Source organism: Eurosta solidaginis, chromosome 2 (assembly GCF_040869045.1).
Source record: "Eurosta solidaginis isolate ZX-2024a chromosome 2, ASM4086904v1, whole genome shotgun sequence".
Lineage (NCBI taxonomy): Eukaryota > Metazoa > Arthropoda > Insecta > Diptera > Tephritidae > Eurosta > Eurosta solidaginis.
Window position 1 is genome coordinate 97434119 of NC_090320.1, and position 72089 is coordinate 97506207.

General features: G+C 40.1%; 3 protein-coding genes across 5 annotated transcripts; 1 reads left to right on the forward strand and 2 right to left on the reverse strand.

The window, feature by feature from the left end:
- The first annotated feature begins 17385 nt into the window (after positions 1-17385).
- LOC137240098 (uncharacterized) lies at positions 17386-30290 on the forward strand. The gene is made up of 6 exons (XM_067766021.1): positions 17386-17459; positions 18566-18721; positions 27704-27777; positions 27843-27950; positions 28115-28395; positions 30112-30290. The coding sequence occupies exons 3-6, from the start codon at positions 27705-27707 to the stop codon at positions 30115-30117; spliced, it is 468 nt and encodes a 155-aa protein (XP_067622122.1). The 5' UTR covers positions 17386-17459; positions 18566-18721; position 27704; the 3' UTR covers positions 30118-30290.
- Positions 18133-38710, reverse strand: LOC137240096 (protein transport protein Sec24C-like). Of its 3 annotated transcripts, none has more exons than XM_067766018.1 (11): positions 37691-38710; positions 37432-37543; positions 24147-25067; positions 23977-24085; positions 23662-23910; positions 23149-23598; positions 22918-23086; positions 21961-22751; positions 21699-21891; positions 19491-19874; positions 18133-19431 (listed from the first exon to the last, which is right to left on the reverse strand). In XM_067766018.1, exons 7-9 carry the CDS (start codon positions 23009-23011, stop codon positions 21766-21768), a joined length of 1011 nt encoding a protein of 336 aa, XP_067622119.1. In that variant the 5' UTR covers positions 23012-23086; positions 23149-23598; positions 23662-23910; positions 23977-24085; positions 24147-25067; positions 37432-37543; positions 37691-38710; the 3' UTR covers positions 18133-19431; positions 19491-19874; positions 21699-21765. The 3 variants fall into 3 exon arrangements, with proteins under 3 accessions (XP_067622119.1, XP_067622118.1, XP_067622120.1); XM_067766017.1 differs by having other exon boundaries at positions 21602-21891; XM_067766019.1 differs by lacking the exon at positions 21699-21891.
- A 257-nt stretch (positions 38711-38967) lies between these two features.
- LOC137240097 (DNA-directed RNA polymerase II subunit RPB2-like) lies at positions 38968-40924 on the reverse strand. The gene is made up of 2 exons (XM_067766020.1): positions 39722-40924; positions 38968-39655 (listed from the first exon to the last, which is right to left on the reverse strand). Exons 1-2 carry the CDS (start codon positions 40285-40287, stop codon positions 39622-39624), a joined length of 600 nt encoding a protein of 199 aa, XP_067622121.1. The 5' UTR covers positions 40288-40924; the 3' UTR covers positions 38968-39621.
- Positions 40925-72089: the final 31165 nt, after the last annotated feature.

Here is a 72089-nt window from a genome sequence, read left to right on the forward strand (position 1 = left end):
CTATATTGATTTGTGTGCCATGTAGATTTGTTTTTGTAAAGTTCTTCTTCGTTGCGAATGAGAAGCTTTGTAAACTCGGGCTCAGTTGTTAATATTTATGTATGTTTGTTTAATGGTGTGTTCAGTTTATACTTATATTTAAGAATTCATGAGCTTAACACCGGCTTATAATAATTGAATTTCTATTATTATGTTTTCTAAGAGAAACTGAAAAGAAAGAAACATTTACTGGCATATTGAGATGGACCCATTTCGAAAACTGCCAACGTAATCATCATCAGGCAATTTTGTAATGTTATCAAAAGTTTCACCGGGATTCGAACCGTGAATCACATGGTGAAACTGCAGTAGCCTTTAACCACTAGGCCATCCTGCTGTTATTTGTTTTCATGCTTAATTCAGTTTTTCTCATTTCTACACTAACAACACAATTGAGACATTTTGTCTCTATATTGATTTGTGTGCCATGTAGATTTGTTTTTGTAAAATTCTTCTTCGTTGCGAATGAGAAGCTCTGTAAACTCGGGCTCAGTTGTACATATTTATGTATGTTTCTTTAATGGTGTGTTCAGTTTATACTTATATTTATTCAATTATTATTTATTAATAATTCAATTATTATAAGCCGGTGTTAAGCTCATGAATTCTTAAATATAAGTATAAACTGAACACACCATTAAACAAACATACATAAATATGTACAACTGAGCCCGAGTTTACAAAGCTTCTCATTCGCAACGAAGAAGAACTTTACAAAAACAAATCTACATGGCACACAAATCAATATAGAGACAAAATGTCTCAATTGTGTTGTTAGTGTAGAAGTAAGAAAAACTGAATTAAGCTTGAAAACAAATACCAGCAGAATGGCCTAGTGGTTAAAGGTTACTGCAGTTTCACCATGTGATTCACGGTTCGAATCCCGGTGAAACCTTTGCTAACATTACAAAATTGCTTGATGATGATTACGTTGGCGGTTTTCGAAATGGGTCCATCGCAATATGCTAGTAAATGTTTCTTTCTATTCAGTTTCTCTTATAAAACATAATAATTGAAATTCCATTATTATAAGCCGGTGTAAAGCTCATGAATTCTTAAATAAAAGTATAAACTGAACACACCATTAAACAAACATACATAAAAATGTTAGTTTCAATACCGTTTAATTTACGGACAACCGCACGTTTCATTACTTAGAAAAGCATTTCATATTTCAACCGACGATTGAGTATCTTCTTCTTCTCCGCTTCCGGTCAGAGAGCGATGCCAGATCGGTTGACAAATGTTTCAAACTCAAATGGTTTTTATTTGAAAGTACCACCGTGTGACACCGAACTGTTTCATGGTGGATAATAGAGTTGAGTCGTTTTGTTCTGAACTTGTTCAATTGACCGGGTCTCTCAACTGAACAAGTGAGCTAGATTTTCGATTTCGGTTCTATTTGTTCTTTTAGTTCATTTGTTCTTTTAATTCGTTTTATCGAATGTTATTCTTTCTCTCTTCTCGTTCGCGAACATTGTAAATTCATACATTCATACGTAGAAATTCACAGTGAGCACGAATGTCGATGATGCCACTTACACTAAAGATATGTGTGGTCATCTTTGTGTGTGGCACTGCTACAACAATATATGTGTGAACTATTTATGAAAAACATGTTTCGTAAGAAACTGATTATTACATTTATTAAACTTGAAAAGTTCATATTTACAATTTGTGTCTGTACTCTTTCAATTTCCTGGGTCTTCGGAAATTTGTAATTTTTTTGATGTTAATTTTACATCTTACTATATAAAAAACACGTGTCACAACATTTTTGGCCGCGATGGCTCCTAAACTACTGCACCGATTTTGAATTTGTTTTGCACCCCGTGTGTAGTTTGATCTAAATTGAGAGACAGGATAGGTTATATCTCAGTTTATAGTCGCAATATTATTTTATTGCAAATTGCAGAGGCACTCATATTTTCAGGTGGTGCGGATATACTTCCGTGTAATTGCTTGGTGTTTAATTAAACAACCTGCTTATCAATAAAAAATATTATAGCGAATGATATCAAGTATAGCACATCACCAGGCCCGCCGAGAGGGTGGTGGTTTCTGAGGGGGCCCGCGATTTAGAGGTACTATGACATTTTTTTTAATTCAGGAGAGTCTTTAGTTGTGTAGAGGGTAAAAATGAGAAAAAATTGAGATAAGATAAAAGAGAGAAGGGATTTAGAAAGAGATAGAATGAGACGAAGATGGCGATAGATGAAGCGAAAAAGGCGGAGGGAGGAGTGAAAAAAAGGATTAGGAAAAATTGAAGAGGGGGAGGGCAGAGTCAGACGGAAAAAGCTTATTAAAATGTATGCAGATATGCCAAATTTAGGGCAGGACAACTTCTGGCCGGTATTCTAGTATATATATTAACTTATTTATTCATAACACATTTAAATATACCTACACAAAGCATTGCTGCATACACACCCCATCTATACTTGTTGGCTTTTTTCGCGGGTGCGAGCAGCAGTGAACAAATTTGCTTGAAAAAAAAGAACAGATGAACAAAAAGAACAACTTGTTCGTTCATCAGAAAAAGTACGAAAGATTCGATTCTCTGAAATGAACGAAAAAGCACAACCCTAGTGGATAAGAAGACTGGCCACCCTTTAGAGATATGTTCACGGCATTCTATAAAAACCACCCTAAACTATCACCCGGTCAAAACTTATACCACCTACGGCTGAAAACAAGAGGGCAAGCGGGGCTTATTGTCAAACAATACCCACTGAGCGGTGACAATTTCGAGTTTGTCTGAGAAACGTTCAGATCTAGGTAAGAAAACAAAAGGATACTCGTCGACAATCAACTGAAGACGATTTTCAATCTGCCCACAATATTCGCGGAAAACGGAGAACAAATCCAAAAGATGCAAAAACAATCAAAAATTGCATGTCAATCCTTAATACCGAAGGAATCCCGACAACAGACTGGGACTCAATCCTTGTTTACCTGTGCTCATCAAAGCTGCCAATTGAAAGACTTTCAGTATGGGAGCAATCCCACAGCTCACGAAAAGAACTCCCACTTTGGGATGATATGAATAGATTTTTTACCAGCATACGAGGTGGAAGAAAGATTAAGTACCTATAGACCACGCAAGGCGAAAACGCAATTTTCGAGTTTTACACCACGAATGGTGAATCAAAACTCGACCGAATCTAATAATAATTGAAACCATGCATATCACACGGAGTCCAATAGAACGACTTTGTGTGGATTATGCAATCAATACCACGCAGGCAAATCTTGCGCTAGGTTTAGAAATTTATCGGTATCAGACCGAATCAAATTTGTGAGAGAAAATATGTACTGCGAAAACTGTTTATCAACGGCACACCCCAAGAACGAATGTAAAAGTAGTTTCGCGCGCGCATATTTCCAAAAGCGCCGGTTTCTACACTGTTTTCGAGTAATCATGGAACCAACCTACTACCAACAGCAGTAGTATAAAATACGTGCCCTAATAAACCAAGGCTCACAAAAAACTTTTGTATCACAGCGCATTCAAAAGCTTCTTGGTCTACCCACAAAAGAGTCTCTCCACCAGATATCTGGAATGGATAGAACGGTTGTGAAAAATGCCAACAAAGTCTGCCATATAACATTATGTTCATCAGTTTTAACGCAAATGATGACGCACAAGCAATAATTTTGCCGAAACTAACTAAGTTCCTGCCCACAGTCAGAGTTTCAAGCATCGATCTCGAAGAAATCTCCCGTTTACCGTTACAGTATTCGGCACCATCGAAAATCGATGTGGTAATCGGCAGCGATATCACCCCGCAAATCCTCACAGAAGGGCTCCTGCGGAATGTGAGTGGAACATTACTTGCCCAAAACACAATATTTGGATGGATATTAAGCGGCCTTGTAGCTGAAAAGGTATCAACCTTCAGTACCCATGTCACGGAATGCACTGATAACCCCTCCATCAACTTTTGAGACAATTTTGGGAACAGGAAGAAGTTCACCAAACCCAACAACGATCAGCTTATGAAGAATACTGTGAAGCACTCTACCAGGCGACCACAATTCGCAAAGAAGATGAACGCTACAGAGTCAAACTGCCGTTCAAGACGGAAGCACAACAGCAGTACATCAGCATAGAACGAACGCTCAAAAGAATACTCGAATTAAGAGACAAATATTATGAAGTCCTTAATGAATATTTAACCATGGAGCACATGGAACCCGCCTTGCAACAAGAAATAATTATAGATAGCACATAACTATCATTTTATCTACCCCATCATGCTGTAATAAATCCTGAGAAATAATTAGAGATAGCAAATATCTATCATTTTATCTACTCCATCATGCTGTCATAAAACCCGACAGCCACAAAAGTGCGAGTCGTCTTCAACGCATCAAAAATATCACATTCTGGCAACTCAACAACGCCGATATTAAGAAAATGTATCGCCAAATACTCATCCATGAAGAAGATAAAGATTTTCATCGAATCGTTTTTTGAAAACATCCAACTCTGCCGATAGAAGATTTTTGACTAAAAACATTTAACTTTGGTGTAAGGAACGGATTGGGACGAAGACGTGAAGACCGGGGCTCTCCAAAAATGGACCTCAATTTAGGAGAACTTACCTCACATCAGAGAAATTAAAATCCCTATGTGGGTACAGTATTCCCCCGATAAACTCCTCCAGCTGCATGGATTTTCAAACACGTCGGAAAAAGCATTTTTTTCCTGTATATACTTACGGCTACAAACCCATGAAACTAGTTTTTCATCCCATGCTAGCTGCTAAAAGCAAAGTAGGACCCCTTTCAAACCGTGAGCCTTCCACGGTTGGAACTCTGTGGAGCAGTCTTACTCTTCAAATTAGTGGAACAGCTACGAAGTGAGCTGAATCTACCCCAACACGAACTCCTTCTCTGGTGCGATTCTGCCATCGTACTGGCATGGTTAGAAAAACCACCCCATACCTGGAAAACGTGCGTCGCCAAGAGGACATCGGAAATTATTAAAAACGTTGACAACGCCAGTTGGATACACGTTTCCAGCAAGATATCCCAGCGGATTCGGACATTCGAGGCTGCAAGTCTGAGGACTTGGTCAAATGGTTATTATACTGAGAAGGACCTAATTGGCTTATCAGGCCATCAACTTCGTGGTCAAAGGATATATCTTACCACCCAACTCTCCCGAATAACGATGGAAGTATTCCACACCCTGCAGGAAGAAAACAGAGATATACTCGACCGTTTTTCATCCTTTTCTCGAGCACTTAGGATAGTGGCCTATATGTTGCGGTTTATCTGAAAATCATGGGAACTTAAATTTCCAGCCACGATCAACCTCACCACGCCGAAGTTAATGATGCCAAAATCAAAATCATCATTCAAACTTAACGGAATTATTACTGAGACACGATAGAGCTGCTTCAAATATCAGGACCCTTACACAAAAAGAACACCCTTCTTACATTAAACCCCATATTAGATGATTTAGGAATCATGCGTCATGATCCAATTTTCGGACTAAGTCCACCCCCTCCGTCTGGCAACACCCGGCCACTGCGGCCAAGCACAAGCAGCACAGCTTGCCGATCACCACCGCGCACTAGCTTAATTTAGTTGATTAAATTACCCACCGCAAACGAATCACGCAACGCATCGTTTGTCGTATTTTCGCCCGCCCCAATATATATTTTTAAATTCATATTTAATTAAATTTTTTATAACTTTTTTCACATTTCAAGTTTTTGAAGTGTAAATTACAAATATAAATACATCTATACAAATTAAACTTAACACCCCGTGTGCCCCCTTTTTCTTTTGGAAGTGCACAGTGAAGTAAATTTTGATACACTAAGATTCAAAATATTGATTTATCCATATCGAGAGATGCTTTCAAGTCATCCATTTATTTAACTACTTTTTGAAACTTTTTGTATTTATTTTTAATTTAATTTTACTTTCCAAGAAATTTTTTTAAGTTTTTTGTTCTAAGTACTTATGCCCGTATTACCGTTTACAACTCAACTCTGGTTGGGTTGAAATTTCGCAACTTGGTATTACAGATTACAACTCAACCTGTCAAAAAAAATGCCGGTTGAGTTGTCTGGTCTAACAACTTTTTGTGGCATTACCGTTTACAACCTTGTGTTGGTGTAGTTATCACAGATGTCAAAATCTTACAACTGATTGCTAGCAGTTGTCTCATACAATTTTGCAGTTGGTTTGAAAAAAGGTATCGTTTTACAAGACTGTTCACCACCTAATTTGTAACAAAAATTTTCAAAGTTAGTATCAAAAGACACGTTCTGACCTCCGATTTTAGAATCCGAAAACAAAAATTAAAAATTTAATTTCTGTCATATCATTTCGGTTAAAATTTTCATATGGTTGTTGTATTTTGCCAGATTTTTTGTACAAAGTAATGCAGAGAGGCATTGGATCATCTCAGGGTTATTTTTACAAATCGCGGCCGAAGGCCGCCAACGCAGAAAGATGTTCTGTGCAACAATGGATAGGGCCTCATATTTCGGACCCTCTCCCGGCCATTTTGTGGGGTTTTGTAAATATTTTTCGACAGAAATAAAATTTTTAGTTTCCGCTTTCGGATCACAAAAACGGAGATCGAAGCACGTCTTTTGATACCATCTTTGATAAGAGTTAGATGGTGCACGGTCTCATAAAACGTTACCGAAAAAAAAAACTAAAAAATTTAAAGCCGGTAGTTTAACCTTTTTTAATCAAACAATAATCAACAATTTTGTACACATTTATAGAAAAAACAAAGTTCAAACGAAGGATTTCATTGAATAAATTTTTTAATTTATGGAGCGACATTCCGAAGTTGGACGAGGCTGGCCGCAGTTCGGATGCAGCCAAAATAGGTGAAATTATGCGAACGTGAGTCCCATTGATGCTAATCACTACTCATGGGAATTTTGTTTTAGAGTTAAATACAATTTTTGCTGTTTGGGTTTTAATCCACTTCGCACAAATATGCTCCTCAATAATATCTAAAACCAGTCCAACACCAAAATCTTTTCCACAGCATATTTGATAGCTGCCATCAGCAGGGAATCTGAGTGCGGCACATAATTTTAAAATAGGGATAAAGCCTTCCCTCGAAAGCGTTTGCGGAAATGGTCCTGAATTATGTTTAGTAATGAGCAAAATGCTTCCTTTCAAATCTGCAAAATAACTTCATTTGAAGCTCATCACTTGTCACTTAAACATGTTCTTACTTGGTGCTTGGTACTTCCAAGGGATTGGAATGATCACGCGAATGTTTTTCGTATTCGCGACATATCAATCGCCAATATTTTCGCCATTATAAAATAGATTTTATATAATAACCGTGTTGCTTTTAATAAGAAAATCACTTTTGCAAATGCTTAAATTTCCGCCACAATTGATCAGCTGTGTCATTTATGTGTCAAATCATCACTGTTTTAGGTTGGCAACATCAATTCAACTTCAACTGAAATAAGTTGTAATTTGTAATACCAAACAGGAGCCGAGTTGTCTTAAACTTGAGCTGTTTTAATTACAAACAAAGTAGAGTTGTATACCGTAATAGGGGCATTCGTCTTAATATGTTTGTACCTAGTCTGTAAGATCATTGATCAGAAAGAATAAACAAAACTAAATTGTCATCCTCCCAGCAGATCCTTGCAGCGGGACAGCGCCATACTCTCTTGCCCTGGGAAGGTACCGAAACCAATCCGGGTCCTACACCCGGTTCTTCGGAATGGTTTTGCTGCGTCTTCCGGAAAATAGTCTTTTTAGGACGCTCACACTCTTGTCAGTGTGTCTCGTGCAAGGGATGGTTGCAGGGGACAGGTTGTTCTGGGCTAGACTCCAAAACCCGACGTCCTCGTAACTTTTATAAATCTTGTGTGGCTGCTTGATGTTCGCGCCCAAGGGTGTCCCGTAGTCTGCCAGCAATCCTGCTATTCAGCAAGCTACAACAAGTACCTGCTGCTGCTTGCGCCCGATGGCGCCACCGGCTCATGCGTCCGCTCCTGCTCATAATTATAATCTCTGTAGTATAGTCGGTAGCAATACCGAGGATCAGCCCCCGCCCGTCTTCTCCTCCTCTTTCCGACACTAGCAATCGTGCAGGTCAGGGAAACAGACTTTTAGTCCCTACCACCTTTGCCAGCACAGAATATATATGTTTGCGTCATCCGCCCAATGCAGCTCCTGCCTTGGGCGGTGCCATTTTCATTGATGTTCTGGTCTCGGCGACAGACACCGCCGACGAGTTTCATCGCACCATGGTGGCATGCCGCAAAGCCAACTATACCGCGTACCCAAATGCTTACCCAGGGACGCCCAGTCCCAGGGCCACAACAGCAATTGCGCCCTGGCCTCCGTCAACTCAGACGTAGTCACCCGATACTTACCCCTACAGTGACGACGCCTCCCCCTTTGCACTTCAGAATTCTGCATTTAAACTGTAATGGACTATCTGGGAAGATCACGGAGATAGTCGATTTCATGACGCGGAATAGCATCCGCATTGCTGCGATTTAAGAGACCAAACTCACAGCAAGATCTGGTCTGCAGACCTGCTCTGTGTATAACGTCCACAGAAAAGATCGCGAGAGCTAAAATGGAGGTGGTCTCGCTTTTATCATCGACCACTCACTGCAATATAATATATTCGATCCCGACATCGGCCGCAGGGATAGTGTCCTAGAACGTCATGGCATATCTGCCCGATCAGGCGATGTAAACTTCTAAATCATCAACACCTACATCCCTCCTGTCAGCTGTTGCCCCACTGGATACCACTCTATTATCAGCGCACTAATCACTAGCGGTAATCGCATTATCTTAGGCGATTTCAATGCCCATCTTGATCTGCGGCATTAGCACCATTTACCAGCATAGAATATATATGTTTGCATCATCCGCCCAATCCAGCTCCTGCCTTGGACGGTGCCACTTTCCTAGATGTTCTGGTCTCAGCGACAGACACCCTCCGAGGAGTTCCATCGCGCCATGCTGCCAGGCCGCAAACCCAACTACACCGGGTACCCCAATGCTTACCCAGGGACGCCCAGTCCCAGGGCCACAACAGCAATTGCGTCCTGGCCTCCTTCAAATCAGGCGAGGTCACCCGATACTTACCCCTAGAGTGGGGACGTCTCCCCCGTTGCTTCAGAATTCTGCATTTAAACTGTAATGGACTAACTGGGAACATAACGGAGATAGTTGATTTCATGAAGCGCCATAACATCCGCATTGCTGCGATTCAAGAGACCACAGAAAATATCGCGAGAGCGGAAATGGAGGCGGTTTCGCTTTTATCATCCACCCACTGGAATATAGTATATTCGTTCCCGATATCGGCCGCAGGGGTAGTGTCCTTGAACGTCATGGCTTATCTGTCCGGTCAACGATGTAAACTTAGAAATCATCAAAATCTACATCCCTCCTGTCGCCTGTTGCCCCAGTGGATACCGCCCTGATATCAGCGCACTACTCACAAGCGATAATCGCATTATCTTAGGCAATTTCAATGCCCATCACGATCTATGGCAATGGATCGCTACAGGCGGACAGCAGGGGTGAGATATTGGCGGACCAAATAGAGGAAACGACGTTCTGCACAATAAACGGAGACGACCACACTCGCATGGCAAGAAGCTGTCACAGTTAGCCAGATCTATCTATGTCGAGCGCATTTCTAGTAAAATGTGTCAACTGGCAGCCGATGGTAACATTGGCATTTGACCACTCGCCTATACTCCTTTCGCTCGAGCGATCTGCCGACTTCATCTTTACTGAGAACTGCACCTTCATCAGCTTTAAGAAAAGATAGTGGAATGACTACAAATCCTTTATTTTCCGCCTCGGCTCGTTTTATTCCCGCCGGAAGAATTCCGGAAATCCGGCCTAATTTTCCGGCGGAGGCTGCAATATACCAGAAACCTGGGCATCCCAACAGACACGGGTCATCTCCGTAAGCATTATGAGAAAATACGGCACCAGGAATTGTCCGGCGAATTCAAGACTTAAAGAAAAATACCCAGAGCTAGCAGAGGAGGAACGCACTCTCCCTAGGTAAACGGCCGTCATTCTAGCTCAACTTCGATCTGGGTGCTGTAACTCTTACCTATCCAGAATCAATCCCGACGTACAAAATGTATGTCCTCCTTGCAATGTGTCCCCACATAACACCAACCATCTCTTTAACTGTATTGGGGAACCAACGCCTCTAACACCCCTCGCATTATGGTCCACCCCTGTTGAAACAGCAAGTTTCCTTGGACTCCGGTTAGAGAGAGGACATTGATGACAATTTGTGATTGGTCGCACCTATTGGATGGGGCGAAGCACTGCTACAACAACAACAACATAGCAGTAACAGATGTCGTAGTCTCAGTGTTTTCAGTAGCATTAACCTTGTTTCTTTTGATCGGGCGAGCAGATGGCAATGCATACATAGCTGTTTTCGTGTAGGTGAGACCGATAGAGCATTTGATGTTGTGAAGACCCCAAAATTACAGGCTTTCGGGGCCTCCACAAATTTGGATTTTTCATATTAAAATTGTAACCTGAAGTATAATAATTTATATATATGGCATAAAATTAAATTTCTTATACATTTACGTACATACATTTTGAATTAAATATACTTTGTACAATCATACATACATTTTAAAACATATATAATTATAACACTTATTAAATTATATATAGGATATGAAATTTTTATCGCAGAGTGTAGAACTCACATAATTATGCACAAACATACATACTTACGTATAAGCGAACAAGGAGAAATGGAATTGTCAAACGATAGCGAACACACATGCGTACAAATATATATTTAGTATACTTAGCTTAGTTATAAGAACTTTTATTGTAAATCAACGGAAGTCGACTCAAAAATAGTATAAAAGGAGCGGCAAATTCATGAACAAGGCACTCTTGGCTTAGAAGTCGTAGAGTGAGCTATATAGTGGGCTGTGTTAAACATCCACTACGGAGCAGCTGGTGGTGTCAAACTTCAGCTGTTTATGATAGGTATACCGCCGAGTTGTGTAAAACGCTCGACGACTACGTATTTTACTAGGGATCCGGTGAGTTGTGTAAAATGCTTACCGATTACTCATTTTACTAGGGATCCAGTGAGTTGTGTAAAATGCTCACCGATTACGTATTTTACTAGGGATCCGGTGAGTTGTGTAAAACGCTCACCGATTACGTATATTCACTAGGCATACTACCGAGGCGTGTAAAACACTCGGTGATTAACCATATTATAATCACATACATATATATATGTATATAGATTTTATTATTGATTGAAAGAAATCATCATTTTATAACGTTATCTAACATCTTTTATTGTATAGGCGAACCCATTCGCTGAGTTATACCCCAGCTATAAACCCGACTAACGGGGTTCGTTACAATTGGCGCCCGAGCAGGGACCCTTATACATATATGGGGACATATATTATCCTTCACCGGAACATATAACAAGACAACAAGGTCAAGGTAAATTGGATTTATTACCTGAAGAAGGAAGATCTTTTGATATACGCGGCCGAGTTTGGATTCAACAACAGCGGAACCGTCGATGAGTTGAGGAAGAAGTTCGCCCAATTTGTTAACCAAAATCCGAGCTACGAAACACGTTTCGCAGAGTTGGAAACAAAGCATTCCAAAACAACATTAACCACCAATCAAGAAGATCAAGGCAACAGTGGAACCGCTTCCGGAAGTCGACCAGCGACCCCAGTCAACAGCAGTGAAAGCGTAAGCATACCTACGATACCTAATTGGTTATATCAATTTGCAGGACAACTGACCCAACCTCCGTCTACCGTCTGCGTAATAGACCGAGCACGAAAATGGGGAATTAAGTACGATGGCAAAGGTAACCCACTGAGTTTCGTCGAGAAGTAGAAGAGCTGGCGGAGGGATATGAAGTGGACCTTAATTCACTCCCGCGAGCGCTACCAGAATTATTCAAGGACCGAGCCCTGGTATGGCTGCGGAACAATAATCGTCACTGGAGCGAATGGAACAGTTTTAAACACGACTTTTTACGCTTCTTCTTGAGCGCATCATACTTCGAAAGGCTGGAAGACGAGATACGTCAGCGAACACAACGACCACGTTTTGGAACTACAGAACCTTATGAGATACGCGAACCTCACCGAGGAACAAAGACTGCAAAGAATATACCGAAACTGCCGCAGTGAGTATCAGTTATATAATATATAAAACGAACTGAATTTCAGACGCTAGAAGGCTTGGTGAATCTGGCAGAGGACTTCGAAAATATCACGAATGGCAGAGATGCGCAATGAGTAGTGGCAAGAGCACTTCCAGCAAGGCGCCCAGATGACCGGCATTTTTTCATACAAGAATTACCAGATGTAGAGCCTAGTAGCAAGATTGGCAATGGCAATACACAGCGAAGTAACCTACCAACAAGAAAAAAGTATACGAATCCCAGGGCCGCGTGCAGGCGATGTGGTGAAAACGGACATCGCGCCTATGCGTACCGCAATGAACGTCGAGACTTTTGTTGGGAATGTGGTCGGTTCGACATTCTCACAAAAAATTGTTGCCGCGCATCATCGGGAAACGACCGGAGACTCGATCAGATCCGAGGGGTGGGGTCTCTAGCACTACAAATTCGGGAGGTCTAACTATTTTGAAGCAAACAGGAGGGCGTATTTTGGCCGACGGAAAGATAAATGGTTGCAAAGTAACAGCAACAGTAGATACAGGAGCGACAAGGAGTTTTATGAGTGAGACATGTTCGAGGAGATTAGGTAAGACGATTTTGAAACAGGTACGAAGCCGAGTGGTATTGGGCGATGGTAAAGTCAGCACGATAAAGGAAGCAATGGTGGTGGTGAGAAGTACAACAGCGAAATACTCGTTCTTCCAGGGTTAATAGAAGAAGTTGTCATCGGCATGGACATACTTGCCAGGGAAAATACATCATTAAGTTTCGGCGGTCACACGGTAACACTACAAGCGGAAGAAGCAAGCAAAGACGCGGTTATGTGCAGGACAATAACTGAGGCAGGCGAGCCCGATGTAAACGATATGGAAGGACTAATTACGGACCAACAAAGCCCGTCTGAAAACACTACAAGAGTTAAGGATTTCCTAGACGAACAGATTCTTAGTTTCGAAAATATGACTTGTACCTCAAATATCACGGCGCATAAAATAATCATGCGTGATGATCGGCCGATAAAACAAAGATACTTTCCACGGAATCCGTAGATACAGCAAACCATTGATATGGAGATAAACGAGCTATTGGGGAAGGGGTGCATCAAGCCATCTCGAAGCCCGCATATTGCACCGATCGTACTCGTAAAGAAGAAGAATGGTAAGTAGAGGTTATGTATAGACTATCGCCAGCTCAACGCACGCTCAGTCCCCGATGCATACCCACTACCGCGGATCCAACACATACTAGACCGGCTAAGAAACGCGAAGTACTTAAGTAGCCTGGATCTGAAAAACGGCTACTGGCAGATCCCTATGGAGGAAGGAAGTAAGCAATATACGGCGTTTACTGTACCTGGACGCGGGCTGTTTCAATGGCGCGTGATGCCATTTGGCCTTCATTCAGCACCCGCAACATTTCAACGGGCATTAGATCAAGTAATCGGCCCCGAATTAGAACCGAACGCATTCGCATACCTAGATGACATCATAATTACAAGTTCAATGCTAGAGGAGCATATTAAACATCTAACGGAAGTATTTAAACGCCTACGAAAAGCAAATTTAAGAATCAACACCGAAAAGTGCAAATTTTTCATGAAGCAACTGAAGTATCTGGGACATGTCGTAAGCGAAAAGGGTATACACACGGATCCAGATAAAGTAGCAGCGATTAAGGAATTGCAAGCACCAACAAACGTAAGAGAATTAAGACGATTTTTAGGTATAGCATCTTGGTACCGGCGATTCGTACCAGAGTTTTCAAAAATAGCGCATCCGCTGACAACCATGTTAAAGAAGGGTAACAGATGGAAATGGACCGAAACACAAGAAAAAGCATTTCAGACACTGAAGTATTCACTCACCGAAGCACCAGTACTGGCGTGCCCAGATTTTACACGAAGATACACATTACAAACAGACGCGAGCGATTTTGGACTAGGAGCAGTCCTCACACAGAAGCTAGACGACGGAGAGCGGGTAATCGCGTACGCTAGCCGCCGCCTCAACAAAGCAGAAATTAATTATTCACCCACGGAGAAAGAGTATTTAGCCATTGTATGGGCTATACGCAAAATGCGACCATATCTGGAAGGCGACGAATTCACGGTAATCAGGAACCACTTATCATTGAAATGGTTGAACGCCATCGAAAGTCCTTCGGGACGTATTGCGAGATGGGCGTTGGAGTTACAACAATACTGGTTCGATGTACAGTACACGAAAGGTAAGCTGAACATAGTAGTGGATGCACTGTCACGACAGCCGCAAAACGCACAACTCAACAGACTGGAACACGAAAACAAAATATCGTGTAAATGGCTTGAAAAAAGGAAGGAGGAAGTTAAACGAAACCCGGAGAAGTTTCCAGACTACATAATTGAAAACGGTGAGTTATATCGGCACATAGCAGTTCAGATCGACGATCAAGACGCGATACCGTGGAAACTATGTGTAGCGAAACCACAACGCGGTAAAGTATTACAGGAAGTGCACGACAGTCCAAGCGCCGGACACATGGGTATCCGGAAGACAATAGCTCGAGCATCCACAAGGTACTACTGGCCAGGAATGTTTCGGAACATAAAACGGTATGTACAACAATGCCCAACCTGTCAAATTTACAAACCTAACCAACACCAAGCAGCGGGGAAAATGATAACCCGAATTCCAGAAGAACCGTGGGCAACGGTGAGCGCAGATTTCGTTGGACCTTTACCACGTTCAAAGCACGGCAATACCATGATTCTAGTATTTCTAGATCGTTTCACAAAGTGGGTAGAGATCGTACCATTACGTAAGGCAACAGCGGATAGCCTCATCAAAGCATTTAGAGAGCGTATATTATCACGATTTGGAGTTCCGAAGGTCATTATTACAGACAACGGCGCCCAGTTCAGCAGACAATTCAAGAGACTCCTTCAGGACTATGGAGTAAAGCACCAATTAACAGCACCCTATACACCACAGGAGAACCCAACGGAGAGGGCAAACCGAAACATCAAACGGATGTTGGCACAATTCACGGGAAAAGAACAACGCAACTGGGACGAGTTATTACCAAAGATAATGCTAGCACTAAATTCGAGTGTGTGCGAGGCAACAGGGTACAACCCGGCATTCTTGGTACAAGGACGAGAGCCACGGATCCCAAACGCCCTATACGACGAACGAACATTTGGCACAGGCGAGGCCACAAAAATGGCAAATGAAAAAGTAGCGAAAATGAAGGAGATATTTCAAATGGTACGGAGAAACCAGCAACGTGCGTCGGCAGAAGAGGCACGACATTATAATTTGCGGAGAAGGAAATGGAATCCGGCGATAGGAGACAGAGTTTTGGTAAAGTAACACCATCTTTCAAAGGCAACCGACAACTTTGCGGCCAAACTAGCACCAAAATTCAGCGGGCCCCAGAGAATCACGAATTTTGTTTCGCCAGTCATCGTCGAACTGAACAAAACGTTTCAAGCCAAGAAGAGAACAGCGCATCTAAGCGAGCTTAAACCATTTTACGAAAACAAGTTAATCAACGGGAGAAGCGAAAGCGCAACAAAGCCTTCCACAGATGCCCATCAACATCTTTGCAAACACAACCGAAGAGTAAAATCACTGAAAACTACAAAGGAAGGCGTAGCACGACGGTAAATCACAATATGAACAAGTTTCATAAATTTCAATTATTGCCCTAATAATTATTACAATTACATTAATTTTATTTTCTATAATATTATTATTAGTTTTAATAATAATGCTCTAGTAATCATAATATCACTATTTATGATCATAGTAATAATCACAATAATAGTAACATTCATCACATTTATATTACCGGTAACAAAATTTTTCGGCAACCCTAATTTGGTACACGCAAAAACAACGCTTATCTACTCCGTCTACCATAAACAGCATCCCCAAACAAACCACAGCCGACTAACAATAACAAGGAACCAAGAAATGCAATGGTACAACAACAAACAACACGTGCAAACACGAAATATAAATGCAGTGGTACAACAACAAAAAACACAAGCAATACAATAAAGGGCAAATGCACGCGCATACCCATAGTAACGAACATAAGTAATAGAAAATATCACAGCTACATGGTACAACAACAAACAACGCAAGCAAGCACGAAATGAAAAGATACAGTGGTACAACAACAACAAACACAAGCAATACAAGAAAGGGCAAATACACGAGGATAACGACAGCAACTAACATAAGAATTGCGAGGTATTAAAGCTACAGTATTACAACAACGCAACTTAAGAAAGAATATTTTGTGACAGCAACAACAAGTAAGAAATTAGCAAACTCACACGTACATTTATACACATAAACATACGATATTTTGCGAATTTGAAAACATTTGGAAATTCAAAGAAGAAAATACCAACACGGTTCGGGTTACGTTTAGCTGATTTTGAACAAAATTTACAGCTTCCACACGATGACAACGGATTAGCAGTGGCGGCGAGGTAACAATCACGAGCCGGAAGTAAGGGGGGAATGTGAAGGCCCCAAAATTATAGGCTTTCCGGGCCTACACAAATTTGGATTTTTCATATTAAAATTATAACCTGAAGTATAATAATTTATATATATGGCATGAAATGAATTTTCTTATACATATACGTACATACATTTTGAATTAAATATACTTTGTACAATCATACATACATTTTAAAACATATATAATTATAACACTTATTAAATTATATATAGGATATGAAAACTTGTATCGCAGAATGTAAGAACTCACATAATTATGCACAAACATACATACTTACGTATAAGGGGACAACCCTGCAAAAATTGTGCGATTAGTCCCTAAAGAGACATTTCCCCGATTAATCCCTTTCGGGTATGATTGGTCTATAATTATTCCCAATTGATCCCCCATGGGTAGAGTTGGAGTTTAGTTAGTCTTATTTCAGTGATGCTTACACTACTTTCGGTGGTACTTTATATCGATACCTTTATATTGTAATATTTATCTCTTACTTTATCGATGACAACTAAAAAAAACACATTTAGTAAGTTATTGGAACATTTATATTCCTTTGGTATGCTTAAAATTTGTTTCTTGCAATATATATAAGTTGATAAATTTTTGTATTGCACTTTTTTGCGAAATTATCAGCTCCAATTCCAACACGCAACTGATGACCAATGGTTTTAGACACATCAATCGTGATGCTTGGATTATTTGACAGGTAACTAAAATTTTTTATGCTCAAAAGAATAAGTCCGAAAAGTACACAGCTTACATAATTACATACCCTGCAAAAACGCTCCACTTCATTTTACTAGTCATTTTACGGTCATTGTGACTTTCTGCAGCGGTTATATTCATAGTCATTTTTGCATGGGCGATGCACTTTTGTGACCAAATTTTCCGTTTCGTTCCTATTAATGTGATCGTGCATTCCGCTCCCACTTATAGGATATGAGCATAGCACTGTTCTGCTCACACACGTCACAATGCTCGTCAAATGGCGGTCATTTCACTCTACATTTTCCAGTCTTTTGACAATAAATTTTACTGCGGTTTTACCATTTATACAACCGCGATATAACTTGAATTTTACCTGCCGATTTACTTTACCTGGAGCAGCCATATGAATAAAATATGAACCAAAAAAATTTAATTTTCAATATTTATTATTTTCAAACCTATTATAAATGTACATGGAATTGGAACTTATATTAATACAGTTCATATAAAAAAGAAGTACGTCCTTTAATAATAAATAAACTCGCTTAATTGGTTTTTGTTTTCCAATTGAAATCTTTTCTAAGCGAGCAGAAAATAATTTTAAGCTTTAGAAAAAACTTCAATTATTTGAATAATCTACAACTTAAAGCTTAGTAGAAATTCAGATTAAGTTTCCTTTTTTTCAGATCAAGAATATTCAAAGGTGTCGTGGAATCAGATTGCTGTCGTAATTGGTGAACTTAAAAATGTACGACTAGTAATTGAGTCAGACTTATTATTGTTCTAAATCTAATCATTCCAGCAATAATTCTGCAACCCTTAGCAGAAGTATTGATTGGTTTCAAATCTAATTCCAATTGCAATCGTACCACGACATACTTTATTATATATGTACATGAAATTGTAACTTAAATTAATACAGTTCATATAAAGAAAAGTAAGTATTTTAATAATAAACTCGCTTAACTGGTTTTCGTTTTGCAATTGAAATCTTTTCCAAGCGAACAGAAAATAATTTTAAGCTTTAGAAAAAACTCCAATTATTTGAATAATCTACAACTTAAAGCTTAGTAGAAATTCAGACTAGGTTTACTCCTTTTTCAGATCAAGCATATTCAATTCAAGCAATAATTCTGCAACTCTTAGCAGGAGTATTGATTGGTTTCAAGTCTAATTCCGACAGCAATAGGATCACGTCATACCTTATTATATATGTACATGAATTTGCAACATAAATTGATACGGTTGATATAAAGAAAAGTAAGTATTTTAATAATAAATAAACTCGCTTAATTGGTTTTTGTTTTCCAATTGAAATCTTTTTAAAGCGAGCAGAAAATAATTTTAAGCTTTAGAAAAAACTCCAATTATTTGAATAATCTACAACTTAAAGCTTAGTAGAAATTCAGATTAGGTTTACTCTTTTTTCAGATCAAGAATATTCAAAGGTGTCGTGGAATCCGATTGCTGTTGTAATTGATGAACTTAAAAATGTACGACTAGTAATTGAGTCATACTTATTATTGTTCTAAATCTAATCATTCAAGCAATAATTCTCCAACCCTTAGCAGGAGTATTGATTGGTTTCAAATCTAATTCCGGCAGCAATCGTATCACGACATCCCTTATTATATATGCACATGAAATTGCAACTTAAATTAATACAGTTGATATAAAGAAAAGTAAGTACTTTAATAATAACATAAACTCTCTTAATTTTTTGTTTTCCAATTGAAATCTTTTCCTGTGCAAGCACATCGCTAACCTGTGTTGGCAAAATATATGATTATACTGTCTTCGATAGATAGTCGGACGAGCCGCTACTCGGCGAAGTAGAGATGACTGTTGTGTCGGTGGCTGCAGTTACAACAGCAGTTTCTAACTTTGCACCATCCGTACAGTGTGATGAATGCTTCACCGCCTTTTCCAATAGCTTGGCGCCAGCAATTTTTGCTGTTTTAAAGCTTTAGCTGTAATGCAAATATATAGATGGGTTAAAGTGGTTTTCGTATGTTATTCAACAACTCACCCTATCCATCATCACAGCCTTCTCATCGATTTTGAATATGTGTACTGTTTCAGTATTTAGACCCAGTTCGTTTGGTGCAATATTTTCGATTTGATGAATATGTATACTATCCGTTAGGCAGACAATTAGGTGCGTTCGATTCATTCATATACTGTGGGTATTTGAGCCGTAGACGCAATGTCAGATATTTTGATTCTTTTTGAAGTGTAACATTTGTAAACAGTTGGGTTTCTCTGCTGTTCCATCACCACTAGAGAGCTATTGAAGAAACGCTCGACCAAGATAATATGTTCCGATTTACGCGCATAGATTTCTTCCACCTTGTCACAGTTATTGATGGAGAAAATGCGTAAGCCATATTTACCATCCAATACGGAAATGGAACTGTAGACGAAGAAACATTTTATAAAATTTAATAAAATAAAAAAATTATAGTTGTGCTAAAATGAGGTAACGTATTGTATGTTAAAGTAAAGCGAAGTCTCAGCGGCTTTGTCCTGGTCAAAATTGAGTTTGAATAGGTTTTATCCTTCATTCTTAGAAACATGTACGAAGGTACCTGGTAAGATAATAAAAATCCTCAACGCTTTTTTTGCAATAACTTAAAGAAACTCATATTCAAACTTCTGCTTAACTTCTACATATCAATAGCCTATGCTATTGTTTCCTACAACGATGAGCTTTGTAATAAAAAAACAGCTATCTCCCCAATCTCTTCAGTTTTGTCGCCTCGCGAAACCTGATATTGTCACCAACCAAATCATCGGTGACCTTATTTAAGACATGGCCGCGCCAAATGTCGACCATATGACCTTACCCTACCGACTGTCTTACACCTTAAAATTTTAGGTGTGACTTTCGGTCAGGATCTACATCTTGGAGAGCATGCACTAGTAATTGTAACGAAAATCCAGAGCTGTAACAAATATTTAATATAATTCGATAAATCTACAGTACTTGGGGTAAATATAAATAGACGTTTGCATGGTACGCGTCTCCGATATGGTCGCCAAGCCTAAAGGTTACTCACTGGAAGAAAATACAGGCCTGCCAAAATGCTGCCCCCAAAACCGCTACGGGCTGCCTTCTTATATCCTCGGACCACCACCTGCACAATGAAGCGAGAAAACTCCCAATAAGGGAAAGAAATGAAATGCTAACCAAACAGATTCTGTAGAATACCCTAAAACCTGGGCATCCCAACAGACATCTGATTGTTGATCCAACACCGCTTAGGGGCTTAAAGAGTAATCTCCGTAAGCATTATGAGGAAATACGACACCTGAGAACTCAGCCGAATGAAGCAAAAAAAACACAAGCAGGTCCTTGGTGAACTCCAAAAACAGGCGTCGGACCTTTATGTCAGGAATTGCCCGGTGAATCCAGTACTCAAAGAACAGTACCCAAAACTTGCGGAAGAGGAACGCATACTCCCCAGGGAAACGCGTGTCACTCTAGCTGAACTTCGTTCTGGATACTGTAACAGGTTAAACTCTTGCCTATCCAGAATCAACCCTGACATACAAAATGTATGCCCCGCTTGCAATGTGTCCCCACATGACACCAACCATCTCTTTAAACGTAATGTGGAATCAACGCCTCTAATACCCCTTTCATTATGCTCCACCCCTGTTGAAACAGCAAGATTCCTTGGACTCCCGTTAGAGGATATCGATGACAATTTGTGATCGGTCGCACCTATTAGGTGGGGCGAAGCACTGCTGCAACAACAACAACCATCTCGGGAACGATTAATATCATCACTTTAAACCATCTAAGCCATCCCGCCCCACCCCCTATTTCCACGAGGAACTTGGGGTCGCTATTAAACATTACACTGAACGAGTCTACGGCGACGTTACTGATCAGTTTAACGCCTTACAGGTAGTTGGCAAAAGAAACGGCATATACGACCAGAAGGCACTCGAAGACGATGCCTCAAAACTACAACCAAAAGCAATAATTATCATTTCACTGACACAAATTTTATAGTTTCTTTCTTCGGGATTTGGACACAATTTTTTCATTATATTGCTTAACAATTTAAATGCTTCATTCTGTATTGCGACCGTTTGTATGTACATATATGTTGTATAAAGTATGTAATCTACCATCTTTTACGCGAAATCCTATGCAAACGTGCACGATTCTGGGAATAGCTACGGTACATTGATAGCGTTGTTGTTCTATCATCACCTCTATACCCACTTTGCGACTTATAGCTACAGCTGCTGCTGCTTTTCCCGTAACCGCTTACAAGCTAACTTAATAAATCTTATATTTCCTTATGCATGTGGCATAAAAAGTCTACGTTGCTGGGACTGCCATCTGTGCCGCGATCTTCGACAAGGAAATGCCGAAATACCGTTTCCAATTTATCATTTTGTCTGACGCGTGTTACCTAAAGTAAACATTTTATATAGACAGCCACTTACTATCAGTTCAGATCACTTAAATATATTTAACATACCCTCATATTTCTAGTACGTTCCCTCATAATTGTATCAATAATATTATGCACACGCTGCGCTAATGGCGTATCACCAATTATTGCAAAACGTTCTGCATTTACTTGTTGTGTACATTGCACACCAAATATTGGTTGTATGAATGTTTGTGGTAACGATTGTCCCAACCAAACAAATAGATGCACACCATTTTCGAGTATGTAGGCACCAACTTCCAGCATCTTTTCATGTGTACAACGTATCGACATCGGTAGCTCATTATCATCAACATCTACATTATGTATAGGTATGAAACGTGGATAAAAATAGCTAACAAACATATTTAAATCCATTGTTAATACAAATTGCATAACATATGAACGATCATCGATTGTCATATCGGAACCACCAGAAATGACATCGTTCTTTAGTAAACATGATACATAAAGTGGTAGCAATTTTAGGCATTCCGGTAATATAAGTTGTCCCGCTGACGTTGGTGAAGTACAATATTCGCGGTAACATGCCAATATTTGTGCTGAACGATTTATTAAATTATCTTTAACTTGTTTGGGTGTTAACTCAAGCAATTTGAAACAAGCTTGTTTAGCAAAGAATAACATCATGGCGTCCAAGTCACAAGATTTGAAAACATCTGCTATGGTATTTGTGGCACGTAATGCTAAATTTAATATACGCAAACGTCGTTGACCACTAATCGATGTGAAGAGCAGTGCAATTTGTAAATATATATTCCCTTCAGGCGGTAATTTGTCGTCATGCTTGATTTCGATGGCAACAGATTTGTTGCAGTCTATTAGTGTGAGCAAATGTATATTAAAAACAATGTAAAATTTGTTCTAAATCGGCCATGTTCTGTATCTGATTTTCTTTCAAACTCGCTACCTGTGCCCGGCATATTTAAATGGGGTGGAAAGTGAACGGCAGATCATGCCTGTATATTTTAAACTTTATCCTACCTATACTAGCCAATTCCACATCGGTAGTATTTGTCACAAAGAATTGTCCATAGAAGTCAGTTGGGCGTATGCCGCCTGAGGTGCGTACTCGCATTACTGCATCAAAAGCAATTGGCCGTGAAACATTTTTAATAATGTTCTCAATTAAACGACTGCCATCCAAATCAGCCTGTTATAAAATAAGAAAAATTTATTTATCGATTTATAATAACTATGTAAAATTATTATTACCTGAAAGTATGTATATTTGTAGACTTCACCGCCACTCTAACGACACACTTTTCCCAGTGTTGCTATATCAATATATGAATTATTGAAACAAAATAAATCGACTGATACACCATTTTGTACACATTCTTGACCCAGTTGATTATATGAGACACATTGTGGCGTGAGCACGGTTTTTTCTTTTTCAGTACCAAGCAATTTACGATCTTCACGATTCTTCAATTTATCACGTCCTTCAACGATGGGTAGAGTTGAATTGAATACCAATAATTTGCCAGCACAATTTGATGCTTTCAAAGCTTCTAAGCCAGCTTGTATAGCTGGATAGAGTACAGTTTCAGTTTCTCTTGTATCGACAAACATTTTGGGTATTTGTTCCATTAATGCATCTATTAAAGCTTCAGATTTTTCGGGTTGACAAAGGAAGCCATCAAGTAGAGGCATAAACATATCCTATTTAAGATGAATAAGTGCATGTAAACTTTTGAAGTAATATTAAACAATGCATCTACATACCTGCACATCGCCTACAATAATCATTTGCGGCATTGCCAAACTACTTTTAATATTATAAAAATGTACAGTACTATTGTAGGTAATGAAACCTACGTGCATTTTAGATTTTTCCTGACCCTGATCGAAGGGTAAATGTTTTAGAATTTCTTTCACTTGTGAGCATAATAAATGCACTAATCCCGATTTGATGGTGTTATAAGATACATCAATTACAAACACAAATGCTGATATCTCCGGGGGTGTATTATTCTGTGTCAACAAAATAAGGAATTTGTAAATAACTTATATGAGATTTATTTTATAAGTTCTGCTTACGCGACAATAGTCCTTTGTAGCTAAAAACTCATATGTACCCAACACAAGTTCGGGACGTTCATATTTATCGACACGCTGTCCTGTGTGATCCAAATGTTGGAAATATTCACTGTTGAGAAAACACATGAATCAATGAACACAAGTAAGTAAAAGTGAAAGATTTGTTTTACCTTCTGTTGTTACTTTACACATAAGACAATGGAAACGACGACCAGCATCTACAAATTGCATATTCGGTGACATATAAACCTTGCAACGATTACACCTAATTGGACCCAATTCACAAAAATTACAATGGGTGGCTCAAATTCACCCTCAACCGTGCGTGCCATTGGTGAGATGGTAAGCGTAAAGGGCAAAGCTGTTGTTTTTAATAAATCAGCTGTTGCAGGGGCCCTATTCAGTAACTGTGAGTTTTAAAATGTACACTTTTTCTTCATATAATTTGTATGAAAGAAAAATGTACATTTCAAAACTCATAGTTACTGAATAGGGCCTCAGATATGCAATACAAAGACGACCTGCAAACGTTCAATGTAGTTGAACCATGGTAATTGCCAAACATGATTGCGGAGGGCTTGATCATACTGTTGCGGCTGTTGATATTTACCAGTAACAGGTGCAGGTGGTTGGTAAAGAAAGTAACACAAAAATAATCATCAGCAAATTTGTAAATTATTAGTTGTATTAGCAAAAATTATAACCAGGATGTCCGGACGTGTCCGGGTATTGGGGATTTACACGGCTTGGGTGGTTGACTGAGCATTGGCGTCTGTCCAGGTTGTGTTGGTGGCATCATTTGACCCATGTAACCACGTGGTGCACCTGGTTGTTGTAGAGGATTGGCTTGAGGCTTAGCTGTTTCACCATATTGACCAGCTATAAAATTATTGTTCGCTTGTTGTTGTTGCTTGTTGCGCTTGCATGTAAGTTCATGGTCTATTGGATAATGGTAGAGCATTTTGGTGAGTAGCATTATATGGAGGAGCACCTGGTAGGTTAGCATTTGTAAATGGTGTATTGGGTTGCGGAGCAGTCCGACCCAGTTGCTTCAATGGATTCATGGATAAGCCGCTCCTAGAATTTGTTACCTGTTGGATGAAGAAAAGAGGAAAAATAAATATATGATTAACATCGGTTGATTTATTGGGTTATCTTAAGTACATTATTGAATTACTTTAAAGTTTGGGCGGCGCGAGTTAGAGCAGATTCGTTTAATAGACTTACCGAAAGGGTTTTTTTTTATCCAATTAATGAATTGAAATTACAAAAATTTTCCACCGCTGTTCTCTCGATGCTCAATAAAAAATGGCGGATTCGCAGAAAATTTGTTTGCACGCAACAAAGACGTATTTTGCTATCCCTATAAATATAATAGGGGCGAGAGAGCACGATACATTGTGGGAAAGCAAAATTTGTCAGCATGCTATTTCATTTGCACAATTTTTCATTCCAAATCGTCACCCTGTCAAAAATTCGTGTGGCTGTGTGCATTTTTGGTCACATGATTTTTGCAGGGTAATTATATCCCATTTTAAAAAGTCAAAAAACTGTGAAACCATCACAGGGTTGAGTGCAACCGTACACTGTGCAATCGGGCATAGTATGTATGGCGATATACGGAAAGAAATATGAGGGTTATCGATAGCATTAACAAAAGTTTTCAATCGGGAATTTACTACCACTAGTTTTGAAACAGATGAAATAAGAAGTCAAATAAAAGTAAAAGCGGCTCAACCAAAATTTAAAAAAATATATAATTGGAGATTTCAGAAGAGGAAATCAGGAGCAACAATGAGAAGGCGAAGGTGTTTCCAAAATGAATAAGGTAAGCAAACGTCATATTAGGAGATTAGTTAACAGGGAAAGAACTAAGAACCGGGAAAAGTTGAGGTTAGGTAGAAATGACGCTGAATCAAGAGCGCCAGCGAGTAGAATTGTGGAAAGGGAAGAAAAAGTGCTATCTGTTGAGCAAAGTCGTCCAGTATAGGTACCATTCAGGGAGGGCCTAAAATTGTGGGCGATACGAAATAAGGAAACCCACAAAAGCATTACAGAGCTTCTAGCACTTCTTAGAGAACAAAATATGGATGTCCCTAAAAGTGCTCAGACCTTACTAAACCAAGATAAAAGTAGATTACTTTTGCAAAATGTTAATCACGGAATTTTTTTCAACTTTGGAATTAAAGCGCAACTAAAAAAAATATCTTACTTATTACGGGATTATAATACCATAGTTGCAGATGTAAATATTGATGGCCTTCCATTGTACCTTAGCAGTATAATGCAGTTGTGGCCAATTTTATTTAGAATTGTTAATATTCCTAACGTATCTGTTTTTGCTACTGCTGTTTATGTTGGAAATAGTAAACCAAGTTCCATAGAACAATTTTTGAACGATTTTATTGAGGAAGTATCTGAACTTCAAGCTAATGGGTTTGAATGTAATGGACGTTGCATTACGTTTGAAGTAAGAGCGTTCGTATGCGATGCACCAGCAAAAGCGTTTCTTTCTGGGATAACGAGCCACTCCTCATGCCATGGTTTTGCCAAATGGACTGAAGTGGCGGGAAACATCGATGGTGTTTTAACCTACAGTTCGAACGTAGGAACACTTGTGTCAAATAATAATTTTCTTGAACCCAAGTACCCATTTAAACATTCACCTGCTTTCAAAGTTAATTTGTTGCCTCTTGAAAAAGTGAATATCAAAATGATATGTCAAGTTCCTCTAGATGTTATGCACCTTATCGACTTAGGAGTGATGAGAAAGTTTCTATAAAGAATAATTAACAACAATTCAAACTATAAGTTTAAAAAAGAAACGAAAATTAAAATATCTCAAAAGCTAGTTGATTTAACTTCTCACATTACGAAAGAATTTGGTCGAAAGCCCAGAAGTTTGGAAGAAGTATCGAACTGGAAAGCTACCGAATTTCGAATGTGTCTTTTTTATTATGGGATTTATGTCTTTAAAGACGAAATTCCTAACGATGTTTATTACCTATTCCTTCTCTTGCATTGCGCTTGTAGATTATTATTCTGTCCCAAAACATTTAGGGTAAATATTGAAGTAGCTAGAAATTTACTAAAATTATTTGTAGAAAACTTCGTAGTTCTGTTTGGAGAAAACAGCACTTTGTATAATGTACACAGCTTACTTCATGTTTCAGATGACGTTGAAGAACTAGGTATTCCTTCAAGTTATTCTGCATATGCCTTTGAAAACTATTTACAGATTTTAAAGTCATATGTAAAAAAACCTACTCATATATTGCAACAAATCGCTAAATGGTGAAACATGAGCATATTGTGATGCCTCCCAAATTCTCCGGTTTCAAAATAAAAATGATATTATAAAAAGTTTTCACTTTAGCGAATTTATGTTGTCAAAAGATAGTCCAAATAATTTCTGTGCTGTGAAAGCATTTCTGTACATAAAAATAGAAGAATTTAAAGATGTAAATAGCAAAATTGTTAAAGACAAGAGATTATTAAACTTAGAAAGCTTTTTTACAGAACCCATTAATTCCCATGCATTGGGAATATGTACTGCTGATATTACTCTGTCGTCTTATGCAGAAGAATTTTCCCTGGATTATGTGGAGTACAAATTGATGTGCATCCCTCTTCCTGAGAAATTACTTTTAATTCCAATATTACACACCTGCATGTAAACAAAAAAATTGTATCACTTTTCCATTAATAACTTTATTTCTTTTACGAGCATGTCTGGAAAAAGTACGAGTGCCAGCATCCCACTGCCTCGGCGGCGCAGATTCCAACAAAAAAAAGCAAAATGTAAGCATTAACATGCAGCATTAATAATTTATTTCTAAAAACTAACTAAGTCTTTCAAATGTTAGTTCGCGTTCAAATAGACAACCCGGGACCAAGTTTGACCATATCCAGTGAATGTATCGTTGAATCGCGTAGGATCAGTATCTCGACGTCTGTCAGGGATTATAACAGTGGTAAATGATATGAACTATGAACTTTTGAAGAGCATGGAACATTACAAACCCATAGAATTAACCATTTGTATAAAACATTTCAAGCAACAGAAAATCTGCACTTAGGAGTTAATTACTATTTTAAGTATATTCCACTAATAGAATTTTAAAATGTTTGATTTTAGATACGAAAACAGGCGTGCTTGAAGTTGTGTGCTGCAGTCACTGCAGTAAGTTTGAAAATCAGCTTGATGCAATCCTTAAAAAACTTGAGGATCTACAATTGGCAGTTGAAAATCAGAACATTGCTATCATGGACGAAATTGCTGGTCAAAAAGTAGCCACTGAACAGCTGGTTCGTCAGGAAGCCCAAAGTGCTCCGGTCACCAAGTATTTTCCAATATGTAAAATACAGGAATTAGAGCATTTGGAAGAAAAGATTACAACTGCCAACAAAGATGTTTATGTAAGTATATTTGTTGAATAGTGTAGTGAATGTTGCAATACTACGCATCTAGTATTCTGACGACGGCATAAGTACAAATAATACAGAGGACAATAATATTTTTTGGGTTTGTTTAATATTTTAACCGATATTCAAATAAACCTAATGGTGTTGATATTTATTAAAATATTTTCAATTAATCAATATACACTCGCTATTCTACTAATTTAAGCGGTAAAGAATTAATTAAGAAGCGGTAAAAAAGCGGTAAAGATGGGTTTGATGGTGAATGAGGACAAAACGAAGTACCTGCTGTCATCCAGCAAAGAGTCAGCGCATACGCGCCTTGGCAACCACGCTACTGTTGGCAGCCATAATTTCGAAATAGTAAAAGACTTCATTTATTTGGGAACCAGCATCAACACTAGCAACAACATCGGCACTGAAATCCAGCGAAAAATCAATCTTGCCAATAAATGTTACTTTGGACTAGGTAGGCAATTGAAAAGTAAAGTCCTCTCTCGGCGAACGAAAATCATACTCTACAAGTCACTTATCGTACCCGTCCTGCTATATGAGGCAGAAGCATGGACCATGACAACAGCAGATGAAGCGGCTTTGGGAGTGTTCGAGAGAAAAGTTCTTCGAAAGATTAATGGACCTCTACGCGTTGGCGATGGCGAGTACCGAAGAAGATTAATTGATGAGCTGTACGAGCCATACGCAGGCATCAACAAAGTCCAGCGAATTAAAACGCAGCGGCTGCTCTGGCTAGGCCATGTTATGCGAATGGAAGATGATGCTCCGGCCAAGAAAGTGTTTCTATCGGAACCCGCCTATGGAAGCAGAGGTAGAGGGCGGCCCCCACTCCGTTGGAAGGACCAGGTGGAAAACGATTTAGACTCCTTTGATGTGAACAATTGGCGCCGGTTGGCGGAGCGAAGGAGCGACAGGCGCGCCTTGTTGGACGGCCATAACCGTTTAGACGGTTAAGCGCCAATTATGTAAGTAAGTAAGTAATTCTACTAATTCCTTTTTTTCACCTCTTTATTTTATTTAAAATGGCTTGCATATTTTCTAACTGTTTGATAAAAAGTGAATCCCATACCTTCGTGGCATGCTGGCTTTGCGATGGGCTCGCCCATATGAAGTGTGCCGGTTTGTCAGCTAGAACGGTTGACGCACGATAGTGATAAGGGAGTTCATTGAGCCTGTTTGAAATGTAGACCAACTGAGATTGATGTTCTCAAAGTTTTCAAATAGGCTCGGGATGGTTTCTCTGAAATAGGTAGAGAGTTAGCCGCACTGTCCAAGAAATTCACACAATACGAAAACTAGTTTAAGTCTCTCAGGTACCCGAATGACATAACAAACGCAAACATTCCACATGGAACCGTCATCCTACCAGTGCTTCCTCTAGTTCCCCGACACTTGATGCCATTGCAGAAGTTCGTGCATCCGTAGTTAGTTCACCGCCAACTATCGAATTAATAAATTTGGCATCCCCAAGTCCCTTAACGGCTCAGCCATCTTCATCAAAGGTTTCTTTAACAACACCTAAAAAATCTTCTATAAAAAGTAATCAGTCCCTATTGAAAAAATCTATTTTTGTGTCAAGATTTGATAAAGACATTACAGAAGAGGACTTAAAGTCGTACAACATGCTAAACTTAAATTTGATAACGCGACAATTCGAAAATTCAATTTTAACTAACCTAGAGATATTTCGTCTTTTAGGATTGATGTATCCGCACAACATTTTGAATCTATATTAAGTAATTCTTTTTGGCCGCCTGGTGCTTTTGTGATGGAATTCGAGCGCAAGCGTAACAATAATACCCTAAATATCTTAACACTTCCTCATAACAATGTTGCATCAAACAACTGAATGCTAAATCGGCCCTTAATTTGTTTTATAAAAATGTTAGAGGCTGAAAAAACCTCTTGGGGCTTCGATAGCTAAAGTGAGTTCCCAAGGGGTTTTTTCATGGTCCTACTACGCCGGAATAATTACAGACACGATTGAATACGAGCGACCGACTGGATAAACACAGCCCACCTGAGCGTTTCAAAAGTAGCCATCAATATAACCACACAAAAGCGTTTCAAAAGTAATCATCAATATAACCAAAAGCGTTTCACAAGCTAGCAGTTAGCTGCACCACACAAAAGCGTTTCAAAAGCTAGCCGTTAGCAGAACCACACAAAAGCGTTTCACAAGCTACCAGTTAGCAGCACCACACAAAAGCGTTTCAAAAGTTAGCAGTTAGCACCACCTGAGCGTTTCAAAAGCGACAAGCATTACACCAGCAAACAAAAACGAGCGGTCAAACAAAGTCACAAAGGTACGTGGTTTGAGTTCAATTTTTTTTGTTTGTTTTTTGCACAAGTAGGGAATTAATTATACTAACTTCTCGGCGTACCAATATCGCGATTTTATTAAATAAAAACCAGATAATTATACGTATGTGTGGCAATTAAGTCACACAGATTTACTTAAAGTCTTTTGATTTAGTATTTTGTTTGCTGTAGCGCATATTTTCGAGTAATATTGCAGCCAGCTGCACAAATTCAACATAACCCCACTTTTTCACTGTAGTGTGGCAATTTCTTTGCAACAACACTTTAACGCACTTTATCACAAGTCACTGCCAATACTTTAGAAACACTAGACACTTAAGTGTAATAAATTGAACCAATTCATTAGGTTCTGACGTAAACCAGCGTTACTACCATTAAATCAAAGTCACTTAACCATATTTTCTTGTATACACAACACTAACACTGCGGTGAGTTGGGTGACAAGAGTGTTCGCATAAAAGCACAATCAGCTGAGAAAAAAAAAAAATATAAAAAAATTATTAAAAATTTGCGTGTTTACCCCCTTGGCGGCAATCCATTATATTGGGCATATACCCACTAGCTACATCGTCCTATCTTAAGCTGAACGTGCCTTCGTGAACTACCCTATTAACAAGTTAGATCCATTTTGCCCTTAATCTCAGTACTGATACCATGTCGAAAGCGATGGAAAGTTACATCAGGATGGCTGATGAAGTCATAGAGTTTGAAGCTGACTTCAACTCCACACCCGACTCCGAACATACCAAGTATACTCTGGCTATCCAGCAAGAAGAGTTAAAGGCAAAGTGGAAAAAGGTAAAAACAGCCCATGATGAGATATTAGCTGGGGACACTCTAGAGGGAAAAAATACATCAGCTGTTAAGATAAAACACAAAAGTGCTTATGCAGTCTACTTGCGTTGCATGTCAAACATTTCAACGCGACAGGCCACATTCAACAAACCCGACCCTAAGCCCGAAGAACAGCACGAAAGGGATACAAATATGCGTCTACCTCCGTGTGACACTGATGTGTTCAAGTCTTATCCTGGCCTACATTCAGAGACCTCTTTACGGCCATATATATTTTAAATAAGCGACTCACTCCGGTAGAGAGATTGTACCACTTGATACAAAAGACCCAGGGTGAGGCTAAAGAGATAGTGCAAAAGTGCCCACTCACAAACGAAGGTTTCGGTATCGCGTGGCAAAATCTGGTAGACAGATACGAAAACAAACGCATACTAGTGAATACTCAGCTGAAGACATTGTTCAGCTTAGAGGCGGTTGAAAAGGAATGCGGCACTTCAATTAAAAAGCTGCAGCGAGACATCAACAACTGTATCGCATCCTTAAAGACACATCAAATCGACGTGTCCAATTGGGATGCGATTATAACTTATTTGTGCTCAACGAAGTTACCAAAAAGCACACTAGCCTTATGGGAGCAAACGGTTCAAAATAAAACAGAAATATCCAAGTGGGAAGACATGGATAAATTTTTACAGAACCGTTTCCAGACACTTGAGACAGTCTCTGGCATAACTGAGGATAGCCTGGAAACCAAGAACCCGAAAACCCATAATGGTAGACAATCCACTGAAAACTCTCACAGAAAGCTAGGTGCTTTTAAGACGAGTGTAACCAAAGGTGCGTGCAAGATGTGTAAATCCACTGAGCACAAACTACAACATTGCCAACGGTTCCGCACATTGTCGGTTTCCGATAGAATCACCTTCATTAAAAACAAGAAAGGGTGTATTAACTGCCTATCCTCAGGACATACTGTGTCTAGGTGTTCAAGCTCCTACAATTGCGCCACCTGCAAGCAAAGACACAATACGCTCCTACATATTCAGGCAACGGACACCAACCAAAACGCAAACAACAATAATACCAACCCTGGCCCATCTGCCCAATCGCAACAGAGGCGCACCTATTCCAATAACCAAAGCAATGGAAATAACCACTTCAAGGCCTGCTTTACAAACACAAGTAAAGGGGTTTTACTAGGTACGGCCCGCATCAATATATTCTACAACAACACCAACTTCTCCGCGCGGGCACTTATAGATTCGGGGTCAGAATGTACTTTCATAACTGAAAGACTTAAACGTCGCATAAACTTGCCATCTCAGCGGATGTCTGCACATGTGTCAGGCATCACCAATCAAGTGTCAGCACAAGTAAAGGAGGCGTGTCATATACAACTGCGGTCTCCAATTGATCCGACAATAAATATTGCTACCACCGCGCTTGTGCTGCCGCAATTAACTGGCAATCTACCAACATGCAAGGTGGATGCCATGGCCATGCAGGCCTTCCCGAACTTAGTATTAGCTGACAAACGTTTTTTTGTCAATGAGCAAGTCGACCTGATATTAGGAGGCGACATTTATGCACAGGTGATGTTAGGGGGAATAAAGAAAGACGTGTTAGGAACACTGCTAGCCCAAGAGACGGTATTCGGCTGGATATTGACCGGCCAAACCGAAACAATCTCACCCAGCGAGAAATATGTGTCCTTTGTCAGTGAAGTGCAATTAGACAGAGAGCTACGATCATTTTGGGAAACAGAGGAAGTCCCCAAGGACAAAACGTACAACCATGATGACAAGTATTGTGAAGAATTGTATAAGAACACAACGATTCGAAATGATAAGGGTAAATATATTGTATCCTTGCCTTTTAAACAGGAATTTCCAAAATATAAACAATTAGGTCCCTCATTAAAAATTGCGTGTTCACAATTTTTCCGAATGGAAACGCGTTTAGCTAAAGACCCACCATTACAGTCAGAATACAACAGGGTCTTAGCAGAGTATGAAACCTTGGGGCATATGTCCCGGGTACCAACACACATCCCCGCTGAAGACTGTGATACCTATTTTTTACCACATCATCATCAACTGCAAACGGAGTCAGCCTCAACGACATCCTCCGTCCGGGGCCAGTTCTACAGAATGATTTAACCATTCTCATATTAAGGTGGCGTTTCTTCAAATATGTCTTCAATAGCGACATAGAAAAAATGTATAGACAGATTCTGGTACACGATGATCACACTAAGTATCAACGGATTGTATTCCGAACAGAAAGTACGCAGCCCATACAACTATATGAGTTGAAAACGGTCACCTTCGGAGTTAACTGTGCACCGTACCTGGCAATACGAACACTGCTCCAGTTAGCGGACGACGTGGAACACAGCTACCCTATAGCATCAGATATACTACGAAATGAAATGTACGTTGACGACGTGCTAGCAGGAGGCCACACTATTACCGACGCCATTAAAGCAAGGGATCACATAACTACAGCCCTGGGGACAGCAGGATTCTCCCTGAGGAAATGGACCGCCAATTCGAACAAACTACTTAAAGGCCTACCAAAGGCTGACCTCCTAAACGAAGATTTCCTGGACTTCGAGGATACCAGTATGGTTAAAGCACTTGGCATCAGGTGGAACGCCCACTCAGATACCTTTTACTTCAAAACGAAACCCATAGAGGAACAGTCTAGCTTTACAAAACGGAAAATTCTGTCGGCGATAGCAAAATTATTTGACCCATTAGGGTGGCTGGCACCATTCGTGGTTACCGCCAAAATGTTGATGCAAGGCATCTGGTTAGAGGGAACAGGATGGGATGAAACCGTGTCGCCAGTCTCGCTGGATCGGTGGCAAAGTTTCATTGAAAGTTACCAGCACATAGAAAAAATTAAGATCCCACGCTGGGTACACTTTTCACCAACAGCCACAGTGGAGATCCACGGATTCTGTGACGCGTCAGAAAAAGCATACGCAGCCACCGTCTACCTGCGCGTCAATATTAATGAGCAAATATTTGTAAGCCTGTTGTTAGCCAAATCAAGAGTCGCGCCAGTAAAAACTATCTCCTTACCAAGACTAGAACTTTGTGGAGCAGTTCTCCTTTCAGAAACCCTAGAGTCTATCAACAAGAACCTTAATTTAGGCAAACATAAAACCTTATTATGGACTGACTCAACTATTGTCTTAGCTTGGTTACGGAAACCTCCGTGTTCATGGTCAACCTTCGTGGCCCACCGTGTGACAAAGATAATAGACCAAGTTGGGAACACGGACTGGCGTCATGTGGACTCAGCGTCCAACCCTGCAGACTTAGCCAGTAGAGGGCTTTTAGCGCAAGAACTAGTGAACAATTCCTTGTGGTGGGAAGGCCCATCTTGGCTGCAGCAAGATGGCAAAGAATGGCCAAACCAGGAAATAAGCTACACCACAACCATGGAAGAAAAAAAATTACAAGTCCACACAACCTCGCTTAACCGAAAAGACGAAGATATTGTAGACAGGTTTTCCGACCTTTCCCGGGCTTTAAGAGTTGTGTCCTATGTTCTACGGTTTTACAAAAGGACTCATCTGAAAACCTCCTTCAATGAAACATCACTGACGATTTCACCCATCGAGATTAAAGCAACGATGTGTCGACTGATCGTCAATGCTCAACGAAGCCATTATGCGGAGGAGTACAGAGCACTCCAAGAAAAAGGCTTAATCAAGCCAAAGAGCGATTTACAACCCTTGCACCCATTTCTCGATGAGGACGAGACAATCAGAGTCGGGGGGCGGCTCGAGGCGTCCAAGGACCTCTCGTATAACGAACGCCACCCCATAATTCTGCCTTATCACAGTGGACTGTCTCGTCTCATCACACGATTTGTCCATAAAATCTCGTTACATGGGGGAAATCAGCTTATGCTGCGCCTGATCCGCACACAGTACTGGATACCTCGCGTGAAAAATATGATACGATCAGAAATTCACAAGTGCAAGGTATGCGCAGTGCATAGGAAACAGGCGCAAACACAATTGATGGGCATTCTACCGACCGAACGAACCACCTATACCCGGGCATTCACTAACACCGGGGTAGATTTTGCCGGCCCCTTTGAGATAAAGAATTATCAAGGGCGAGGCTGTCGCGTGTCCAAGGGATATGTCTGCCTCTTTGTGTGTTTCTCCACTAAGGCCATCCACTTGGAAGCGACTACCGATCTGAGCACCCGGTCATTCTTGGCGGCTTTTGCCAGATTCGTCGCGCGACGAGGCTGCCCAAAGAATGTGTATTCCGACAACGGAACCAATTTTGTCGGGGCATCCAGAGCCCTCAGGGCGGAGTTCAAAACCTTCATGGCTGACTCACGCGCCGAGGTAGTAACAACCTATACATACCAAAACCTGAACTGGCATTTTATTCCTGCGTCTGCTCCTCATATGGGGGATTGTGGGAAGCGGGAGTGAAAAGTTTTAAATATCACTTCAAAAGGGTAGCATCCAACCTTAAATACACTTTTGAGGAATTTTCTACCCTGCTTTGCAGGATAGAATCCTGCCTCAACTCCCGCCCCCTAACGCCCTCTTCCAATCAACCGTCCGACCTAGAACCACTAACCCCGGGGCACTTTTTAATAGGGGGACACCTATTAGCACCCCCGGAGCCAGACGCGAACGAAAACCCCGCATCAATTATTAATCGATGGCAGCGACTAAAGGCCCTACACCACACCTTTTGTCGACGGTGGAAGACGGAATACCTCGTCGAACTTCAAAAAAGGAATAAATGGCGCCAACCTAAAGCAAACATGAAGCTAAACGATCTAGTTGTCATAAAAGAAGACAACCTGCAACCCAATGAGTGGAGGCTCGGGAGGGTTATCAACCTCCATCCGGGATCGGATGGACGAGTACGAGTAGTGGATCTCATGACGGCAAAGGGGAAGGTCACAAGACCCCTCACTAAACTAGTGCTACTCCCATCCAGCGAAGAGGATCAGGGATCTAGAGAGCCGTAACCGAACCCACGACCCAGTCCCGAAATATATAACCTACGATAAAACAACCACCCACCCCCCCCTTCCCTCCCCTCCTTGTAAATTTGTCTTACAAAATCTTTAATAATTATATAAGACATACCGAAACTTTAATTGGTCACCACATTTCGCGTTATATGTTACTTTTTATTGAACATTTTCTTACTAACCTCCTATATATGACACTACCTTGAGAAGACATGATGGAAACTCTTTCCAATCTACACATGTTTTCTGTGTCTTTCTAAATATCCCACTCTAAATGTATCCTTACGGCGTCGAAGCGTAATGTACTACCAGTTGCGCAACAATTATACTCGGAGAGTTGAATCCTTTCTGCTTGTAATATTTATGCCTTTGAAACCAGTGTATCAAAGGTCATCGCTTGGTTAAATGGTGTTCAGTGTCGGTAACTTCATTCACTAGAAAACGCCGTCTCATTCAAACAGCAAAAATGCAGAAATAGGAAGCGCAGATAAAAACATCGTCAATAACAATAAAAAAAAATAGCAAAAATTAACGTAGCCAAATGTATTTGTTTATACTCCCACAACGTAGCAAAAAATAATTTGGAAACCCACTCATCAAGTGAAACAACATTTCGTTTATGTACCGCCAAACTTTTTTGGGAGAAACAACTTTCTTCTCGGGACATGGTATAGCGCAAATATCTTTTTGTTAGGAATATTGAGGGGTACTTTGCAGCTATAGTGCAGCGCCGTGACTATTCATACCCAATGCCTCCAAAAGATATAGTCAAGGGATCGAAAAAGGGTATACAAATTAAGGTCGCAACGTTAAATATACATTTATTTTCTCCCTCCTCTATAAGTGACTTAAACTACCATTGTTGTAGTTACTTACCTGGCTTTGGTAAACTTGTCGTGGCAATTGTCTTGGTCCTCCTCCGATTGACCGTGTTCCTGCATGCAATTGTCGTTGTTGCTGAGGCTGTGAAGCGTTTCACGCTTAAGACCTGAAAAACATGTAAAATTTAGGGTAACTGTCGTCATATATTTAATTATTAACACAACTTCAGAATACAACGCCGGTGTTTTGAACTTAAGATCTGAAGCAGTGGGCAGAACACCAGCGCTATTCTGACAAATTAACTTTGTTTTACCTACAGAGGTGGTTACAGGAACAGCTGGAATACTGTTTGTTGTATACTCAAAAATTTCAGAAATTATTTGATGAGTTTTCCACGCGAGCACCTGCAATAGACCTTAGCACAGCTGTCTGTCCAACATCTTTGGTACTTCCTACCCATGAATCTAAGCATACAGCGCTATCACGTAGCCAAACGTTAATAGGACGCAGTCGTTCGGTCATAACATTTTTTGATAACATATTTTTGTGCCAAGCACTTTAACATCGGCATGCATATTTATATCACGACAATAGCCACGTTGTGTATCCTTACCAGGAACGAAGCGACGCTCTTCATCACCAGGCATTAACGTGCGATCAGCCAGTGCTACCGCTCCTTCAGGTTGTACTTCTTCTTTGCCTCCCGGATACCGTGCTACACGCACTTCCCCTTTCATAGGCACATCATCAAATTCATCACCAGAATATGTCTCCGATGTTTCAATGACAAGACCAAATTTGACATGCCCTTTTATATCAATACTGGTGGCTGGTGCTGCTGCAACTGTAAAGGATTTTGATGTGCATCCCATGGGAGTGGTTCAACGAAGCATGCAATTGGGATTTTAAATGCGTTGAAGCGCCATGTAAATCACCCATCCAAATGCTGAACAGTTTACAAAATCAAGCCGATGCTGGTATGAAGAAGGTGAGACCACGTTGTACATTTTCTTTAGCGTCCTCAAAATTCATTCTGAAAGTTAATTTTTGGTAGCAAAATTATACGCAGCAGTTCTATCAGTGAGAAAGAAAATGAAAGTTAATAATGTGTAATGTAAATGTATTCACCATCACCTGAGAAACAACATTTTTTCCATGTCGTTTTAGTTACTAAATCTTGCAACTTTTGTATGGGTTCTGGCTCACCATCTTTTCCCAGTGCTATAACCTCTTTTGAATCATAAACGCGTATAACACGACCTGATGTGGTTATTAAAAATGCATCGCCCCTTAGAGCAAACTCTATACTTTTAACTGCCGTTGCGCTAGAAGATCCCGGTCATCTAACTCGCGCCGACCCAACGAAGCCAAAAGCAGACGATGTACCATATAACCCAAAAAGTATGCGTTCTTGGTCTCGCAAAAATCGGATACACCCACGTGTGGCAACATTTCTTTTTGTAAAATCCTTTTTTGCATATTTAATAAGTTTGTCCTTGGTTACACCTGGCCGTGCACCACGTGAGCCAATGAAATTAGGCGCCACATTTTGTTCTTGTATTGCGAAAGCTTCGTCAAGTGAAGGTTTTACCATTTCCATTAGTTCAGGATCGTCAAAATTATATATAATATGCTCCAAAATATCACGATCCGCGACAAAACCCAAGGCACGAAATACAATCATAATTGTATCTCCTGTTTGAAATGGGGCAAAATCGCTATGATACGTTGACCAATTGCAGATTTCTTGATATTATTGTTAACCACTTTATTGACTTTCTCTTGCATGTAAAATAGATTAACTAAAAAATACGTGGCTCACTAAAGCTTTGCGCCGCATCGTCTACATTTCGTTCAATTTCAATTGTGTTTATGCGAATCATTGTATTCGGAGAACGCTGGAAGTTAATACGCATATATTGTTTCCTACGTTTATTTTTGAAATGTGTTTTTGTATGAGTTAACGTTTTCTCGATAATTGTAGCCTCTACGTTAACCAAACCATTTGGAAGCAGTGGACGACCGATCAAAGTAAAATCCTGTGTACCTGCCAACAGAACTTTATCCAAACGTATTTTATCACCAATTGTCGGTGGCAAATAGCCTTCCACAAGTATTATGTCACCAGTTGTAATTTTAAATTGTTTTCCATACAACTGAACTACAGCGAAGAAGCGTCCCTCTTTTTGGGCTGCCAGTTGTGAATTTACTTTGTTAAATACATCCTGGCACTCTTTTTGTTGGTTATCTGGAGTTTCTGGGCTTTTGTTTGCTATTTCTGCAGGAGGAAGAAATGCCATTGTTTATTGAAAATTGATACAGATTTAGAGATTATTGCACAAACCCTTCATTCCAATTGCAATTCCATAAAGTGGAGGTAGGTCTAGAGCTGTGTTCAAGACATGAACGAATTTCCGATTTATATGCATACTTTCCATCTTTCATGCTGAACACGTACACTGCGTTCGTAGCCACTTTCTCTCGCGCTATCAATACTTTTTCCGAACCGTTTATTATGAAATAGCCACCTGGGTCGAGCGGACATTCATTTAATTCAGTTAAATCACGATCGGTCAGCTGCGATAGCAGACAATAGGTGGAACGTAACATAATCGGAATTTTGCCAATAAATGTTTTTTGATGTTGTTTTTCAACTGGGTCAACACCTTCGACTGTTTTTGTAATATCCACGTATAGTGGTGCGGAATAGGTTAAATTCCGCAAACGTGCTTCATTCGGCATCATAGAACTAAGAGAGCCATCCTTTTCCCAATGTGTGGGTTTGGATAAATAAATTTCTTCGAATTTTAGCAAGAAGCGTGGAGGCGTTTTAATTTCACCAGAGGTATGCTGTGCTTCCGCTTGTAAATCAATTGCTGGCGAATCCTCAACAATACGCTGTACAGACATTTGGATAAATTCATCGAAACTGTCCAGGTTAAATTCATTTTATAAATTTAAAGCGTATGTGAGTATTTGTATTGCTGCGCACCTCGTTTTTTCTTTCTCAATGACAGGAAATTCATTGAAGGGTAATACAATCCACTTACAATAACACAATGTACACTACAAAATCCATACGGTGTTGCCAGATGCTAAGGCGGCGCAAAATCGGGAAAAACGCAATCACATTTTTCCCCCTTTCCCTCTTCCTTTTTGGGCCGTGTTTTACGGATTTTAACAAAGGTTATTAAAATGCTCCCACTAGAGGGGATGATGACTTAACCCCTTTTAAGGCGAAAAAAGGGAAATTTATACCCTGAAAGAAAAGATCTTCTCTAAAATATCCTACTACCACCCAGATCAAATACACCTGATTTCTTATAGTGGGTTAATGTACAATGTATTTATCACACTTTACAATAGTTTTTTTTGCAGATTACACTGTAAGGGCGTATATGGGCGGAACGCCTCAACCGATGCCCCCCCAAGGACGGCGGCAGGCCAAGTAACCGTCGTTTTACACAAATAGGGCTCGGCTCTATAACCAAAGGTAACCAGTGCCGGATCTCCGGGCGAGTATAGTACTCGATGAAAAATCCCCCAATCCGAGAAAGCCGGCACCAGAACCTTGCCTGGGCACGTGTGCCGACTCCGACCGTCAGATGTCCCTGCCCCTCGTGCAGGCTCCGCAGCTCCCTTCCTCCGTCCAACTCGTGGTACTGGCTTCACAATCTATAGAAAACAAATGAAAAATAAGAGAGTTTTAATCAATGTTTATCTCAGATTAAGGAATAAATAAAAATTACCTCTGTCTTCTTTGGCACGTTCGGCATCCTCGATGCTGCTTTAAAATGATTAATTACCCTGCAAAAACGCTCTCGTCATTCCACGTCATTTGACTAGTCATTTGACAGTCATAGGTTATTTTCATAATCACATTTGCTTGGGCGCGGGTAAGTTTTATGACCTAAATTTGTAGGGTGGCCACACAACCAAATACGTTCCACAAAGTCATCCCCGTGCGCCATCTGTCGGCAAAATACTGACAGCCGGCCGAAAGCTTACCGCGTGGCTACACTTAAAGCCAAATCTGTCAGATCGCACACGAAGCGCACCGTCATAGAGAAGTACTTGCCATTTTAAACAAATCGCGTGGACATAAAGATAATTTACATAAAAACCACGTTGTATATCGAATTTGTGTTCAAAATGAATCCAAAAAAAAAAAAAAAACAAACACAAAATCAAGGCTCTTGTGCAGCTAACTGCCTAAGTAATTGTAGCTTGTTGCCAACCTCTTGCGAATATCTTCTCGACACCCAACTCCCCTCACGCATGATGAAATCCCCTCAAATTCTAAACCCTGACCAACGACAATTACCCCTTTTCAGGTCCAGTATGACCCGGTACACGACTCTACGCAGGAAGGCGGAACGCATGGCCCAGCGGTACCCGAAACCATGCCACCTGTGCGACAAACGACATCCGATCCGGTTATGCCCGGTCTACCGAGCCAAATCGGCCGAGGAAAGGCAAAGGGAAGCCGCATTAGGACGGTACTGCGGCAATTGCCTGTCAGTAGCACACCGCACCGCCGACTGCACGAGCAACGGACGTTGTCACCAGTGCCAAGGGGACCACCACACCACGTTGCACCAGAGCTTCGACAATCCGGAGCCCCAGGAAGTTGATACCAGGCCATGGAGCGTTCAGATGGATAGCGAGGACGAACATATTCTGTCTCTTCAAGCATCAGAAATAGGAACTGACAGCGGACCACGCGAGCTAGAAGAAGGAGAGTTGGACGAAGCTGGAGCGGAATCACGGTCTTTCCGCCCGGCCACCAGTAGGAAGGTGGAACCAAGGAAGTTCCGGCCCCCACTCGCACACGAACGCCGCAAAGATGGAGCGGAATCACGGACTTTCCGCCCATCAACTACACACCAACGTCACCAAAGAGCGAGGAAGCGGGGCTCAGATCGTCACAAGGGAATAGCGGAATCACGGACTTTCCGCAGCCCGAACCGGCGTCAACGCACACGAGGAGCGGAATCACGGACTTTCCGCCCCCGTCAAGGATACGAGTTAGAGAGAGTAGGTTCGCAGGGCCAGCTTGAACGACATTCTCGACGACTGCCAGCGGCCTTCAGAACGGGGCAAATTACGCGGGAGATCGTAGCACTACGGCCCTTTACATCGATATCGCCAACTGCCGTGATCAAAATCGAGGCGCGAGGGCGATTGCACCTGGTACGCGCACTCATCGACGCGTGCGCCACAACTTCAATAATTTCACGCGACCTGGCTCGACAGTTACACCTCGACGAGGAAAACTACGGATCACAACGAGGGTGCCTCTTGCGAATAAGGGGTAAACATGGGCAGAACCGTAGGCTCACGATTCACGCTACGATCGTTCCCAACTACGTCCGTGTGAGTCCAAGCGCGAATGTCGACCCCTCGGTAGCAACACCGTATACCCATATGAAGCTCGCCGATCCAACATTTTTTGTATCAAGTCCGGTTCGACTCGTGTTGGGAGCCGATATATATCCGGAGCTGATACTGCCGGGCACATTGCCATCTACGTTTGGCCCTTTTTTAGCGCAGAGCAGTATATTTGGCTGGCTCTTGTCTGGGGCATGCCGCTCCTAAATCTTCCTCAACCCTCGAACTAGCTTCACGTGCCATTCGCGTGAAAAGAGGTGCAAAAAATTGAACTCAACCACGTACTATTTCCTAACGTTTACTTTTTCTTTACTACAGCTCCACGATTTACGGATGGAACCGAAATACCAATTACTGTATCAAGCAAAAGGTCGCCATGCCGCTGCCCTTATTGGGACATCCATGAATTTTGTGCATTTAAATATTAGTTAGTATTAAGTTGATCAGGGGAGATGGCCGCAGGGATCTACCGATGTTGCTTCTAGCAAGGTGGGCCGGCATGTTTAGGCCACCAAGCTAAACCCAAGAATGAGCACTGCCAATAGTGACCCAGCCTAATGTAAACTATTTGTGTTTGCTTCTATCTACTTTCGCGCACTAACACCAACGCCTATATATGTCCGTGCAGGCGTATGTGTACGTGTTGGTGCGCGACTTTCCAATTTAACTTTCCAATTTAACTTTCGTTCTATTACCCCTCAAAACCGCTTTTCGACGGAATTGAAGGGTGAACGCGTTTTACAAGAAAGAAACTCTTTCACTTCTTTTTTGGAAACCTCCGTGCCAACTGCAGCCATCAGCCCTGTCATAGGTAAGATTTTCTTTTTAATTTGTATAACCTAACCTGTATATAATTAATTAAAGTGTGAATTAGCTTTTGGATATATATATTGTGAGTTAGCTTTGAACTAAAAGTAATTAAATTGTTAAATACTTGAATTTAATCTGCGGTGTGTTCTTTTCTTTTTTTATCTTTTTTCAACGAGCGCAAAAACCCCTTGGGAACTCACTTGAGCTATCGAAGCCCCAAGAGGTTTTTTCAGAGGCTTATACACTAACTTTCTTCTATTCTAATTTAAAAATTTTTTCAATTAAGAAAAAATTTATCATAACAATAATAATGATAAAAAAATTATTGTTAGGCCTTGAGCTCGATTCGAACCCGCGATCTTACATATCAGTAGGCCGATATAACAACAAAAATAACAGAATTGTATTTGAAATCGTTTAACTGCAATTACAACATTATAGCTTTAACTGAAACTTGGCTAAAACCTCATGTATTTAACTCAGAGATTCTTTGCCATGATTACCAAATATACAGAAATGACCGCCTAAACAGAATTGGAGGTGGAGTTTTGCTTGCGGTACATTCTTCTGTACCTTCAGCTGAGGTTGATTTACCCGTTAGCGATGCTACATAATTCAAATGCATTAGAATCAAGCTCGCAATGGGTTGTGTCTATATTGCAGTTTGCTATATCCCACCTTCTTCTAATCTGATTCGATGATAGTCCTGGGGGACTTTAATCTCCCGCATATATTATGGACCATATCTGACGATGATATTGTTATTATTCTGTCCAACAACGAATTTGTATCCGAAATGACTGAACTTTGCCTTAAACAGATAAATATAATTCTAATATGCTCGGGAGGACCCTTGATTTGGTATGTTGACGATACATCAAAATGTACTCTTAGCCGAGGTCAACCTCTAACTGTACCTGAAGACCCTCACCATCCTTCCCTGGAAATAGCATACGAATTCGAAACAAATTCTCTGAGTAGCGCTGTATCTAAATACGACTCTAGTTTCAGATTTGACTTTGCGAAGGCTAATTTTAGCAAACTTAATCAAACTTTATCTACAGTGGCTTGGCCCAAATACGGTGGATATATTGACAAAAATGTTTCTGACTTTTATACAATCATTTACGGTATTTTGGAAAAACACTTACCTAAGCGAAAACGTGTGTCTACCGAACCAGTCCAAATATGGTTCACTAAAGAGCCGTGGTGCTTAAAAAACAGAAAATCGCGCTTCTTCAAATTATTCAAAAGGTCGGGCTCTCACTCCGATTACTTGCAGTACTCTATTTTGCGTCATAAATATTTCGAATTAAACAAAAAGTGCTATAATACATACATCTGCAAGATGAAAAGGAAAATAACTTGCAATCCGAAAGCCTTTTATGGTTTCGTGAACTCTAAACGAAGGGTTAAAGGTTTTCCATCTGCTTTAAAATACCAGGAAGGTTTGTCTAGCGATGACCTAGATATTGCTAATTTCTTCGCACAATTTTTCAAGTCCAACTATTCCCCTGAACTTAGCTCTTTTTCAAATGAATATCCATTTCAACTTAACTCACTTAACACAGTTAATAAACCAGCAATATCTCCCCATGAAGTTTTTTCATATTTAACGTCTTTGAAGGAATCTTACAAGTACGGTCCTGATTTAATTCCCACTTGCTTTCTTAAAAAATGAGCTGAACACATATATCGGCCCCTAACTGATTTATTCAATCTGTCCCTAAAACGTGGAATTTTTCCTTCTGCTTGGAAGGAATCTTTTCTCATACCCCTCCACAAAAGTGGCAGTAGGTCTTGTTTAGAAAACTATCGAGGAATTGCAAAGTTGTCGGCCATCCCAAAGTTGTTTGAAGCTATAGTTACCAACCAGCTAACTTTTTCAATTTCTACTTTGATTGCAGAACAGCAACATGGATTCTGTAAAGGCAAATCTACCATTACTAATCTAGTTGAATTCACAACTCACGTTTCTAATGGCTTTGGAGATTATTTACCGATTTCAGTAAAGCATTTGAAGAAGTATCCCAATCCTTACTTATCTAAAAGCTTAATCGGCTTGGTTTCCAACTGGTGTCACCCAGTGGATCTCGTCGTATATCTGCGGTCGAACGGAAAAAGTTATTTTAAATAAATAATAGTTTAAAAAAACTAAAAAAAAACACGCTTTTATAGCAAACCGAACTAAAAAATAGAAAATAATTTTCAATTAAAAAGAGTTTATATAACAGTAGTAGAAGGTCAAACAATCATTTATAGTTTATCACTTCAAAACAAAATTATAATAAAATTTAAGTTATTAACAGAATAATTTAAATCACAGTAAAAAGTGTGGCGTGCTTGATATTGAATGTTACAATCATCCTATTGGCAACTATATGAGAGGAAAGATATGAAATGTAGTCAAATGCACCCCACGCTTTTTAATCTGAATTAAATTATTCTGTTAATAACTTAAATTTAATTATAATTTCATTTTGAGGTCATTAACTATAAATGATTGTTTGACCATCTACTACTGTTATATAAACTCTTTTTAATTGAAAATTGCTTTCTATTTTTTAGTTCGGTTTGCTATAAATGCGTGTTTTTTTTTAGTTTTTTTAAACTAGTATTTATTTTAAATTTTTTAGTTCAAGTAATTTTAAAAGTTTTAGTCGAGAGTGATGAAACCTTGAAACGCCAGCGGTCCATGGATGACTCCAACCACACGGCACCGAAAAGGACCAAGACGCAGGAAGGCTGGACGCGGTCTTTCGCCGAAATTGCCAAGGGTCGGCAGATCATTGGCATTATAGACGAGAGCAGCGAAGATGGCAGTATCCCGAAATAACAGTGGAAGTGGATCGAGGCCGCGCTCGCTACGGTGGCCGTTAAGGTTAAGAAAGACAACCCTGGTCCACCGCCATCTTACACCGATGCAGGTTGATTCCAGGGCAATGTCAAGCCAATTGCCTGTGACGACGCCAGGTCGGTAAACCTCTATAGGGCCGCCGTCACGCTGATAGGGATGGTATATCCGGGCACGCGCCTCAATGTAGTGGAGACGCGTGATATCCCCTCACGACCAAGGACTAGAGCCTGGGTTCCAGTGAAGCCAACGGACTGGAGGTGCTCCAGGAGTACAACCCGCCACAGGTTTGGAAGTCCACCAGGATAAAACCGAGCTTGTTCTCTTCACGAGGAGGTACAAAGTACCATATCTTACACCGCCAAGAATTGGGGGTACGTTCTTAGCATTTAGCGATCAAGTCAAGTATTTGGGAGTCATTCTGGATAGGAAGCCATTATGGAGTGACCATATAATGAAGCGATCCAAGAAGGCAGCAGCAGAGCTGTTCACCTGCAAGAGGGCAATTGGCACCTCCTGCGGATTCTCCCCTAAGGTGACCTACTGGATTTACACAGCCATTGTGCGCCCGATTCTTCTTTATGGTGCCTTGGTCTGGTGGCCTGCACTAGCTAAAGGTACCTGTCTTAAAATGTTTCAAAAGGTGCAACGGAGTTCGGAGCTCTGCATTACCGGGGCTCTCTGCTCCACTCCAGATTCCGTTACATACATACATGGATACATAAATAGATTCAGGCCAAGCTAATAAAAGCGTGTTAAAAAGGGCTCCAGTATGCTCTTTCGTAGATGTGCCATGCATCCACTTCTATTATTAATATAGGAATGCGTTTTTCGCATTATGTGCAAGGTTTCACATCTATGGCCATTTGGGGTGGTCATAAGTTCAATTGACCTTATGTCCGTTAATCTTATTCACCCCACCATCACAGTATTGCATTGTCATCGAGCCTTGATACGTGTGCAAAGTTTCAATCAAACTTGTGGCCATTCAAAGTGGTAAAAAGGCCAATTGACCTTATGGCCGTTGACCTTATGTCACCACACCATCACATTAATGCATTGTAATCGAGCCTTGATACGTGTGCAAAGTTTCAATCAAGCTTATGACCATTCAAAGTGGTAATAAGGCCAATTGACCTTATGGCCGTTGACCTTATGTCACCCCACCATCACATTATTGCATTGTCATCGAGCCTTGATACGTGTGCAAAGTTTCAATCAAACTTTTGGCCATTCAAAGTGGTAATAAGGCCAATTGACCTTATGGCCGTTGACCTTATGTCGCCACACCACCCCATTAATGCATTGTCATCGGTCCTTGATACGTACGCAAAGTTTCAAATTAATCAGACTTCTATAAACCGGTGAAAATTAAGCTGAAAGATTCCGTTACATACAGGCCAAGCTAATAAAAGCGTGTTAATAAAGGAATGCGTTTTTCGCATTATGTGCAAGGTTTCAAATCTATGGCCATTTGGGGTGGTCATAAGTTCAATTGACCTTATGTCCGTTAATCTTATGTCACCCCACCATCACATTATTGCATTGTCATCGAGCCTTGATTCGTGTGCAAAGTTTCAATCAAACTTGTGGCCATTCAAAGTGGTAATAAGGCCAATTGACCTTATGTCACCACACCATCACATTAATGCATTGTAATCGAGCCTTGATATGTGTGCAAAGTTTCAATCAAACTTATGGCCATTCAAAGTGGTAATAAGGCCAATTGACCTTATGGCCGTTGACCTTATGTCACCACACCATCACATTAATGCATTGTTATCGGTCTTTGATACGTATGCAAAGTTTCAAATTAATCAGACTTCTAGAAACCGGTGAAAATTAATCTCAAAGATTCCGTTACATACAGGCCAAGGTAATAAAAGCGTGTTAAAAATAATCTTTCTAATGTCATTGATGTTCCCTCTGGCATCCCACAGGGCAGTCATCTAGGTCCAATTCTGTTCTTGCTATTTATTAATGATATTTGTACCATAATAAAATATTCCCAAATCTTAATGTATGCCGATGATGTAAAACTTTTTAAGTCTTATGCGTCTATCGAAGAACGTCCTTCAAGCGGATTTAAACTCCCTTGTTACCTGGTGCAATGTGCATTCAATGCCGCTTAACATCAATAAATGTAAATTCATGTCTCTGTCGGAGATCTTTGCCAGCAGCCTCTTATGTAATTAATAATTTTTATCTTCTATCAGTAAACTATTTTCTGGACTTGGGAGTCACGATAGATACTAAACTTAGTTTCAACCTTCATATTAATGGTACTGTCAATAAGGCTAGAGGTGTTCTTTCATTCGTGAAACGGTGGTCCAAAGAATTTAGTGACCCTTATGTAACTAAAGCACTTTTCACCACTTTAGTTCGACCGATACTAGAATACGGACCAATAGTCTGGAATCCTAAATATCGAGTTCATGCAGATAGACTTGAATTAGTACAAAAGCAATTTCTACTTTCCTCTTTAAGAAATTTTCAGTGGGACTCTGCGTATAACCTTCCCCCTTATACTAGTCGGTTGAAGCTTATCAATCTTCCAACTCTTGCAAGCTGTACAGAAATGTTAGGCGTAATATTTATGGCTAAACTACTGAATGGATTGATTTCTAGCCCAATTCTCTTAAACGAAGTAAACTTTAACGTCCCATCACGAGTATCAAGACATTACAAACCTCTTCTTTTGAACCAGTGTAGAAATAATTTTGAATTAAATGAACCTTTTCGCTGTTTGTGTCAATCAACACTCATTCTAGTTCATTTGATATAACGAATTCACTTTTTACCATAAAGAAAACTGTCCTATCCTATCTTAACTCGTAACAAAAATAAATAAAAAAAATTAAAAATTTTACGTACTAAAAAGTTTACTTATTTAGTAATGTAGTATATGCATAATTTCTAACTGTTATTTATAATACTCAGTTGATGATTTTTATTCTGCAGCTGAGCAGTTTTAGATCTGAACGCTTAACATACCTCCGCCTATCAACAACTCGGCAAAAACAAATCCGCGCGTCATGCGGATGCGCCCCTCGCGTCGCACAGTGTTTCGTGTAGAACAAGCTAGCTGGACAAAAACAAAGTTCTTATCCCAAGAAAAGTGTAATGAGATATGAAAGAAAACAAACAAAATAACGGGATTTTTGCTTTTTTTTGATATTTTTGCTCATATATATTGAGTAATTGAAGTAAGAAGGCAGGAGTGCCCGTAAAATGCATTGATTAATTTGCAAAATTCTTGTTGAATATTAAGCTTCATATTTCTTTTAAGTGAACACATTTATATAATTTTTTTGATGGATTGTAAGCTCGAAGGTAAGTAAAATTTTTTAATAGTAATTCTTTCGCACTTAGAGTATTTTAAATATATTTAACATTCCGTTATTAAGAAGAAAAGGTATTTTTTCTCTATATTTTTAACTTTAGGGACAAAAGAGTTACATACATCCGCGGACATCCGGGCTAAATTTTACATATGTTATAGTCGCAAGTATTCTCTAATAGTCGAAAGAAAAAACCATTGCGAGTTCTTTGCACATCGATTTTTAATTTTTTGTTTGTAGATTTAGTTATCCCTACATATAAAATAGGATGTATGTACGTACCAGCTCCGACGAGATATTTGAACCTTTAAAGCTGATCTACAAACGGCAGAACCAATTCCCAGGTACAGGGAACAAACACGTAACCATAGAACACACAAAAATAAACGCGCAAGGTCAACAAGAGCACACCAAAAGCAAAAAGGCGAAGATCACTGACTTCAACCTGCCACAACCTACCGCACCAGTCACCAAGGCATAAAAACAGGTACATACAAAGCAATCCTAATGCAGGTATAACCACACAGGAACTCTACACAAAACAACCCCATTTGGTAGCATCTACGCCAATACCTGAATGTAATATAAATACTGCACAACTGATAACAAATCAGAAAGATCAACGACACTTAAGATGGCAGCAAACAATCATCAACTATTCACCCTGTCGGAAAATCAACAACACAAAACAGTTTAGTTATAACCGTACCAAGAACGGAGTTTTTTGACATTTGGGTTCAACATTCGAAGGAAACCAGATATAAAGAATTATTGAGTTTTGTTGTACTTAAGTACGATTTAAGCGAAGCAGCCGAGTATTCGATAAAAAGTTTAAGCTTACAAATATCGGCATATTCGTCGAAGCAGGATCAAAAGTGGAACACTTCTGGAAGACATAAGGAGCGATTTTTGAATAAAAACTCGGAGTGGCTTTCGGGTCCAGATTTCACATTTGCAATAACGGTGGATTCGAAGTTGCCACCAGACCAACCAACCACTTCTTCAGGTAACCCCGGCCCCGGAAGACGAAAAAAGGACTTTGTTAGCTGCAGTGAAAAAACCAAACAGCGTCGAGTAGATGATCTCTTGCAATCTAGAAGTCCTGGTGAGTTACTTTATGAGGCAGAAGTATCAACGCGTATGTCCGGCAACAGAAATGTTGCTAACATTATAAAAAAATTACAGGAAACCACTCAAATATCTGGCAAAAATATTACATGTGAGCTAGATGCAAGATGCTTGAGCAATGTAGAAGCTTTAGCATACTACGTAGATAGCAAATCAACGACTCATGGGTACAAAACGACTCGGAAGTGGAGCATGAAGGCAGGCCATAAGGTTTATCCATCATTTTATAGTCTAAGAAAAGCTAAGGCAGAGTGCTATCCAAATGAAATTGATGTGGGTGAAACACGTGCGGAAATTAAAGTCCAGTCCGATAAAACTGTTCAGCGTTTAGTTTTAGCAAATCAAGAAGTCTTTGTTAGTTTATTACCTACAAATTTGACGTATACTTTAATCAGCAAGTGGGGTTGCGATGGAAGCTCTGGCCATAGCACATATAAGCAAAAGTTTACATGCAGTTCTGACACTGATGAGTTATTGTTTATATTTTCTTTCGTTCCTCTTCAATTACAGGATGAAAAAGGTAACATTGTTTGGCAGAATCCTCGACCTTCTTCTACCATGTATTGTCGTTCATTTAAATTTATTTTTTCTAAAGAAACAAAAGATTTTATTGTTTTTGAAACGAACAAAGTTTTAGAGGAGATAAATGCGTTGTTGCCAACAAAGTACATGCTCGAAGAATACGAAGTTTCCGTAAATCACAATATGCTTCTAACAATGATTGACGGAAAAGTTTGCAAAGCTTTGACTGAAACTTCTTCCGCACAAAAGATCTGGTAACCTTGCCGTGCGCGGACGTGTTTTTGATCGCTCTTCGAATTGTTATTCTTTTTACTTTGTAAACAAGTTTTATCTTTCATAAATATTTATTCATAGAATAGAAAACAGTTTAAAAGTTTAATTTCGTATTAAATCTTTACACAGTGCAATATACATAGTGGCTTTTTGTGCAATTTAAACATTCAGTCTGTGTGTTCATATATCATAGATTTTCACAAAAATTTGTGATAACTGCATACCTTTTTGTTGGTAGCTGCTATTAGCAAGTCATTGTGTGCCCTTTTTGCTTTGTGTTGTGTTCGCTGCTAGCTATACGCTGTCTTGCAATTTGCATCCAGTGCTCCAAAATAACTCTTGCCCATAATTTTCGAACAGCTGTTCAATTTATCTTATACTTATAGTTTCTTTTACCTATTTTTCTTTTGGGTTTGTTTAACTTTGCAATTATGTTGGATTGCTGTGTCAAGAAGTGCACCAATCAAAAGAAAATTTCCCGTGGTGATACTTATGTTTGTTGTTGGCTCTGTGATAATATGGCTCATGTTATCTGTGCCGGTTTCTCTCACATAGGTGGTCGGGTGGTTGACCTAATATCCAGCAAAATTGGACTGAACTGGACATGTCATGATTGTCGTTCCGTAGAAAATGACATGCGAGCTTTTATGAGGCAAACTCAGAAAGAGTTCAACAACATTTTTATTGGGTTTCGTGACCTTAACGAAAGATTCAAAACGATGGAGGCTCACTTTAAAAAATTGAAAGTGATATCTGAATCCCCAAAACGAAAGAAATGTATGCCCAACAATGACTCCAACTTGTCTTCGAGTCAGGGGCAAAGCTGTCCTCCTACGAATGTCCCTTCAACCGCGTTGACTAATACGAACAGGCTAACCAAAGACGTTATGAACAATGCTGCTCAGAAATCTCCACAAGAATCTCCACAAGGTTGTGTCGAGACTTCCAGTGAGACGATCTCTGGCAAATTAAACGATGCACGAACTAATAGTGGTACCTTTGCGGCTGTTTGTTCTACGTCACCAATGTTGATTTCGCTGGACTCCCCAATTCATCCTACACCTCCACCGGTATTTTTAGCTCCAACAATAACAGTTACCGATACTGGGGTTGTTGCTAGCGATACAAGTGTACCTGAAAAAAATAGTACGGGCTCGATAACCAGCGCTATAACGGCCGCACCTTCCCAGCTCTCTGGTGCGCTATCCGCTACTCCTTTGCAGGTGACTGCCGTGCCACCTCGTAGGGCTGTATTTGTGTCCCGATTACACGCCTCGCTTACCGAAAATGACATTGCTCATTACGTTTGCTCTAAACTTGGTGTTGCACCCACTAGTAACATCAATGTGTATAAATTTAACTTTAAATATGAGAGAGACATCTCCTCATTTAAAATATCCCTTTCAGATGAATATTTCGATAAGGTACTTGATTCCTCTTTTTGGCCCAAGCATACTGTGGTTCACTTGTTCACGAGAAAGGCGAGGGCCGAACCTGTTTTATTACAGCCAAAAAACGGTATGACGAACACAGTAATAACAACACAAAGGTAATTGCTGATCTGTCCCGTCTTCTCATTAATTATCAAAATGTTCGTGGTTTACGATCAAAACTTGTTCCATTCTTCCTTAATTCTTTCAACTTTTCTGCACAAGTTGTAGCTTTTACGGAGACCTGGCTAAAGCCTGATAATTACAATTCTGAGGTATTTTCAAATAAATATGCTGTTTATCGGCGTGATCGCATCTCTAGAGCGGGAGGTGTCCTTATTGCTGTTGAATCTAACCTATCGTCTGAGTTGATTTCGCTGGACAATATCTCCCATATCGAATTCATAGCAGTTAGGCTTTCATTCGGTAGCTATAGCGTAATTGTTTGCTGTTCGTATATACCACCTCGTTCGGATATGGATTTATGCTAGTCATAGCTCGGCCATCTGTGATTTGCATTCGCAGTTGGGAGATAACGATCGACTTGTTGTTGTTGGTGACTTTAACTTGCCAACAGTTAGTTGGGTTAATATAAGTGATTCAAACTTTTTAACTCCCACTGCTCAACATGAGTTTCTCAATTGCTTGTTAGACTCATCTCTTTTACAGATTAACAATGTTCCAAATAGTGGAAATAAAATGCTGGATTTAGTATTTGTGGATGGCTCGGTGGGTACTGCCCTTGCGCAAATACCACCTTTATCCCTTCCAGAAGACCCTCTTCACCCTACGCTAGAGATATCACTTGATATCAGCCTACCCCGTTGGATTCAAGTACAGTCTCGTCCCCGATCTAGATGCTTCTACAAAGCGAATTTCATTATGCTCAATGATCTGTTGGCTTCCCATGATTGGTCGGATCTCTATGCTTGCACTGATGTCGATTCGGCTATCTCTATATTTTACAGTACGCTTGATAGCTTCTTTGATACCTGCATTCCTACTCGCTATACCCTATGTTCGAATAAGCCCCCTTGGTTTTCAAGGCAACTTATCAGACTTAATAACATCAAATCTAGGCTTTATAAGAGGTTCAAGAAATCTGGAGCATCTGCTGACCTCTCTAAATATCTAATAGCTCGTTCTAAATTTCACCGTCTTAATCAGCTTTGTTATAAAAATTACTTGAGTTGTTGTAAAGCCCATTTTTTTAGAAATCCAAAAAAGTTTTACAGTTTCGTAAATTCAAAGCGGAAAACTTCTGGGTATCCTTCCTCATTAACCTTTGGAGGTAAAAAAGCTTGCACTGATGACGACGTTGCTGAACTATTTTCTGAGTTCTTTAAGTCCACGTATTCATCCAGTGGTTTTCATTCTGGTCAATATCCCTATCGCTTAGATAGCTCGAATTACATTAGGAATCCTGCTATTGATGGTAATATTGTTCTTCAGAGTCTTCAATCTTTGAAGCCCACCTTTTCTCCGGGACCGGACGGTGTTCCTAGCTGCGTGCTTAGGTACTGCGCCGAAAACATGTATGAGCCTATTTTAAAATTATTTGAGCTATCTCTGGGATCTGCGTCATTCCCGGCACTTTGGAAACAGTCTTTTATTATACCCCTGCATAAAAAAGGTAGTAGGTCAAAAGTTGAAAACTACAGGGGTATTGCTAAACTTTCAGTCATTCCTAAAGTCTTTGAACAGATTGTCACCAATCAACTGCAATATCAGTGTTCTAGTCTTTTATCTCCATGCCAACACGGTTTTATTCGTCAAAGGTCAACCACTACAAATTTGCTTGTATTCACCTCTATAGTTATGGAAGGATTTTTAGTGAACAAGCAAACGGATGTCATCTACACGGACTTCAGCAAAGCATTTGATACCGTCAACCACGAGTTGCTTATTCATAAGCTTGATTTACTGGGCTTTCCGTTTCACCTATTAATGTGGCTGAAAAGCTATCTTTCTAACCGGACCCAAAAAGTCCTGTTCAAGTGCAATCTGTCGGAATCGTTCGGAGTTTCCTCTGGCGTACCCCAGGGAAGTCATCTAGGCCCTTTGCTCTTTGCCCTTTTCATTAATGACTTGCCACAGACAATATTATATTCCCATACTATAATGTATGCGGATGATGTAAAACTTTGCTACACTTACTGTCCTACCGATTTGAGTTCCTTGGATCTTCTTCAGGCCGACTTGGACTCGTTCCAATGTTGGTGCACAACAAATTTATTAGCTTTAAATTGCTCTAAATGTAAGTATATGACATTTCACCGAGTGAAGCCAGCATTGAAATCTTATGTAATAGATGGTACGCCTTTGGAGCGTATATCTATTGCAAATGATCTAGGTGTCCTTTTTGATCCGAAATTGAATTTTAACATGCATATTTCATCTATAGCCAACAAAGCGTTGGGTTTACTTGGATTTGTTAAAAGATGGGCTAAAGAGTTCGATGATCCGTACCTCACTAAGGTTCTTTACACATCGCTGGTTCGTCCAATACTCGAGTATTGCTCATGCGTTTGGTCCCCTGTTTCTCAAAAGCATATAAAGCGTCTTGAGTCAGTTCAAAAGCAATTTTTGATATTTGCATTGCGCGGCCTTAATTGGGACTCAAGTCTCCACCTTCCTCCATACAGAAGTAGACTTCTTCTTATTAACTTACCCACTCTGGAAAATCGGAGAATATTACTGGGGGTATTGTTCATCCATAAGCTCATTATTGGAGAAATTGATTCCGCGGACCTCCTCAGCCGCTTGTTTTTTGCGGTTCCCCCTAGAGTATCCAGACACTACGTTCCTTTCTATTTACCCCTTTGTCGACGAAACTTTGCTAAAAATAATCCTCTTCTTATCTGGTGCGCGCACTACAATGACTTGTATAGCTGCATCAGTCTTGAATGTACTTTTGCCACTATACGTAATGCAATACTTGCCTATCTAATTTAAGAGATACAAGCTAATTTAATTTGCCGGCATTTTATTCCTTCGATAAAAAACAGGAACTATCTCGCTTAAGGATGGAGGAACATTTATCAACATGTCTCATTAAGAAGGAACAAGACAGTACTGTGTTGATTGGAATCTGGTGCATTCCAACAACGTAAAAACATGCTTTTTCAAGAGTCACTGACCGGAATCGTATGCATTCCGGCAGTATAATCTTATGGGTCAGGCATCGAGCTGATTGGAATCCGGTGCATTCCAACAACACAGGTCATGTTACCTTTTTATGCCTTGTGATGGCGTATCCTCATTACACTACTCTTAGCACTGCCGGATTCCCATGACATGCTGATTGGAATCTTGTTGCATTCCAACAGGGAGATTGGAATCCACTGCATTCCGAAGTCATGCTGAGCGGAATCTGATGCATTCCGCCAGTATAAGATTTCGGCATAAGATCTTATTTCTGCTCATATTTCTTATTATTATTATATTCTGAAATTAAATAGTAATGTTCATTAATATTTCTTTGTTTGTAATATAACATTGTTGAAAGCTCGATATATCTTAAATTTTATCTTTTGAGTCGTATATTTATATATCTTTTATATTATGCAGTCGACCATAGTTTGTCGTCGACTTTAAATAATAAATAAATAAATAAATAAATAAATAAATAAATAAAAGTGTTATATTTGTGGTGGCACTTCAAAATAAATTAATAATGAGTTACGGGACTTTACGCCTAGTGCATAGTACTGATATTATAAAATCAGCAATTTTACCTATTGGGGTCAACTTTCTGAAGAAGCACAGGAAGCTCGTAACAAAGATTTGAGACGATTCAGGGATGATAACACACAAAAGCAGTCGCGTGAAGCGACGAATAGAGAACTTATGAATATGTTGCTTAGTTAACAGTTTTAGGGAGATACCTAAGAAAAAATTTAAAGTCTGACTTCAGAAGTCTTAAATTTACTGTCCCCCGATAATGTTGAGGAGTCAATAAATACCCCAGTTGTTTCAAGCTTTCACAGTAGTGTTGCTGATGCTCATGACTATTCCACAATTGACTCATCGAATGAAAGTGATGATAGCGAATAATAACATAATTATAAAAGATAACCTATCCTAGAACTTTTTGTTGGATCAGGTTTAATTTAATTTAAATCTATTGTCTTTTCTACTTTGTATGATACTTTACTTTTAAGTTTTTGTAATAAGTAATTTTCACATAATTAGTTTAATTATTTACATTGTTATTATTATTATTGTAATTCACTTTTACATTCTTGACTGGTACTATAAAATAATTTTGTAAAAATTGTAGTGCCAGGATAAATACAAAATATGTATGTACATATGTACATTCACTCACATAAATAAGTAGACACCCCTTTTTGGACAATTCTTATAATTTTCGCTTTCGCAAATTTATTTTAACTAATTTCCCATAAGAAAATTTGTCACGATCTATAACAAAAACTAAATTATATTTAAAAAATGTTTGAAAAATTCGACGAATTTTCATAAAAAAATTAAATTTTTTTTCCGAATTTTTAGAATTGTTTAGAGTATTGAGATTTGTAGTCCATTCAATTTAACTGCAATAAAAAAAATATTCTTAAGTCCTTTAAATTTTTTTGGATGTATGTTACTTATTCACATGAGTTACTGTATATGAAATAAGAAAATATGCATATGAAGTAAAATTTTGGAAAAAAATAAAAAAAGAACATATGGCTGAAAAAAATGACTGCATATGAAACGGAAAATCTCATAAAATAATTTTTTCCAGCTAGCTTGTTCTACACGAAACACTGTGCGTCGGTTGGGCGGGCTTTGGAGGGTATTAATCCGTTGGATATTATTATCATTATTATAAACCGCAATTTATCTGGGTGCTAATGGCATTTAGCGCGGTGGTTGTACTATGAAGTTTTCTAAACCCATGCTGATGACAGGCTAGTTGCAAATTTGCTTTGAAAAAGGGGAGCGTCTTGGCTACTGGCGATAGGAGAGATATCGGGCGATATGACTCTCCTATGTTAGCTGGTTTCCCAGGCTTTAGTAGAGGGACCATCTTGGCCATTTTCCATTTTTCGGGAATGACAAAGATGGAAAGGGACAGGTTGAAGGCATATGCTAAATATTTGAAACACTCTTTTCCTAGTGTTTAAGCCGCCAGGATGTTTAAGCCGCCAGACGGCGGCGAAATTCTTATGCGCAGCCGTGCGCGGCGAGTGGAAAGGCGCAAATTCACAAGAACTGCCATCGTCAGCAACGATCCTTTTTCCAACGAAAGTCAAGAATTATTACTCGGCAACCGCGGACGCGCTCTTGTATATATTTTTTTTCTATTTTTAAATAGTTAAAGTCAAAAGCTAAAGTTTTAAGCAAATTATCTTCTTTCCATATCGTGGACAATTTAAAGGATACTCTGTGAAGTTGAAGTTTGTGAAGAGTTGAAACTAATTTGCAATTGTTAATTATTAGATAATTAAAAACTGAATTATAACGTTTTATGAAAAAAACATTATTCTTTTATTTTCGGGTTTGAGTGTAGCGAAGAGAGACCCAAGTTTGTTCATGGTCCTTCGCAGCCATCCTTGGCCCACCCTTAAAGTGATAATAAAATTATATAAATCGAATTTTTCGTTCGTTTAAAAAATAGACAATAATATAAAACCAAAGTGCAAAAAACTCATAGTGTCAAATTTAATAGCTACTTATACATATACTTATTACATATATACATATATACAAAAATTCAAATTAAAAAAAAATTGCAAAAAGGGAAAAATTTGTCTTTAAAACACAAACGAAATCATCATAAGTGCCGTTTTGATACAAACATATATTAATACATACACGTATATGCACACAAAAATTGTTTAAAAAAAGATTTTTGAAAACCAAAAAATAAAAAAAATTAAAAACCATCTTTAATCAGCAACATCAACCAGCTAAAAGCATCGCCAAGCGAGCAACGATAAGCGATCAGGAAACAACAACAATATAAGCAGCATTAATCATACAGGAATCGGTGAGTAGGCAGTTTTTTATTTTTCATAAAAAATATAGAAAATAATACAACTTTTTTCCACAAAAGTTATATTATTTTTGTAAACTGCAAAAGCATATATATATCAACATATATACATGAATATTGCGGAAATTTTCTTACCGTTGGTTTTACTGCAACTTTTTTGCAACCAAAAATTGGTAGAAAATATTCCGCTATACCAATAGGCAAAATCCGCCAATTATATATATATATATATATATACATATTTCTAGTGGTATTTAACCAACAAAAAATTGCAGTTTACTTGCCTACTGAAACCCACCGTGCAAGAACAACATCGGCAAAAACTTCTTCTACAGCTGAGTTTACCCCGTTGTTCGCACAGAGCGTTGAACTTGTCGATACAGTTCAACTTCTTCCAAGTGATTTTTTCTTGCTTGCCAGCATATATAAAAACCATAATATTCATACATACATACTTACATACATGTACAAATAATTTCAAGTTGCTTTTCCAACGTTCCTATTTCTCCACTCTGAGAACACCATACGTGTTTACTCACACGTTCAAGTCGCTCTTCCAGCGACATTCTCCCAGCACATAAGCTACATTAGCAACGAGAGCTGTGTACTGCTGATCAAATTTCCCAACCTCTCTCCGATTTGCAATTTTTTCATCTTTCTTTGCTGCACTCTGCCAACAGTGCAATCAAGCGCACTCAGCTTCACAAAGAAACGCGACATTAAAGCGAAGAAGAAGCGAATCAAAACAAACTCTTCTGTTTGTAAACATAAACAGAGAAGCTCATCTGATTCTCGTACATACGTTCGCACAAACAAACATATATACATACGTTTGTATATTGCGCATGTACGTTTGTACTTATTCTGTCGTACAAAACTAAGTTTGAGATATTTTCGTCCCTATAGGAACTTTTTAAAAAATATCCCTACAAACCTCAATTATTATTATTTTCTTACATACCTATATATACCAGTAATTTACAAATACACGTTTATTTCCACACGTATATTTACACGTATATATTAGTGAAAAGTTTTGTGATTTTTTTTTTTTTAATTTTATACATTTTGTTTTTACAAAACATTATACATACTACTAAATTCCGAATTTCGCGGATTTAAATCATTTAAGGAACGTCCCGTTGTCCGTGCTTGACTCTATTGTTAAAAAAAAAAAAAAAAACACAAACACCGCCACCAATTTAAATTCCATATATTAAATTTCTGTGGCACGAAGAGTTTTCCATCTTCGAATTTTGCGAACGTTCTCTGAGCGGACAAATATTTTATTCGGTTTTTTTGGTGAAAACCCAAAAGTTTGCATAAAATGCCTCTCAGTCCCCCAAAAACGTCCGAAACCGGAAAAAAACCAAAAGGTGGCCCAAAGGAAGAAACGGCCAAGGAAAGGTCAACATCCCCCCGCCAGAAATCGAAATCAGCTGACCCATCCGCGCAAAAGTTCATAGCGGAAAGTGATAATCTGATGAGATACTGTGCAAAATTCAACGAAGCACCGATTCAGGATCACACTGAATCGTATCTCATGATAAAGGACAAATCACTAGATGATTATTGGGCACGACTTCAATCGGTTTACGATTTGGTATTTTCGAAACCAGACGAAAGTTTCCCTGAAGACTTCAAGAGTTCAGTACAAGGCAAACAATGCGCCTGCCTTGATACGTATGAAGTGACAAAAGCAAAGATTGCCGATCAACTTTCCTTGATCAAAATGATGGCAACGCCGAGTCCACCACCCCGCGTGGACCAACCCTCGGCTGAGGCAAATATTTACCTCAAAGTCCCAGCATGCGACACGGAGACCTTTTATGGTGGCTATGAAGAATGGCCCGCTTTTCGTGACATGTTCACAGCGGTGTACATTAACCACCCAAGGCTCCCCCGTGCTCAGAAATTTTACCATCTCCGGTACAAAACGCAAGGCAAAGCCGGCTCCATCGTCAAGCAATATGCGTTGAGCGATGATAACTTTGACCTTGCCTGGGAAGCTTTACGGTCACGATACGAAAACAAGCGGATCCTGGTTGACAACCAGATAAAATCCTTACTGACTCTTGCCACTATTCCACCCGAAAACAGTGAGCAACTTCAGAAATTGCAAAATACAATCAACAACTGCCTATCCGTCCTTCACTCCCAAGGAGTTACGACAGACAGTTGGGATCCGATTCTGGTGTACATTTGTTCATCAAAGCTCCCAGAAACAACAATGTCACTTTGGGAACAATCTCTCTCTTCTCGAAGAGATATACCCTCATGGTCACAAATGAACGACTTTCTCACCTCGAGATATGAAGTCGTTGAAAGGGTCAATAGGCTTCAACCAAGCAAACAAAAACCAGTAGCTCATCAAAATTCTGCGCAAAACAGGTCCTTCAACAGGACGCAAACCCTTATGGCAGAATCTAAAAAGGAAACTTGCCAATGTTGCAAATCCCCGCACCTTATTAGATTCTGTCCACGTTTCAAACGAATGTCTGTGCACAACCGGACACAATTCGTAAAACAAGCTAAGCTGTGTACAAACTGCCTTAGCAGCACTCATATCATCAATGAGTGCACGAGCAAGTGGTAATGTTCGACATGTCATCAACGGCATCACACGCTGTTGCATGCGAGCCCACAAGCTCAACGTTCCACCCCGCGAACGAATGCACCAAACGTGCAGCACACAACTGCTGAGTCAACACCTCCCGTTCGACAAACGCAGAATAGCTCCGATTCTAGCGAGCTACCGTGTTGTTCAAAACACGCACCGGTTCAATCATTGCATGCAGCCAATGATAACCAAATTCTCCTTCCTACTGCTATGGTCGCAGTCGAACACGAAGGGTAATTATTTCAACTGAGAGCCGTTATTGATCAGGGCTCGGAAAGAACTTTCATTTCCTCGAAAGTTTAAAAACGGTTGAAACTTCCATTCGAACATTCAAAGTTCGAAATCTCTGGCATGGGTGGACAAGTCGTACAAAAGTCCTCCAAGTTTGTCCTTTGACACTGGTTGCATCCAAGGCCATGAAAAGGATAAAGGCTCATGCCATTGTGTTGCCGCAACTAACAAAAAATCTACCAACATCCACCATTAGTCGCAAAATCTGGCAGCAGTTCAAACTCCTTGAGCTCGCTGATCCCAGTTGCCACATACCGGTCAGACTGACATGGTTATTGGCAGCGACATACTTCCACAAATTCTGCTGGAAGGTATAAAAAAGGTGTGCGGTAGCATAATTGCGCAACAAACCATTTTTGGTTGGATTCTCAGTGGTCCAATAACTGAAAATGTTGTGTCATTCTCGACACAAGTCCCAGCGTCAAACGAGACACTCAGTTCTCAACTGAGAAAATTTTGGGAAGAGGAGGAAATTCCACAACCTCCACAGATATCCCCCGAGGATAAAGCGTGTGAGCAGATATACGCAACAACAACGACACGTGCACCAAACGGTCGATACATTGTGCGACTTCCATTCAAGGAGGAGTTTCCTGAAAAACTCTCCCTCGGCAAATCCCGCCCGGCTGCTCTGCAGCAGTTTTTCAGCATGGAGCGATCGCTTCAGAAAAAGGGGGAGTTAGGTACAATGTACAACAATGTGTTGCAAGAATATCTCGACCTTGATCACATGGAATCTATCGACCCATGCGAAATAACTTCGAATGGCAAGGTCTTCTCATTTTACTTGCCACATCATGCGGTAGTCAAACCAGATAAGGTCACCACAAAAGTTCGTGTGGTTTTCAACGCCTCTAAAAAATCTGGGTCAGGAAAATCCCTGAATGACGTGCTATACACTGGTCCAACTCTCCAACCAGATCTCATGCTACTAATTCTACAGTGGCGCATGCATAAGTATGTGTTCAATGGAGACATTGAAAAAATGTACCGTCAGATCCTTATACACGAGGACGACAAAGATTTTCGGCGAATCCTATTTCGCAAATCGGCCAACTCCAATGTTAGCGATTTCAATCTAAAAACGGTTACACTCGGCGTCAATTGTGCACCATATCTCGCTATTCGTACGTTGCATCAACTATCCGATGACACGAAAGCGACATTCCCGTTGGCTGCAACAATTCTCAAGACGCAAACGTATGTCGACGACATCCTATCCGGAAGTCATACCATCGATAACGCCACTGAATCACTCGTTCAAGTAATAAACGCCCTAAAATCAGCTGGTTTCATACTAAAGAAACTAACGGCTAATCACCCGGCCATATTAGAACAGTTTCCGAAGGAGAATCTTCTAGACTCCAACTTCTTAAAATTTGAGAGCACTTCCAATACCAAAACTCTTGGCATTCGATGGAACGCGCTCACGGACAAATTTTCATACACCATTCTGCCGGAACACACCCAAAATTCGGTCACAAAGCGACAAATTTTATCTTCTGTTGCAAAACTTTTTGACCCGGCAGGATGGCTGTCGCCAGTTATGATCCAGGCCAAGATGCTTCTCCAAGAAATCTGGCTGGATGGCAGCGATTGGGATAAAAGCGCCAAACCCGTAACATTATCAAAATGGCAACATTTCGCAGAAAATCTGCCAGCCATTTGCCACATCGAAATCCCTCGATGGGTTAATGTCGTTCCAGGGCAAGACACCCAAATCCACGGGTTCTGTGATGCCTCAGAAAAAGCATATTGCGCAGCGATTTACATCCGCACACATGTGGGCAACCAAATAAAATCTTCTCTTTTGGTTGCGAAAGGCAAAGTTGCCCCTATAAAAATGTAAGCTTACCCCGCTTAGAGCTATGTGGTGCAGTCCTACTCGCAAAATTGGCTTCAACTGTTCGAAAACAGCTCGACTTACAAGCATGCAACACATTCTTATGGTCAGATTCTGAGATTGTACTAGCCTGGCTAGAAAAATCTCCATCGACCTGGAAGACTTATGTGGCCAACCGTACCTCTCAAATTCGAGAATATCTTCCCAGCGGCACCTGGCGCCATGTATCTAGCCAAGACAACCCTGCTGATCTTGGCACACGTGGTTGCAAGCCGCATGATTTGATAGGCTCTTCACTTTGGTGGCACGGACCACAATGGCTTTCTTGCCACATTTCGGCATGGACAAAGCCGAAAGCAGGTAGCGCTTCTCCACCCGAGAAACGCAAGGTCGAAGCATATCACGCACTCGAGGAAGAGGACGATATTCTCCAACGCTTCTCCTCATACTCTCGAGCTCTCCGTGTGATTGCATACGTGTTCCGTTTTGCGAACAATGCCTGCAACAAATCCAAATCGGTGGCAACAACACATAATCCCCATCTGACGTACAAAGAGTTGCAACATGTGAAAACGCGGCTTGTGGCAATGGCACAATCTCACCATTTCGGGGCGGAAAAGAGCGCCTTACAAAACAAAATGCCAATAAGCAAAAAGAGTTCCCTTCTGGCTCTTGATCCATTTCTAGATGGCTACGGACTCCTACGTATCGGTGGCCGATTGGAACATTCTACAATGCAATACAACGAGAAGCATCCAGTAATTCTTCCTCCGGATTCAAGGCTCTGCCAGTTGTATCTGGAGTTTTTACACCGCCTGCTTCTTCATGCAGAAATGCGGTTAATGCTCCAAATGGTGAGGCAAGAGTACTACGTACCAAAACTAAAGCCTCTTATAAAGAAATGCATTTTTCAATGCAAATCTTGCACGCTTTTCAAACAGAAAACGCGCACGCAAATAATGGCAGCTCTACCACCTGAGCGCTGCAATTTCTCACTCCCTTTTTCCACAACAGGAGTAGACTTTGCAAGTCCATTCCAAATAAAAGCATCGGTTCTGAGGTCGACCACTATCATAAAAGGGTACGTGGCTGTATTCGTCTGTTTTTCCACAAAGGCAGTACACCTCGAGCTATGCTCGGACCTTACTACTGAAGCCTTTCGCGCAGCATTCGCCCGATTCGTTGGCAGACGAGGTTATCCCTCAAAAATGATGAGCGACAATGGTAAAACGTTCATTGGCGCTCAGCGCGCACTCGAACGCGACTTCGTTAAATTTCTTAACGAATGCTCTGCGGACATTGTGCAGAAATATGCCCCCCAGGGAATAAACTGGCAGTATATTCCACCCAGCGCCCCTCATATGGGCGGCTTGTGGGAATCCGCAGTAAAAAGTTTTAAAACCCACTTCAAAAAAACCGCTGCATCCCACAAGTTTACATTCGAAGAATTCACTACGCTGTTGGTGCATATTGAAGCAGTTCTCAATTCAAGGCCTCTAACCTCACTATCCCAGGACCCAGCTGACTTCACAGCGCTCACTCCGGGTCACTTCCTTCGAGGTGCACCGCTATTAGCCATTCCTGAGCCAAACGCGGAAGACCTCTCCTGGATAAATCGATGGGAAAAACTCAAATCGCTTCATCACCAATTCAGTCGACGCTGGAAAGAGGATTATCTGAAGGACCTTCAGAAGCGCTATAAATGGCAAACGCCACAGCGAAATCCTCAACCAGGCGACCTTGTCGTAATTAAAGAAGATTCGCTCCCACCCACCGAGTGGCGTCTGGGACGAATCGAAAACGTTCGCCTCGGACCTGACAACCATGTTCGGGTTGTAGACGTTCGCACCCAGAATTGGCTTGTCATGCGCCCCTTAGTTAAACTGTGCTTCCTTCCAATGGAGCACTCTTCGAGCACAGCGCTCTAACTGATATACGTTTCCCCTGTATAATTAAATTTCCGTTTATCATCCGCTGTATCCAACTACTTCTCGTTTCTCTGTCTGCTCTTATACTTCCAGGACGACATCCATCTGGCTCTCACGGCAGAGACCGACAACTGCCTTCAGTGTCGGCTCTGCCTCCACTACCACGCGCAGCGGACCGATCGAAGAAACCAGCGGCAACTCCCAATCCGGAACATATGGCCAAGCGCACGATCACGCGCACACCACGAGGCCTGCCAACGACATAATATAGCCAGTCGCGCCTCAACTATCACCATCCGCGCCTTACAGGAACTGCAGAAGGTCCTTACAAGCACCTCCCTGCAGGGCGGGCAGGATGTTTAAGCCGCCAGACGGCGGCGAAATTCTTATGCGCAGCCGTGCGCGGCGAGTGGAAAGGCGCAAATTCACAAGAACTGCCATCGTCAGCAACGATCCTTTTTCCAACGAAAGTCAAGAATTATTACTCGGCAACCGCGGACGCGCTCTTGTATATATTTTTTTTCTATTTTTAAATAGTTAAAGTCAAAAGCTAAAGTTTTAAGCAAATTATCTTCTTTCCATATCGTGGACAATTTAAAGGATACTCTGTGAAGTTGAAGTTTGTGAAGAGTTGAAACTAATTTGCAATTGTTAATTATTAGATAATTAAAAACTGAATTATAACGTTTTATGAAAAAAACATTATTCTTTTATTTTCGGGTTTGAGTGAAGCGAGGAGAGACCCAAGTTTGTTCACCTAGGCTTTTAAGCATCGGCAGGGCTATGCCGTCTGAGGCCACTGCTTTAAATGGTTTAGCTTGACCGATGGTATCGTCAACCTCTTTGGCGGTGATGGTAATTGGAGACGCGCTGAATTTATGTTTATGTGCGTGTCTGTTAGCCCTCCGTCTCACTTTGTCAACCGAAGAATGCATTATATATTTATTTATTTATTTATTTAAATTAAGTTTACAGTACAGGATACCTTACAGACTAGAATAATGTAAAATAATCTCGCGCAAATGAGAAGAAGTATGTATTGTAATTGATTGTTATAACTTATAGACAAATTGAATTTAGAATTCTTACAAAATCCGATTTTGATAGTGCAAAGTCAAGCTTAGTTGATGAAGAGAACAGAGCATTTAATTCTCTTAGTGCCCGAGCAATAGGCGCATTGCTAGCATATGTTGTTCTAAAGTTTTCCAAATAAAAAGGGTAGAACTTACGAAGATTTCTCTGAGGAATATTAAAACTAATCCGCTCAAGTAACATTGAGCAATCGATAAAGCCATTAATAACATTGAAAGCAAAAGAAAGCGAGAGAATTTTCCTTCGTTTTTCCAGCGAATCCAAATTAATTAGCAAACGCCGAGAATCGTAGGGCGGGACAGGCTCCTCAAACCTTAAGGAACGTAGAGCGTGTTTTAGAAAGACCTTTTGAACTCGTTCAATTCTACTTATCGAGAGTTGATCATATGGTCTCCAAATGAAAACAGCATATTCTAAATGTGATCGAACAGGAGAGGTAAATAGTTGCTTAAACGTATAGGGATCAGAAAACTCCGTGGAGTTGCGACGAATGAAACCGAGAACGGAATACGATTTTGAGAGTATTAAGTTTATGTGGCCGTTGAAAGTAAGCTTAACATCAAATACCACGCCCAAGTCCTTAAACTCTGTTACATTTTGCAGCACATCATTAGCAATCCGATACGATGTATCGAGGATGCTTAGACGCCTGCAATATGTCAAATGGAAACATTTCTTTATGTTAAGGGAGAGGCGTGACTTCTCACACCATCTATGAAAATTATCCAAAGCGGTCTACAGATGAAAGGCATCTGATGTGTCTCGAACATTAGAAAAAATGTTTAAATTGTCAGCATAGCGCAAAAATTTTGAGTGCGAAAAGCATTGACTGATGTCATTAATAAAAATTATAAAAAGGAGCGGAACTAGAATGCTTCATTGAGGAACGCCTGAAGTGGCAACAAAAGGGTTCGAGAGTGCACCATCAATGGTAACTACGCAACTTCTACCGGTTAGGTATGATTTGAGCCATAATAAAAAAGATGAATGGAATCCAAGGCATACCAATTTATGTAATAGAATCGTATGAGAGACTTTATCAAACGCCTTTGAAAAATCCGTGTAAATGCAATCAACCTGGAGTCCTGACGAAAGCGAAGAAATACAGAATTCGGTAAAGACCGCTAAATTAGAGGCCGTTGAACGGCCCTGCACAAATCCATGTTGATTGGGATTTATCATAGCCTTGACAGTAAAATATATTTTTTCTTTAACAATCCATTCAAGCAACTTCGAGATGCTTGAGAGCTTGGATACTTTTGAAAAGAGGTGTTATTGTAGCTAGTTTCCAATCGTTCAGAAACGTCCCTGATGAAAGGGATTTATTAAATATAATCTCCAATGGAGTAACTAATGCTGGACAGTTTTTGAGGAGCATTGCTGATAGTCCATCACAATCTGTCTGAGAAGAAGACTTGAGACAAACTAAACCCTCCGTAATATCGTTAGCGGTAATTTGAAGCGCACCGAAATTAAGAAATGACGGAATACCGCCAGAGAAATCAGGAGAATCTCCAACATCAGACACGTAATTTGACTTAAAAAAGTCAGCAAACATATTTGCTGCTTCATATGGGGTAGTAGCGAAGTTATTATCGTACTCAACCGACGTGGGAATACTTGAGGCCGCCTTTTTGGATTTCACGAAGTTCCAAAATTTCTTCGGATTAGATTTAATATTTCTCTCCGTACTACTTAAATAGTTTTTATACAGCTTGTTATTCAGAGACTTGAATTTCTTCTGAAAATGGCGGTACTTAACAAAATATGCTGAGATACGAAATGCCTTATATTTCTAAAGAAACTTGTTTTTGAGATTTTTTAATCGTTTCAGGCGCGTGTTACCCCATGGTGATTTGTAACATCGCTTCCTGTTTAAAGATATATTATTGAGATAAAATTCATTCATTATTAGTTTGAACTTAGAGAAACAATTGTTAACGTCAAGGGCAGAGAGTAGCTCCGCCCAGTCGAATTCTAGAAGAGAATTGTTTAAACTTAGATAATCACATGAGGTGAAATTAAAAGCTACTGTATCAGTATGCGATAACGGTAAAAATTCGTAAAAAAGTATCTTAATTTCAAGAGCGGCATGATGAATACTTTCATCCGATATAGGAGACACACACTTAGATACGACAGAATTCACATTCTCGGAAACAAAGATAAGGTCTAAGAGTTTATTACGTTGATTAAAAATTCCATTAATTTGCCTCAAATTTATACTCAGAATACTATCAATAAAATATGATTCGTGGTGAGTAGTTATATTGTTAGCTAAAAGGTTTGAATTTGCAGAATCACCATTCCAGATAATATTGCTAAGATTCAAATCGCCCAAAACGCATAAGTGGTTGTCGCCCAAATTATCTAAAGCTAGACTGGTCACATTATCCACATGCGCTTTATATAAATCCACGTTACTCTCTGGTGGTATGTACGAGGAAATCAGAAACAAGCAGCCGTTTGTCTCAGCTCCGTTAATGTATACACATAATTGATCAAGCAGTGAGTCATTATTCGCGAGTTCAACAGAATATGCGCGAAATACTCTTCTCACCGCAATTAGAACACCGCCACCTCTTAAGCAACCCGTCTTGACACGAAACACGTCGTAAAGTTGCGTATCGAAAAAGTCACTGTCGTAGAAATCAGAGTTTATCCATGTTTCAACTATGACAAATATATCGAACAACTCTTCTGTACTGAATTGATAAATTGTGTTGGACTTAGTACGTAAGCCAGATATATTATGAAAGTAGATACTGAGGGCACTGTTAAAATCACGAGAAACACTCTTATCTAGCGTCACGTTTCGTGGTTTTGAACGGATTGTTTCCGAAAAGAATGAAACGGCTTCACTTTCAGATTAGCCGGCCAAAGAGATGGTTGTAGGATACTTTGGAGGTTAGTTGAGGGAATACCCAATTTAAAATTCACACGCCTATGCTTGCCTATTGGGCCATCTTTTTTAAGCAGCGCAAAACAATGGATAGCATTAGTATCGATGTTGGCATGTTTTGCTACATAACTTTTAATGTTATCAGCTGTAACACTAGGCGCAAACGAAGACAAATGTACTCACTTGTTACGAACAGCAACGCTTAGTTCTTTGTTGTCACTCGAACCAACAACAACTACTTGTTTATGCTTTTTGTTCACGTTATTATTATTTTTTTTCGACTTTACTGCTGTCCAACCAGTGTTGTTGACATTGAAATTAGCTGAATTCGAAGTAGAAGAAGTCGTAGCAGCAGTAGCATCACGAGAGACAAATTCATTATCGGATGCAGCAACAACTTCAATATCGCTATTATTGTCCTGTTTATCTTGTTTATGCTTTTTGTTCACGTTGGTTTTTTTCGACTTTACTGCTGTCCAACCAGTGTTGTTGGCATTGCAATTAGTTGAATTCGAAGAAGTCGTAGCAGCAGTAGGATCACGAGAAACAAATTCGTTATCGGATGCAGCAACAACCTCAATATCGCTATTATTGTCGGTAAACTGAGAGAGAGCATCCACACGAATATCAGTAACATTCGGAGTTGAGGGAGTTGAAATCGAAATCAAAGGCACTGAATCACGGTCATCGGCCTTTGTGTTAGATCGTAAGGCGCGCTTCTTATTGTTTTGCACTGCACTTTGTTTAGCTTCGCCATTATCAGCAGCATTGTTGTTTGATTTGCTGGATTGACTTTGTATATATTTACCGACACTGTTGGTGGCTGCACTTGTAGCGCTTTGTTTTTTAGAATGTTTTGGATTTGCTTGCCCACTAAATTCGTTTTGAATATCGCTTAAAGAGCGCACTGCATTTCGAAGCTTAAGCAAATAAGCTGAAATAGGCAAATCAATGCACGTATCACATCTGAACAAAATATTTTTGCAAAAGTTTATAAGCTTAGCCGAGCTTGTGTTTATATTAGAGCACTTTACATGCAAAGTATGCGAGCAAATGCCACAGCATAAAAATTCACCCGTGGCATACTCAGAGTTATATTTAGTACACAAAGACATAGCGCATAGTCGGCAAAAAGCGCTCGCGCATTTTTTCGCATCCGACAGCACTTTTTCGCCAAAGGCGATGGAAATTTTGTCGTTGTGCTTGTACGGATTCGATAGGGACTTTACGGTGGGCCAAAGCTTACCCGCACTGGCAGAGAGGTTACAACTACTTAGATGCTACTCCCATTTCGCACGCTTGTGTTCATCTACAAGCAATCTGATGCGTTGGTTTATATCCCTTATTTGGGGGTCGCCGGAATCGAGCTTTCTTATAAGGTCACGTTCTCTCGCTAAATTTCGGGAATTCTTCCGGCGGGAATAAAGCGAGCCGCTGTGGATTCAATGACCTTTCGGAAAGCACGCTCCCCTTGGCGAGCATCAGTCGGGATAGGGAGGGCAGCAAAGCGGCTGTCTGTAAAGGACTTGTATTCATCCCACTTTCTTTTTTTAAAGTTTATGAAAGTGCATTTTTCGGTGACGGTGAAGGCGGCGGTACGTTCGAGCGAAATAAGTATAGGCAGGTGGTCGGATGCCAATGTTACGATCGGCTGCCAGTTGACGCAGTTTACGAGTCCTGCGCTCACGATTTATATATCTGGCGAACTGTGACAGCTTCCTACCATACGAGTGGGGGCGTCTCCGTTATTGTGCAGAATGTCTTTTCTTCTATTTGGTCCGCTAACATTGAAATCGCCTAAGATAATACGGTTATCGCCAGTTAGGTTATGTCAGGTTGGGTGGTAGCTTCCCTGATAGGGGAAGCTCACTTGGACAACACGAAGGTCCGTTGTGATACCACATATAATAAAATAAAATAACTGTGACGTAGATATAACCACTTAGAGAATCGTTGGGTAGCAACGATAAAGTTCAGAATGATACCGATCTCAACCTTGGATATCTCCTCGGGAGATCCAAGTGAGTCGCGACCGAAATACTTTCGCCTAGTTCTGGCAAAAGCTGGGCAATCAAGCATGAAGTGATTTGGTGATTCCACCTCATCATCCTCCATACAGTTGCAACAGGATGGAATTTCCAATATATTGAGACGTACCGCATGGATACCCATGGGACAGTATCTTGTCAAAACCCCCAATGACCTTAGTGAACCCAATTATTTCAGCAGACTTCCTGCCATCCACTTTCGGCCAGATAGATATTGCTACCCTGCAAGACGTAG

Bases quoted from the DNA above. Each gene is read 5' to 3' on its own strand.
- LOC137240097 (XM_067766020.1), bottom strand. From the start codon at position 40,287: ATGTCTGTACAGCGTATTGTTGAGGATTCGCCAGCAATTGATTTACAA. The intron at 39,656-39,721 runs GTTTGTGCAATA...TTCCTCCTGCAG, and splicing joins AATTGCAATTGGAATGAAGG to AAATAGCAAACAAAAGCCCA.
- LOC137240098 (XM_067766021.1), top strand. From the start codon at position 27,705: ATGTCTGGAAAAAGTACGAGTGCCAGCATCCCACTGCCTCGGCGGCGC. The intron at 27,778-27,842 runs GTAAGCATTAAC...TTCAAATGTTAG, and splicing joins CCAACAAAAAAAAGCAAAAT to TTCGCGTTCAAATAGACAAC. The intron at 27,951-28,114 runs GTAAATGATATG...GTTTGATTTTAG, and splicing joins TGTCAGGGATTATAACAGTG to ATACGAAAACAGGCGTGCTT.
- LOC137240096 (XM_067766018.1), bottom strand. From the start codon at position 23,011: ATGCGAGTACGCACCTCAGGCGGCATACGCCCAACTGACTTCTATGGA. The intron at 22,752-22,917 runs GTAGGATAAAGT...TCACACTAATAG, and splicing joins TGTGGAATTGGCTAGTATAG to ACTGCAACAAATCTGTTGCC. The intron at 21,892-21,960 runs GTATGTTAAATA...TGTTTACTTTAG, and splicing joins AACGTACTAGAAATATGAGG to GTAACACGCGTCAGACAAAA.